Source organism: Peromyscus californicus, unplaced genomic scaffold (genome assembly GCF_007827085.1).
Source record: "Peromyscus californicus insignis strain IS unplaced genomic scaffold, ASM782708v3 Scaffold_12__1_contigs__length_115047231, whole genome shotgun sequence".
In the NCBI taxonomy this organism is placed as follows: Eukaryota; Metazoa; Chordata; class Mammalia; order Rodentia; family Cricetidae; genus Peromyscus; species Peromyscus californicus.
In genome coordinates, this window is record NW_026294413.1 from 94,437,370 (window position 1) to 94,507,821 (window position 70,452).

General features: G+C 48.9%; 2 protein-coding genes and 1 long non-coding RNA gene across 3 annotated transcripts; all 3 read left to right on the top strand.

Moving 5' to 3' along the window:
* The first annotated feature begins 283 nt into the window (after positions 1-283).
* On the top strand, positions 284-3,578 carry LOC128108044 (uncharacterized). The gene is made up of 3 exons (XR_008217285.1): positions 284-389; positions 1,822-1,899; positions 2,827-3,578. It is a non-coding gene; the product is annotated as an uncharacterized LOC128108044 (long non-coding RNA).
* A 5,754-nt stretch (positions 3,579-9,332) lies between these two features.
* Positions 9,333-39,846, top strand: Antxrl (ANTXR like). Its single transcript, XM_052732356.1, has 18 exons — positions 9,333-9,559; positions 17,355-17,426; positions 18,920-18,991; positions 21,163-21,244; positions 21,345-21,385; positions 22,718-22,790; positions 22,867-22,935; positions 23,294-23,374; positions 23,463-23,523; positions 29,082-29,180; positions 30,635-30,704; positions 31,264-31,354; positions 32,380-32,715; positions 33,838-33,876; positions 34,603-34,659; positions 34,889-35,020; positions 36,479-36,559; positions 39,427-39,846. Exons 1-18 carry the CDS (start codon positions 9,333-9,335, stop codon positions 39,844-39,846), a joined length of 2,103 nt encoding a protein of 700 aa, XP_052588316.1.
* A 9,791-nt stretch (positions 39,847-49,637) lies between these two features.
* On the top strand, positions 49,638-64,481 carry LOC128108045 (annexin A8). The gene is made up of 12 exons (XM_052734365.1): positions 49,638-49,755; positions 53,557-53,647; positions 54,671-54,765; positions 55,936-56,049; positions 56,659-56,749; positions 57,482-57,561; positions 57,992-58,051; positions 58,526-58,619; positions 58,837-58,932; positions 60,536-60,594; positions 61,878-62,000; positions 63,722-64,481. The coding sequence occupies exons 1-12, from the start codon at positions 49,735-49,737 to the stop codon at positions 63,779-63,781; spliced, it is 984 nt and encodes a 327-aa protein (XP_052590325.1). The 5' UTR covers positions 49,638-49,734; the 3' UTR covers positions 63,782-64,481.
* Positions 64,482-70,452: the final 5,971 nt, after the last annotated feature.

A 70,452-nucleotide genomic window follows, 5' to 3' on the forward strand; every position in this document is an offset into this window, starting at 1 on the left:
CAAGGGTAACCCTAAGAGAACCAAGGGCAGAGAAGTAGGCTATTGGCATTTTGTGAAACCCTGAATATGAAAACTTCAAGGAGCATGGATTCACCTTTAGTGACTTTGGAGAACCTCCCCAAGATATACGGTGCATCCTCCCATTCACCCTAAAACAACAGTTGAGGGGCCCCACAGCGCCGGGTGCTGCACAGGGCACACAGTGCCCCTGTCCAGAAGCCGCAGACAAAGCTCGGACAGGTTCTCCTCCTCTTGACTAGCCCAGAAAGAAGAAACGACCCTCTCCTCCAGTGTCTCCCCCGGCGCCTGCACCACCAGTGAACTCGCCCCCTATCGTCATCGTCTGCTGCTGCACCTGCTGCAACGTGTGTGTGAGCAGAGGCACAGAGGTGAGAGGACCCCACGGGGGCTGTGACTCCAGCCTGGCTTCAGGGACACAGGCACACCTAAGTCTGACAGCAGAGGCCTGGGTGTGGGAGAGAATACAGCTCGGTGGAGCAGGCCTGGATTGATTTGTTTGAGACCACATCCAATGCCTGCCCCCCACAGCTGGATGGGCAGCGCACAGGACTCCCCCACCCCCACCTGAACTCTCTAGATACTTGAGTCTCCCTTTGGCACTACCTAGGCATTAGGACAGTAGCCACTGAGTGCTCTAACTGGCCAGTCCCTGGTCCTCATTGTTCCAACCCAACAGTGTCTCTGATGCTGCCCTTAGAATGTGGGTAAAGTCAAGACACGCTGAGTAACCGTGAAGCTCATGAAGTCAGAGACAACACAAAACAGAAAGGACCAGCCCTGCAAAAACCTCTGCCCACTGTGAACACTGGCGAAAAGCCAGCGGCCCTGGGCCCGGGGCCTCTTCATGCACAAGGAGGAAAGGAGCTGGCCCAAATGTTTCTGCCTCCTGCTGACAGAGACCCTACAAAGGCATTGCACACTCTTTGGATGGAGTCAGCCCTGGAAAGCAGCCACTCAGCCTGAGGTCCCCTTCTTTCGCCAGAAGGTCTAGGTCCATCATGGGGAGGGAGAAAGCAGCAGAGAAGCAGTCCTGGGCCCTGGACCAGAGAGGACCCATGAGGTCAGCTTTCAGCAAGGAAGAGCCCCAGTTCACACTGGGCTTTGTTCTCTTCCCCTCTCTTCTTCCTCTGTGAGGGACCTATCACTTCATTTTGAGAACCCTGGGTTCTCCATAGTTGTCCAGGCCAGGCAAGAGCCAGCCCTGCCTCCTCTCCCGTGACTGTGAGTGGCTACAGAGAGGTCAATCCACATCTTCCAGAGGTGTGGGGGATGCCTCTGACAGCTACGTGACCTAGCCTGAAGGACCTGGCCCCACCCACTCAGGGCTTTCAGCACCTGATCTGTAGAACCTAGGCCATAGGCTCCCTGACCATTAGAGCCAGGATCTTCTGGACTCTCTGCCTTCCTCTTCTCTGTGCTGGTCCAGGGCACCTGCTTCTGAACAGGACATGTGTGGCCCCAGGTGCAGGCCCTCCCATTCTCAGTGCCTCTCTCCAGGTCTGTGTCCCCATTGTGACTCCCCTAAAGGCCTGGACTTGCAAGCACACATCCGTCAAGCCTCTAAGCATCTCCAAAGCCAGCTGCTGGCTTCTCTTCCCACATAAACACTGCTTTGTCCCAGATTCTGAAACTGTGTCCCACAGAGAGCATCCCAGGCATTCAAAGTTGTAGACTCCTCAAGGAGCATGCTGGGGATTTCTTCACGGTTCCCTTGGGACAGAATCATATGAGGCATCGATCCTTGTGCCTTCTGGGGCAGAGTCTGTGACCTTCTTCCTCATGATTGCATGTGCTTTTCAGGGCAATGTGACCATGTGCAACTTCAATCCCCTAAGCTGCCACCAATTGCCACTGACTTGGTCTCAGTCTAGTGACCAGGTGAGTGGGACCCAGGGTTACTTCTAAAAGGCCTTTTGCGGGATTTTGGTTTGGGGAAATTGTTTGTTAGTTTGTTTGTTTGTTTGTTTGTTTGTTTGTTTGTTTTCCCTGTGCTGGGTTCCCTCTGGTTGGATTTGTGCCTGAGAACATGGGCACGCAGAGCCTTGTCCTTAACCTGAAGATGCTCATGACTTCTGGACATGATACTTATGCAGTCCATGGTTGAGCACTGGTCCAGGAGGACTGGCTGACCGGCATGATTGACAGTGCTGGATTGTCATCTCTGATATGCTTACCAGATAATAAAAGCCCTCAGCTATGGCTTAACCCCGCACTTCACCCCAGTTCCTGCCCAGCATCCGTGCAGCCCTCAACCTCTGTACCTGTCCTGAGATTCTGTACCTAGGGGTCTGGAACAGAAATCAGGTCGGTTTCTATAACGGAAGCCTCAGTCTTCTTTGGCATGTAGCCCCTCCTCTGCCTGCAAAGTGGTCAGAGCAGAGCCTTCCAGACCCCCACTGCCTGTGTCCTCACAGGGGAGTTCCCAACATTGTCTCCCAATGCTCCTCTCACGTAGACCCTTGGGACCTACAGGGTCTCCCACCCATGTCCCCAACATGTCTTCCCATCCCAAATTCTTAAGTGGGCCACAGAGTCCCTTCTGCCAGGTAAGGAGCAAGAGCCACTGGTTCCAAGAATTGGGGTGACAAATCGTTCAGGCCCCCACACCAGGCCGACTTCTGCCTCTAGCCCCGAATCCAGAAGGAGAGTGGAACTTGGAGGGCAGTTCCCAGGGGGGAGGAAAAGAGTCACCCAGGCCCACTCTGTGGTGACGCTGGTGCTGACCCCACCCCGAGCTGGCACTGCCACCTTCTGGGCTCGTGTCAATGACACTTTTGTGCCCTCCTCTCTCTTCTTCCCCTGCAGGGCCAGTGCACCAACCTGGACCTCCCGAAGACCCTCTGCTCTCACGTTTCCTGCACCTCCATGGCCAGCTTGCCCCCAGGCCAGGAGTGCTTGCCCCTGGCCTCCTGTTCTTAGTGCCATCATCTCCCCGACGGTTGTCCCCAGCCACTTCCTTTGCTCCCTCCCTCCAGGAGCCCCACTGTCTCTCCCTCCCAAGTAGCAGACCTCTCAGACACCACAGAGCCAAAATGGAGAGGATTTTGCTGCTAAATTGGACCCAGATATCTGTTCTTGGATTTTAATTTTTAAAGAGTTGGAGTTTGTCGCTTATTAGGAAGTTTGTCATCCAAAGATAAATCTCAGATGTGTTTCTGTTGCATCCAGAAGTACAAAACTTCCTGGGGCCATGTGGCTAGGCATGGATGAGTCCTACCACTTCATCACCGACACACAGGTTCTTAGGTCAAGCTCTCTCTGAAGAGCAATCCCAAATTCATGCTGACTGGTCCCGAGTAAGTTTAATGGTTGCCGAGGCACACCTGGGGCTACAGGTGTGTACCACTGCACCGATCTCTTCATGAAGATGCTGGGGACCCCAAACTCAGGTCCCCGTACCTGCACGCCAAGCACTAACTGAAGTGCATTAACTTTCTAGCCCCCTAGTTAACCATTCGTTTTGTTCTTTATATAGGTTCTGTTTTGCAAAGAAGTTTCAAGTCATGTATATACAGAGATTTTAACAAAGGCCAGAGTGCTCATACCACACTGTCAGACAGGAAAAGGTGTATGGGATAACGGGATGTGGAGCCTAAATGGCAGGTGGCAGGGACCCAGGTGCAGTCCCATGGGGTGGGGTCCAGAGAGAAGGGACACAGATATCCCTAGAGTCTATATTTACCCTGAGCACGTCACCTAAGGTGACATGTAGACATATCCAGAGCAGCCACCTGCAAGCTTACAAAGGGCATTGGGACAACCAATCTCTGGAAACTCAGAGAATAAATATTTATGGTACTTATGATACCAAGAAAGGTGTAGGTGTGCAAGAGACTTAGTTTAATTCCCCTGGAAGCAGGGTGTTTGTGGCAGTCTCTACCTGGTCATTTCTCCGTGGCTGTCCTGACTAAGTCTCAGTCTGCACTTCTCTGAGGCCAGCTCTGGGCTCTCTGTGTGAATATCATACATAGCCTGCCCTACTAGAGAATCTGGGAGCCCGCCCAGCACGTGCTTTGGTCCAGAGTGCTAGTTCCCACGGAAAGCCAAAGGCCAGCTTTTGAATGCAGTGGGAGCCTTGGTGCTGCAGCCACCGTGAACTAGAGATGCAGCCCTGACGGAAGGAGAAAGCATTGCTCAGGAGCCATAGGACTCTGGACAGAGAGTTCTCTGCACTCTGGCCATCCACAGAGACCCCCAGCAGGCTGTCTATGATGATCAGTGTCAGAGACAGCAAGGGAAAGGGCACACATTACCAAGTCCCCCTTGTCACTCTCAGTCTTTTCTAGTTCTGCCTAACCTACCCTAATGAAAACGAAGCTCCCAGCCTAGAAAAAAAGGAAGATGGGGTACAGCCCTCAGTTACCTGACTTGCAGGGAGACTGCCTTTTGTTCCACTATTCATCCCACCTCAACCCCCGGGTCTTTGGGATAAGCAGGATATTATCAGAAAGACTCACTTTGGAGCATCACCAAACCAAAGTAGACAGAGGCCATTCTTATCCTAGACCAGGATGGAAGAGACCCCATGACTGAACACTACCTGAATCTCCAGTAGAGAGCATGCTTGGTGCACCAGAGACACTCTCGGGAGACATCTCCCTGATGGCAGACCTGGGTACCTGGTTGCTCTTTAATGCTTAGGAAAGCAATTTCACCATTTGCTTCAAACATTCTGTCATTTTTCACTAGACAAGAGTCATAAGTCTAGCTAACTAGACACTTGAATTGCAGGACCCACAAATCAATAATTAGAAAAGTCATCAGTCACATCCTACACAATCAGTGTGTCTATTGTGTCCTTTACACATGGTCTGGGCTCCAGGGGGGAATGGATACTTCCTAAAGAAAGATCGTGTGTAATGGTGACAGTCTCCCCATCCCACGAGAGAGTCTTTCCCCATCCTGTTCAAGTTAAGCTGAACGCATCATGGCTTATTTAGGAGTGCTAAAAAGTATGCTCTCCTTGGTCTACTATTAGAGGTAATGTTTTTATTCCTTCGTTTCCTTCCTCCCATTTTATATGTCATTTTAAATAAAATATTTTGCTTAAAATTTTAAATTATTGCAAAAATTGATAACATTAATTTGGGGTGGGTTATTTTTTATTTTGAGATAGGGTCTCACTTTGTAGCTAGGGCTGGTCTCAAATCCTTTGTGTTCCCTCTCTCATCCATAGTATTAGGATTATGGGAACATAATATAAAATTATAATTTTGCTATTAAATGTTAATTTTATACATAAAACAGCTTCAGAAATTTTTGCTACAGCCTCTCATGCTGAAGCCCCACATACACACACACACAGGAATTGCCCGGTATTCTTTGATATGACATGGCAAATTACTTCACTAAACACACTGTAACTCCCTCCATAAAACTGAGTTTCTGTTCATTTCTGTGTAACCTAATGCCGAGTTTCCTGTGGAGCTTCAGATGAGAGCCTCAACCGACTGATTTATCATTAAGAACATAATAAACTTCAAAATCAGTTTGAAATGGTAAATTAAACAACTTTGGTATCTTGTGGTTTAGCATACTGGCATATATAATAAAATACATATCAGATACATTAAAAAATGAAGCCATGTCTCTCTGACAAGGCTGAACTCTACAAAAAATAAAAGGCCTCAATATCTTATTTCTGCTTTCCCCCCAAATTTACCAGATTTGCTTTTCTAGACATCTTCACTTGGAATGTGGCTAAGAAAATCTGCTATTAACATAAAATACTTTCACATTGGCCCTACTACCTAATGAACACATGAACATTAACTTCAACTCCCACAGTTACAAATTTAAAATGCTCCGTGTCTCACCAAGCAGTAAAAATGTGTCTCCTAACATGCATATGTCAGTGACATTCCCAAGTATTGAGTTTGCTGTCATTTTTACTTCCACTCACACCCAAAGATGTCAAGCGCACAGCTCTGGCCTCCCGTTATCTTCTTCTCATGCTGGTCCCTGAACCTCGTTCCTCTCTGAGTCTCCCACCTTAGGGCGGCACACCAGCCTAGAAGATGGGTGTGGGCATTCTGTCTTCTAAGGCAAGGGCCGTGGTCCTGGTGTGCTGTGGGTGCCCTAGAAAGCCAAATGTAAGGGGAAGAGCCAATCAGAAACATCTCTCTAAAAACCTCTCACCCTGAAACCCCAGAGACTTATAATTTGATCATTTGTGCATTTATCCCATGATGGGCACAAAACATGTTACATTCCAGATGTTTGGAAATATCTGTTAGAGAAAGATCTGTGAGTGGTATATAATTCTTACCCTAGTGCCCAGCCCACACCCTAGCTGAGAAGAATAGAGCATTCACCAAGGATGGCGTCATTTGTGAATGGAAACAAGGCCCAGAACGTCAACTTGGAAGTAAAGAAATTGAAGTGAGAATTCACCTGTGCTTTATCACATTAGAGTTCTCGTCACATCTTCCATGACAAGTGAAGGAAGAAGGAAGGACAGAGAAGCAGACAGCTGAGGGGAGAACTGAGATGGATCTTGCTCCCCACACCTTCTGGGTTCTGGACGGGGCATACCCCAGTGTCAGCATAGGGCACAGTCCACAAATCTCTGAACTTGGCCCAACTAAGCAGCCATGCCCCTCCAGCCTACAGCTGAAGAGCCTCATTGATGGACTCAGTCCAACACCCACCAGAGCTGTGTCTTCTCAAGGCCTAGAAACTCTCCTGGGTATTTGCTGAAGCTTCCTGTTGCCTCTTTGCCTTTCTGAGAGCCCCTATTCCACACTCATAGAATGGCAGCCTGTACCAGGTTAGGACAATTTCCACGACACCAGAGAATCTAAAGGTGTTCAGGAACACAACTCCTTGGGAGCAGGAAAGGGTGGAAAGTGACAATCTGTGTGTTAGTTAGCTTTGTGATGCTGTAACAAAATGCCTGGAGCAATTAACTTTTTTAAAAGATGGGTTTATATTTTAGAACATATTTGTTCTGTTACAAAAAATAATCTATATAACAATATTATATACTTATATAGTAGTAACCATTTAAATCGCATTTTTCAAATATTAGATTTCTAAAACTAAATATAAACATTTCAAACTGTAACTATGATTTTTTTCTTTATAAACCACAGTCTAATTGGAACCACAGGTGTGAGTGGATGTAGGTCCAACACTCAAGTGTAGCAGCATCCATCAAGAAAGTATTCCTTCCCGGAGCAACCACAGCTATCAATAGCTCTCAGCTGGGAGAGGGGTTTCATCAGCATCTTCTCCGCCCACGTTTTGGCTCACAGTTCTGAAAACTCCAAGATCTTTGGAGTTTATATCTTCGGGACTTTTAAAAAAAATAGTGCTTCCTGTCAACATCTGGTGGGGCTGGCATATCTCATGAGCCAGGAAGAATGGAAGAGATGGAGGTCGTCCCTTGAAGGATGTGCCCTCCAGTAATTTAAGATTTCCATTAGGATATAGTATTGTTACCTTGGAGACCAGGGCCTTTCATTCAACTCAAAATAATCCATATCAAAACTAAGAAAGTGTGCATTATTTTTTCAAAATTAAGTAAAAAAACAAGCCACACACTGGAAGAAGATCTTGCCACATCTGATAAAGGCCTGGTGTTCAGAATACACAATGTAAGTGAGTCAATATGACAGGATAAACACCCTGGATAGAGAAAGAACACATACACACAGCCTCTTCAGAGGAGGAAACAAATGCCCAGGGCACGTGAACAGATGGCCAGCCCACTTAGGAATGAATAAAAGGCAGATTAAAGTCGCAATCTAAGAGATACCTATTCAATGGGAAAAACTATAAACTATGACATAAGAATTGTCCTGGAAGATGTGACGAGAACTCTAACGTGATAAAGTATCCTAAATCTGATCAATTTCAACACGTTACTTATTTGAGATAGTCACTAAAGACAACAGCAGAAGGAAACAAGATTTCCACAGACTGAGTGCTATCCCTTGTAAACTTTATGCTGTATATATTGAGATTTATTTTAGAATTAATTAGAGGGAAGGTTTCCATTTTTAATGACTTTTATGAGCATACAGCCACAAAAAGAAAAGTGACCATGGAATTTCTAAACATGGTTTCCCTCACACTGTGGGTGGTTCGGAATCCCTTTTGAATGCAGTTGTCTGGCATTGGCACCATCTCTCCCCACCATGCCCCCTCTAGCACTCCAGGTATTCTGTGCAGAAGGGTGAAGCGCAGGGCGAGCCCACCCACACTTCTCTCCGAACCTTGACAGACCGGTGAGGCTCTGACTGGAAGACAGCGTCAATGACCCCATGCCTGGTGAAGTGATGTCATAAAGGGCTCCACATCTCAAACTACTCACTGCAGACACTGTCCTCTCAAGCTCTGGGCCTCCATGAAGAAAGTCATGCCCACGGATGCTGTGAAGAGGCCCGAGTCACAGGGAGAGACCACAAGCTAGAGCTTCGTGACAATCCCAATGGAGTCCCACTCTGGAGCTCCTCAGCCCCGGTGCCACAGAGGACGAGGAAGCTTCCAGACAACTCCAGTCTCTCCTAGTGCTCGGGACTCCCTAGGTTCCTTTTCCCCAGGGCCTCCCACTCCACCTTTCCTGTGGGTCTGACCCACTTCACCTGAGATCACAATAAAATGGTTCTGTTAGGCCATCAGTTGGGCAGCTTGTAACGTGGCAGTGGATGGGTGAACTATTCCACTCACAGGGGACCCTGGCAGTAGCACACAGTCTCCATCTCTGTTTGAAACCAGACACTGACTGTTGATTCCGGGTCCCACAATTGGCCTCCCACTTCCTACACACTTGACCCTTGGTGTCTTGATCTCTTCACCCACAGTAACTGGTGAGCTCGGCCATCTTTTCAATTAACAAAACACCTGGGTTCCTTGAGGTGTCCCCCTAAGGATGCCCTGGGAGGGGCTGGGATTGGAGACAAGGAGGCCTCATCTGAGCCTCCTGCCAAGGGCCTATGACTGCCACTTGACACTTCAGCATAAAGGTGTTGAGCAGAGGGGCAGGTCACAAAGTCACCATGTCAACCTTCCTGTCCATCACAACCCCAGGGGGTTTTGTCCCAAGGTGGGGGAAGGGCTGTGCAGGTAGTTGGGGGAAGGGTACCCCCCCAGCAGCTTCCCCAGTCCCCGTGCTCTGAGTGTGCCAGGTGGAGTGCCACCATTGACGGCAGGACACGGCGGTGGTCCTCAAGCCCTGGGTTCAGGCAGAGGTGGTGGGGAAAGAGGCCGGGAGTGGCTGTCCTTCAGCCTACATGTGACCTTCCACAGCGTCCCAAGAGTTAGCAAGGTCCCAGGGACAGAAGACCATAGGGATTCACAAGCCCCGCATGCCTTGCTCCACACTCTTTCTGCTCCTGCTCCTGCTGCCTCCTCACGACGTTAAAGCTAGGAGCCTCCGATACCATGGCCCTGGCTGGAAACTATTCCCCCACCTGGGCAAGGACTTCAGAACTTACAACCAACGCCAGATCCAACACATGAGGCAAAACTTGCGCCAGGGTCGAGCGGAAGAGGACTGTCAGGGTATTTTCGACCTCTACTTCGTCCTGGACAAGTGAGTTTCCCTCCTGCACTGTCCCTAGAGAGCCCTTGGGCATCAGTGGTAGGTCTGACTCTTCAGGACAGGCAAGATCATTGTGGCCAGACCCCAGGATGTAGGCTGCTATCATGGACTTCCTGAATACAGGGAGGCCAGCACAGGCCTTCTAGATGGCTCTGTCCCCAGCATCTTGACCCTGATCTGGTCACCATATCCCTCAGACCCAAGGGCTACTGGGAGGCACCTTTTCTACCATGTGAACGGTACCCACAGAGGGACCTCAGAGATTGCCACTGCCGCTGTGGGCACTCTCGAGCCTTGCTGCTCGGAATAACCTTGGTTTGACTGCCCTAAGGGTTCAGCTTCTTTCTCCAACGCAAGAGTCATGGACAGTTCCTATCCTAGGGAGAGTCTGTTTTTTCTGTGTGGTAGGTAAGCTGAACTGGTCTTTAGACACCTCCTGGCTGTCAAGGGAGGGACTGGAGACTGGATCTGAGACCCAGAGAGAGGCTCGGGGTTCTCTGGTGGTGTCCCATCTAAGTATCCGATTCTTCCGCTTACAGAAATTTGCCATGTGCTCTTGATTTTTATAAGATGGGAAATCACGTTTCCACTGTGATCTCCGGAGTTGAGCCATCTGGCTTGTCTGTATTTTTCTCCTTTATTTCCATACATGTACGAAATGTATTTTTACCACTTCATTGCCGTTTCCCCCCCCTCCCCACTAACCCCCTACTCTACTATCTCCCTTCTACTTTGGTGTTTGTTTGTTTGTTAATGACCCAGTGAGTTTCATTAGGTCGTTTGCAGGAGCATGGGCACCCAAGCTGTGGTTACACCACTGGAGAAACTCTCTCCCTCTCCAAGCAGCCATTAACCACAAATAAACCCTCGGGGGGTGGGAGGGTTGGTCCCATAACAGTATTGATGACCCTGGTCTTGTGGAGATCTTGGGCAGGCAATCCTAGCTGCTGTGAGTTCAAGCGTTCAACAGCCATGTCATGCCAGCTTTTACTTTTTTTTTTAACCCAATCTTGGGTGATATTCCCTTGACCTTAGAGGATGTGATATAAATGTTTCATTTTGTCTGAGTGTTTGACTCATTCGACTTGGAAGCAGTCATTACTCTTTAATCAGTTATGAGCTTCTGCAATTGCTGCTCATTGATAAAAACAAACAGACAAAAGCATTGGTGGTGGCAGTAATCTGCAGGCATTCTGATAACAGTTATTTAGAAGGAAGTTTAATGGGCACATTGTATCCATTTAGCAAAAGAACAGCAGCTTCCCCACTGAAGTCCATGATCTCCTCTGCCCCAGGCTTTTGACTAGGTTTTTCATGACAGATAGGAAGTCCCTTTTGTGGCGTGGGACTCAAACGCAACCAGAAGGCAACTGCTCATCCATAACAGACCTGCTTCAATTGCATTAATGGGCACAAGGCTTGCTTGGCCGGTAGTGTGGCATACAGGTTCTACAGCTGAGTGAGCTGACAATTTCTCCCATAGCCTGCGTAGACCTCCCGGCAAGGTGGGGGCTAGCCAGCAAGGGAGGTAACTTCCAGGGCAGTTCCTGCTGGATTTCTCCGTGTCCCTCTTCTGGAGTGTATGGTGTCTTTGGCAATAGGGTCTTAGCATCTAGTTCTTATGGGCAGCTAAGAGCGGTGGCAAGTGCCTGTGTTGCTTTGGGGGGCCTCCCTGACCAGTAACTCTTAGGGAGATAGCCCACCTCTGGTCCACCCTTCAAGTTTTTAATTTTTTTTTTTTTTTACTTTCTAATCAGATTTCAGAGTATCACATTTCTTTAAGGCTTTTTCTTTTTTTCCATATAGAATAAAGACACCACAAGACCAAGTTCTTAGTATAAAGGAGATTTTTTTTTCCCCCGAGAGGGACAAAGGGCAGGGACTAAGAAACAAAGACAGGAGATAGAAGATGAGGGAGAAGGGGGTATTTGTCCTGGGGGAGAGGGAGGTGGGGGCACAAAGGACCGCCCCTGGATAGAGAAGAGACAGACATGGCCCATAGGCAAATGGCAGTTTATAAAGGTAAAGGGGGAAACCCTGAGTTAGGATGAGGTGTTTAACTTTAATTGGGTATGTTAATTAGGGGACCTAGAGGGGACTTTTGATTGCTGGACTTCAAGACTTTGATAGCTGAACCTTGCTAATCAGCCTCAGGAGGAGGAAGTGACCGAATAAGGGAATAGACCTTGGTGGCTAGCTTTAGGAATGTCATCTAACAGTTTTTAGCAGGCAGAGGGAATGGGGAGAAGGGCAAGGCCTGCCAGGGCCACATGCTAGAGTGGGCTAGTGTCCCTTCAGTTGTTCCTACCCTTACCGACTCCTCTCCCCAACCCCCTACCCTGCCCCCTTTCTACCCTCAGTGATTCTCTTCCCTTCCACGTCCCTCTGCTTCCACATTACATGGGTACACGGGCTCTCCTACCCTCCTGCTACCCTCCTCCCTTAGCCCTAAAGCCGCCTTTTCCCTTCTCATGGGCCTCTTTCTCATTTCTTAGGATATACACACACTCCCACGTAAATGCACATGCATAAAAATTAGAAGCTAGAACTCACATACCTTAAAAGAAGTTTGAACAAGGTACCCCACATTGGTGAGCAATGCTGCTCACAGAAGGCAGGGGTTGTTACATGAAAATCTCAGTGCCAGACATGGATACCTCTCCATAAGTTATTGGTTTGGGGACCCCCAGAGGTACCCAAAACAACACAAGCTATTGCCATGTCTCTTGGCTGTCCACCTGATTGCTGAAGACATCACATACTGTCGTTATAGGACACAGAGAAATTAACCTTGAACTGACCAAGTCTCTCTCTCTCTCTCTCTCTCTCTCTCTCTCTCTCTCTCTCTCTCTCTCTCTCTCATGTATAGCTTTCATAGCCCTATAAGGTGCTATTCAGCCTGCTGAAGGGGGAAAAAATTAGGGATATTTATCCAGCGCTGGGCACTATATGCCACAATACTGACCTGCCAGGCAAGACATATAGTTCAATAGTAGCATAGGAGTCACAATAATTTCATTTTTCTTTATGATGGAAGAAAAACGCCATTGTGTGTGTGTATATATATATATATATATATATATATATATATATATATATATATATATATTTATGCCATGTTTTCATCTGGACAGGTTCCATTTCCCTGCTATTGAGCGAAAATGAACAAAGATAAGCAAGTATCTCTGTGGTAGGGTATAGAGTCCTTTGAGTATATGCCCACACGTGTATTTCTGGGTTGCATAGTAGTTTTTGCTTTAGTTTTTGCTGTTGTTGTTTTCTTGAGAAATGTCCATACTAACATCCATAGCACTGCCAGTTTATACTGCACCAACAGTGAACAAGGATTCCCTTTCTCTACCCCCTCACCAGCCCTTACTACTGCTGGTTTCTAGTGACTGCCATTCTGACAGGATAGAGGTAGATGCTCCAAGTGGTTTTAATTGATACTTCCCTGATGGCTAAAGATGGTGAAAACTTTATCTACTAGTCATTTGAATTCCTTCTTCTTGAGAATTCTCTATTCAACTCCTCAGCCACCACCACCACCCTTTTATCTGGGTGGTTTGTTGTCGTGTTGGTTAGATACTTAGCTCCTTGTCTGTTCTGGATAGGAATCCTCTGTCAGATGTTTACCTAGCAAAGATTTTCTCCTGTTCTCTGTGGGTTACATTTTCATCAGATTAACTATTCCCTTTGCTATAGAGAAGCATTTTCATTTCCTATGGTCCCACTTGCTGATTGTTGGCTTTATTTACTGAGAAATGGGAGCCTCATTCAAAGTGCTCCCTGTATCTTGTGGTGTTTTCCCTACTTTTCCCCCTTGCAGCTTTGGGGCTCCCGGTCTGACATTAAGGTCTTACACCCATTTGGAGTTGATTCCTATGCAAAGTAAGACACGTGGTTCTACTTTATTCTTTTACGAGTAGATCCTCAACACCATTTGTTAATGAGGCTGTTTCTCCACTGTATGTTTTTGGTGCCTCTGTCAAGTTCTTGGGTGGCTGAAGACGGACGCATGGGGTTATCTGTGGGTGCCCTAGTCTGTTCCGCTGATGTATGTGTCTGGTTTCTGTGCCAGCACTATGCTGCTTTTTCTTTCTTTGTTATTATGGCTCTACAGTATAACTTGAAATCAGATATGCTGATATCTCCAGCATTATTCTTTTTTGCCAGTTTTTATAAGTGTTTTGTAGTTTTACAAGTGTTTTCAAGTCTTTTACACTTCCACAGGGATTTAATTTTTTTTTTATTTCTATGGAAAAAATGGCATTGAAATTTTAATGGAGATGGCACTGAATCTATAAACTACTTCTTCTATGACTGCCGTTTATACAATGCTAAATTCTTCTAATCCACCAGCATAGGATGTCTTTCCATCTTCAATATCTTCCTCGATTTCTTTCTTCCATGTCTCAATATTTACGTTGTGCTCTAGCACTTATGTGGACAAGTGTATTTCAAGGCTTTTGTTTGAAGCAATTGTGAATACAATTGTTTCCTCGATTTCTTTCTCATATGTTTGCAATTGGTGTTTAAGAAGGATGCTGGATTTTACCCACTGTGTATCTTGCCACTTTGCTGAAAGTGTTTAGCAGCTTTAAGAGTTTTCTAGTGGAGCCTGGAGGGTTTTGTGCAGGGAATCATACCATCTGAAAAGAAGGGCACTGTGCCTTTCTCTTTTCTATGCCTCCCTCCCTCTCTCCCTCTTGTCTGATTGCTTTAGCTAAGGTTTCTGTCAGTTATATCAAACAGGAGTGGAAAGAGGATACCCAGATCTTGTCCTTAATCTTAGTGGGAATATTGGTTGTTTTTTTTTTTCCTCCATTTACCAGCATGATGGCTGTAGGTTTATTATTATTTTTGTCGTATTTTGGTGTATCACCTCTGTGTTTTCAGAGCTTTTTGTCATGAGGTGATGTTGGATTTTGTCAGATCTTTTCTGCATGTATTGAGATGATCATGTGACTTCTGTCCTAGAGTCCACTTACATGGTGTATTACTTTTTATTTATTTTCGTTTGTCAAACTATCCCTGCATTTCTGGAATAAAGCCAATTTCATCATGATGCGGATCTTTCTGACATGTTCACAAGTATCGAGAATTTTTATATCTGTGGTCATTGATGGGTACTGGTCTGCAATTTTATCTTTTTTATTGTTTTGTCGTCCTCTGGTTTATATTATCAGGGTAATAATGGCTTTGTATAAAGGATTTGGAAGCATTCCTTCATTTTCTATGGTATTGAATGATTTGGAAAAGATTAGTGTTCATTCTTTACAGATCTAGTAGAATCCTGTGGTAAATTCATCTAAGCTTAGATTTGTTCAGTTGGGAGGCTTTTTTTAAATTACAGTTTCAATCTCATTGCTTGTTTTAGATTTGGTTAAATTACTTAGCTCATCTTGATTTAACTTTGGTAGGCCATATGCATTAGAGATCCATCCATTTCTTTCAGATTTTCCAATTTAGTGAAATATATATCTTAAAATCTTCCTGAATTGCATTGGTGTCATTGTAATGTCTCCCTTTTAATCTAATTTTGTCAGTTTGGATCTGTTTTTTAAAAAAAAAAAAAAACAAAACTTTTTTCCCATTGATTTTTTTCATTCCTATTTATAATTCATTAATCACTGTCCCACTCCTAAGTCTTTCTTTACATCTACTAATTAGGGGGTTGGCTTGATAGGTCCTAAGGTATATTATTATTCATTTGAAATTGGTCTGATTTTTCAAAGTTAGACTCTTATAGCTATGAACTTCCCTCTTAAGGCTGTTTTTATTGTATCGTGTAGGTTATTGTATCATTGTACATTATGATTTTGTTTCTAGTCATCGCTAGAGCTTTTTGATTGATTTTTTAAATTGCTTCAGTGGCCCGGTATTGAATGAGTATTGTTGTTTAGTATGGTGTGTTGTTAAATCTCCATGTGTCTGTGTATTTTCTTGAGTTTCTCTGTGCCTGGTTTCTAGCTTTATTCTACTGTGTTCAGAATAGAATAAAAAAAATCAACTTTCCTGAATTCTTATGAAATTTCCTAACTCAGGTCCTCACACTTACACATCACCAGTTCACCCAATGAGCCATGTGTCCAGCCCTTTGGAAATATTTTCTATGCCTTTGTCTGAGATTATTCTCTATTTTCTATGCCCCTAGTTCCTAGATTTTGCTTTTTATGGTGTCCCAATGATTGCACATGTTCACTTTTTTAAATGTTATCATTATCCTTAACTGAATATTCCCGTTTCTCTACGCTTTTCTCAAGCCCTCATATTCTGTCCTCTCATAATCCATTCTGTTTGTGAGTCTTTCCACTGAGCATTTCATTTACTTGTTAGTTTCCCTCATTTCCAGCATTTCATTTTGGTTCCCCTTCGGCATTTCTATCTCTTCACTGAATTCCATTCTCATACCCTTTACTGACTCCTTTATCTCATGCAGCTGTTTGGGTTCTCTTGTGGTCGGAAGCTGATCCATGTCCTGCTTCATTTCTTCATACACATTTATAACCACTGTTCATCTGTTTACTCTCCGTGAAGAGACAGAGCAGGAGAAAATAGGCCCAGGGATCTGAGAGTCCTGATGGGACAGCCCCTGGCTCTTGTACTAATTGGAAATGACAACCCCAGGGCAGAAATGAGCAGATCTGCAGCTGCCTTCTTTGGCAGCACCTGCTAGAAATGCTGATCCTGGCTCAGGACAGCCAGGCTTTGCAGGATGCTCAGGACGCTGTGATGCATAACTGCCCCCAGCACTGGGCCACTGTAGCCAAAGCCCAGGAATTTCCCTTCATTCTGCTGTGGATGCTGGGAAATATGGAGGAATGTATGGAATCTGTGGTTATCTGTTACTCCCCTTATCACTGTGACAGGATACTTGACAGACTTTATTTATATTTCTCTAATGTGGGGAAGAGTGAGAAAGAATACATCAGTCTGACAATTCTCCATGGCAAAGTTTGTGTCGTGGATGGGTTTTCAGAGTCAAAGCTTGCCCGGTAATTGCTAAACACTGCAGAGTCACCTAAATGCATAGACCACCCATGAGACTTGAAGGAAGATCTGGGTTCAGCCCCTCGATGGTGTGACTATTGTAAAGCAGACAAACAAAAAACAATGGAGAGCTTTTATTTGGTTTATAAATGGCTCAATGGTCCAGTCTATCCTGGTGAGGAAGACATGACAGCTGCAGCTGGTGTGACATGGTGGCCAACCAAAAAGCAAAGAGCTTGGAAGACCTACAACCCTCAAGACCCAACCTGTGCCCCAAATGTTCCACAACCTACAGAGTGATCTCACCTGAGGAGTAGCTTTCATCCCTAAGAACCCAAGAGTTCGAGGAAGGAACTATAAGCCAAGCCTGGGTCACCCTCTAGGCTTTTCCTAGTGTCCAGCCTTCTGATGACAATGGTGCCACTAGCCCTGTTCCACCTGCTCATGGACAAGACTAAGAACTGGCAAGTTAAAAGTCAGTAGAGTCAGGGTGGAGAGCCTCACACATCAGAACACTGGGTAGTTCTTCCAATCAAGACATCTTCCCTCATTATGAGACTACATAGCCCTCACCCAACATAACCAGGCACCGTGGTGAGCCACTAAAGGCCCTTCTTGGGACCTCACAGTCTCAGTAGATGAGGCTGTTTGGCTCCCTTCTGTTCACTACTGGTCCTGAGGAAAGTCAACTCTCATGATGATCCACCATGGCACCCAGTGGAAGACTAGGAAGGCTGAAACTATCCCTCCCTACCCTACGTCATACCTTGACATGTGTCTCCTCTGTCTTCAGGTCAGGCTCTGTGGCCAAACACTGGAAGGACGTTTATTCATTTACGGAGAATTTGGTGAAGAAATTCCAGAAGTATGGCTTCTCCTGGCTCTTGTCTCCTCTGTGCTTCAAGGGAGTAGCCCTCTGAGAGACAAAGAGCATGTCTCTTAGACTTGATGGACATGAGATTCCTTCATAGATGGCACATAGATCCAGGATGGTGTGCTAACATGGGGGACAGAGTCTAGTGGGGTATCTGCAGCACTAGCTGATCCTGCTTGGGGGTTAGGTGTAGTACAGGGACAGAGTCCACCTTCTTGGACTCCTCAGAGTAGAAAGGAAGGATGTCATGGTAGGTGTTAATCTACACCTAGTATAGGATGCTCAGGGCCAGAGGAGTGGATTGGGGAGCTTGTCATGGAAAGGCAAAGGAAAGGCAGGAGCCCTCAGATAAAAGTTTCAGGGTCCTAGAGAAACTGGAAATGTGAACTGAGTCCTCAAGCCCAGAGAATAAACAGGGTCACAGAGTGACATCACTGTGACTACAAGACTTATCAGACACAACTTAAGAGAGGTGTCTATAGCTCAGAGGTTCAGAGGGTTTCAGTCTAACCTTCCCAGGCATGGCAAGAGGAGCATGTAGCCAAGGCTATTCACACAATGGTAGACCATAGCCGAGGTTATTCACACTATGGTAGACCAAGAAGAAGAAAGCTAATGGCAGGAACAGGGACCAGGCTATAATTGTCAATGGTCTGTACTTAATGATCTGCTTCGACCAGCTAGATACCACCTCAAGATTCTATAGCTACCCAAAATAGTTTTACCAGATGGAGAGCAAATGCTGAAAACATGGAACTGTGAGGGATGTTTCCAACTCAAACTATAGCAGTTACCCCCAGTAAGCGAGTGTTCCCTTAGACTAGGGAGTCAAGGTAACTCAGGAAAGGCTGGGAGAAGAGGACCACAGGTAGCTTGAGGACAAAACCATGGTAGACATCATGCTAAGCCAAGGGGATCCGATTTCCTACTGTGCACCATAGAGAGAGAGAGGAAGGGGGGGCCTGTGTGTGTGTGTGTGTGTGTGTGTGTGTGTGTGTGTGTGTGAAGGGTTTCCCAGACAGAGAGTGATGTCCTTGAGTTGGAGGCAGGGAGGGTGAAGAAAGGTGCTAGAAATACAAAGAGTTTGATATCCAGGCCCAGGGATGATGATGCCCCTATGGGGGAGTGTGGGAGCTTCTTTGCCTGTTCATAATGGGTGATGTGAGTGTGTACATATGAAAGAGGAAAGTATAGAAGACAAGGGGAGAAAAGAGAGAGGGGGAGGGGAGATGGAGAGAGAGAGAGACTGAGGAAAGAAGAGGAGAAGAGAGTCAAAGCATGGGATGGAGCAGGGGGTTGTCCTGACTTTCTCTTTCTTCCCTGGACCTACATATCTCCATGGGCTTTAGAATCCTTTGCCAATTTTACCTCAACACCTCACCTCTGAACGTCCCCAGTGCAGAAGAGCTGGGGTGGGAGGAGGGCACTTGTGCATGTCTGGTCCCTGACAGGCTGCTGATCTAGTGTATTGGCTTCGTCCCTAGCTCTAAACTGCGGATGTCCTTCATTACCTACTCAACAGATGCTGACATTCTCATGCCACTCACCTCAGACAGGTAAGTGTTGCTCTGACTCCTAAGGCTAGCCCAGTGGCCAGAACACCTGGATCTTGAGGAAACTGGGGGCTTGTAGAGACCTCTGGAGTCTCCCAGCATCACCCATCCGTAGGGGACCTATATACCTAAATTGACCCCCAGCCCTAGTCTGCTAGCACCCTTGGACCTGTACTTAAGCAGAACTTATAGGCCTGATACTTCTCGAAGTTCTCCACTCCTGAATCTAATCTAGGTCCTGTCTCTAATAACATATGGGAGCTGGTAAGGTATATATGTCAGTACCTTTAATACCCATAGTAACAGGGAGCTGGTGAGATATATGTGTTAGTCCCCTCAGAATCCTGGCCCGTGTGTGGCCTGCTGTGAACAGTCACTCTTCAGTTGGGCAAGTGAAGCAAAGAGACAACTGGGAAATCCTGAGGAAAGAACTGGTGTGTGGGGAGGGCAGCCAGGTCCCCTACGATCATAAGTAAGGAAGCCTTAAGATGGGGTCGTGAGTCACCTATAATGAGTGACACAGGAAGGTATGGGCAACAGGTAGGCGCAAAGTGATGTGGCCCAACTGTGCCCAGCATCCCAGAGGTGTGAAGTTGGGGCTTCTGACTAATGAGACGGGAAGCTCTCCCAGAGACCCCATACAAAGTTAAAAAACCAGAAAGAGGTGTGTGGACATTTAGGATTGGGATGTCCAGAGGTGTGAAAATCTCTGTCCTGGGTCCTAGAGAAAAAGCTGGGGGAAAAAGTTAGGGAGGCCAGTCAGCCTCAGGGAAGGGACAAGAGGAGTCTCCGAGTCTGTGGACATTGCACCTGAGGTCCATTTGGGAGGCGGGGCAGGAAGAGGCTAGCTCCCAGGGGTCCAGGAAAGGCCTGGTGTAGCATACCCTAGTGACTTAGTTTTGGGAAAATCTGATTAAATTCGAGTGGCAGAGAGAGTTTCTGAGGGCAATTCTGGCAAGGGGTATAGAGAAGCAGCGGGGCATAGGGGAGGCAAAAGTAGAGCCTGGGCGGGCAAGCGGTTGTCCCGGGCTGGGTGGAGGAGTTGAGCCTGGGCTAGGTGGAGGGCAGAAACAGGAAGCGGATAGTGGGCTAGGTCAGGCAGAGGATAGACCAGATAGAGGGGTAGGTGCTGAGATGGGAGAAGGCTGGGGGCGGGGCAGAGAGTCGGGCTAGGCTGGCCAAAGGGGAGAGAACTGGATTGGGCTGTGTGCCAGCAGAGGGATGAGGGTGGGACCGGGGTTGGGAGTCCCTGGTTTGGCCCCCATTAGGTGTGTTGAGCAGGATCATCTTATATTCCAGGAGGATGTATCTGGGCCAGTCATGGGGCTCTCAGAGCTCAGCCCCTGGTACGGCCTCTCTGCTCCCCGATAGGAAGGCACCTTAGAGTCCACTGTGGATCATCTTACTAGGCCAGCTCACCCTTGTCCCATTAGATTATCCTGAACCTCATACCCCTTTTCTTGACCTAGAATGACCTTCAGACCCAGCCCTGCCTGCCTCAGTATGTTCTGTTTTAACAGTACCTGACGGCCATGTTGCTTCTAGTCCAGGAACCAACACAGATGTCTGATGGACAGCCCTCAGGGCCCACCTCCCAGGTTCAGGACTTCTCTGATGGGAGCTTGTGAAGTCTACAGTTGGGCTCATATCTAAGTAGACTGGCCACTTGCTGCCTTTAGCAGACTGGGGGGAAGGGAATCAGGCCAGGGCTCTGTGACAGGAGCTAGTCAGTAACTCAGCAAGGTGACATGGCCCCCTTCAGTCCTACACAGTAAATGATAGACTACTCAGGAGGAGGGTGACCATGGCATTGGGTTGCCCATTCAGAATGCATATACCCCCCGTGAACCCCTAGCTTAAATCCCAGAATGTTCTCCAAGAACTTAACGGGCAAGGTCTCTGTCTGAAACTCCAAGGCCTGGGTGCCCAAAAACATAGATGAACTCAAAGAAATCCAGACCTTCCTGTGGGACCCACTGAATTCCCGGCCCCCTCCTGCCTCAGTGCTCATGAGGTCCAAGAAAGGCCCAGCTCAGAAGGGAGAGACAGAGCCTCTTGTCCCGTGCCCTCCTTCAGCCAGGTGGTGTGCTCAGTAGACAAGGCCGGAGGACAGCTTGGAGATGTCTAGCCACTGGCAATATCCTTCATGCTGTCTTTCTTTTTTATTCTTTTAGAGAAACAATCGATGATGGCCTTTTCAGACTCCAGAAATTGGTGCCTGAAGGACGTTCATACATGCAGAAAGGATTTATGAAGGTACACCCAGCTGCAGCCACCTCTGGGTGCAGGCTCAGGGTAGAGTGCCATTGAGGTCATTTCACTGTATCACCATTTTGTTTTCTTAATTTGCTGGCAGGCGAATGAACAGATCAGAAATGCCACCTTGGGAGGTAAGCTGCTTGTATCTTCAGTGGGGCAGGCCCCACAGAGCTGAGCCCCCTACAGAGTCTGTATGTGCACATCCTGGATCTCTTCAAGTCTGACTCTTGAAGCTGTTGCTCCCCTCTCTGCTCAGCTGACCCCTCTGAGCACAGCACTCCACTCAGGATGCTTCCAAGAGGACCAGAAGCTGCATGTGGTCATCTGTAGGCTTTGCTCCCACTGGTCCTTGGCCTACAGATGTGCTGGGAAATAAGAAGAAGAAAACACAGGGCCTGAGCAGACTGAGGACCCTGTGCTGGAAACCAAGGCTTGGCTTCCCTCTGGCTGCTAAGTATTCTCTTCTACCTCTCGTTTTGTTTGGCCAGCTTCCTAAGCCCAGGAATCAACCATGCCCCGCCAAGACCTGTGTCCCTCTGGACTACAGGCCTTGTGGAATTCCCCTTGTGGGGAAATTCGATGAGGGGCCATGCTGTCCCGTGCCTAAGAGTTTCTGCCATGGAGTCTTGTTGCCAGCAAGAAAGTAGTTAGTATAACAAAACTTATATTTTATTATGCTGAGGGTCATCACACAAGGCTCACACTCTAAATTCCTCACTAAGTCCTAAGCCTTTCTTCCTAAGACTCCTCACCTGTGTGATGTATCTTAGCTGAAGGTCTGGTATAGTCTCTAACAGAAGTCTCTGATTGAAGGGTCAGGATCCTGGGAGAAACTCCCCAGCCACTGGGCACACCAAGGTGGTATCTCTCCAGATGTATAGAACAGAACATTGCTCTTGGTCTCTGCTTTTATACTGCCCAGTGGGCGTCATGGGTCCTAGGACTGTGTCTAGTTAGCTTGAGTGAGTGATGTCACCAGGTTCTGGTTCTCAGGCACAGCCCTGGGTGTAGTGGGGTTCCTGACTAAGCTATTCTTACATGTCTAAAAGGCATTTTTTACCCCGTTCATTGCTCACTGGGCCTACTATTCACAGTAAGATGTTCCTAATGGTGAGCCTGAAGCTGGCCCCAGGCTCCACCTGACTCACTGGCCATCCTCATCTAGGAAGGCCCTTCTGCCCAGGGAGAGGCTGGGCTTGTGGCACAGTAACTAGACTGCCCTTAGGGCAGAGGTTCCATAGCCAGGGGATAAGAGGCCAGGCCTGCTGGTAGGGTCTCAGACCCCTCTGGTTCCTAAGCGATAGAATAGGTAGTGAATAAGTCTTCTTGTCACTCGGTGAGACCAAGGAGTGAGGAACGACCAACTTTACTGCAGTGGACAGTGCTAGGTGTGCAGCCTCACCCACTAGACCATTCCCAGAGTCTTTCCCGCCAAGCCCACCCACCTCTGGCTTCTTCTGCAGGCAACAGTGTCAACAGCGTGATTATTGCTCTGACTGACGGGCCATTGATGATACACTCGTACAAGGAGACCCTGGAAGAGGTGAGGCCAGTCCACAAGTGTCAGCATTTGGCCTCTGGCATCTGGGACTTTATTTTTAGCACCTTCTTTCTTTTAGGCCAACAAAGCTCGGAGAATGGGAGCAATCGTTTACACTGTGGGTGTACATGAGTATAACAAACAGCAGGTACTTCAGACCAGGTGACCAAGTGCCCACGTATAGTCTATTAGAGCAAGATTGTAGAGACATCTTTACAGTGCCAAGAAGGTGGCATTCTCATCTACCCAAGGTCCTGGGGGCTAGAATTAGCCATTGCAAAAGGGTAGTTCACTTGGTTGAGTATGCCAACCCCCTATGTAGAGTGGGCAGGAGAGCTTCCCACTCCTTAATTTGGGGCTTTCAGTGAAAGCCAGTGAGTGTTTGACACCTTCCTGTCACCATGGCCTGAGGGCACCAGTCCCTGCCCCAAGTCTGGGAACCTGTTGCCTCATGCCTCTGGTTCCTGGCTCTGAGGTTCAAAGGAGTTACTTTCCTCCCATCACAGATCATCGAGATTGCAGACAGCCCAAATAACAGTTTTGGGGTCGACAACGGGTTCCCTGCTCTGCAGGACATCATTGACATGGTGAGTAAGTGGGATGTGGAAGACTGGGGGACCCGGTCTGCCTTCCCCAAGACTCACTAGCCTGCCCATTTCCATCTCCCTCTCTCAGCTTGTTTCCAAGTCCTGTACTGAAGTACTATCCGTGCAGCCTTCCAAGGTGTGTGTAAAAGGTAAGAGCTAAAGGGTCACAGACCTGGGCAAACGGTATAACTCAAGAGAGTGTGCACTGTAACTGTAATGAATTGCTAAACAGTCTTAAAAAAAAACCGAGCCAGATATTGGGGTGAAAGCTGAAAGATCAGAGAAACAGAACAAGCCACAGCCAACCTCACCTCGACAACTCCTCAGCCGATCCTGTTTCCATGACTCCTCAGACTGAAAGCCTCTGAGTCCTCATCCCTGAGAGTCCCAGTTGAACTGCACTTAGTTCCTGTCTTCTCATGCCTTATATACCGTTCTCCACACAGTCAAGTCACTTCCTGGGATTAAACGTGTGTGTGCTTCCCAAGCAAAGACATGAGATCTCAAGTGCTGGGATTAAAGGTGTGTGCCATCATGCCTGGCTCTGTTCCCAGTGTGGCCTTGAACTCACAGAGATTCAGACAGATCTCTGCCTCCCAAGTGATAGGACTAAGGGTGTGTGTGCCACCACTGTCTGGCCTCTATGTCTAATTTAGTGACTGGCTCTGTCCTTTGATCCCCAGATAAGTTTATTAGGGTACACAATGTATTGGGTACACAATATATCACCACAGTGTACATTTGCATGAGTGTGTATGGTTGTGGTATTGTTTCTGAGTGTGGTTTGTATGGGGTGTACATACTGTGCATCGTGCTTCCATGATATGTGTGGTACATGTGATAATATTGATCATCAACTTGGCAAGATCTAGAATTACCTAGAAGACAAACCTCTTAGCATGACTGTGAGGGAGTTTCTCGGCTGGGTTCATTGAAGTGGGAAAAACCACTCTAAGTATAGGCAGCACCATTCCATGGCCTGAGGTCCCAAGCTGAATAAATAAAAAGAAGAAAGGGAGCTGAGCACTGGCATTCACCTCTCTATTCTTTAGGACTGTGGATGCAATATGACCAAATGCCTCATGTTCCTGCCACCATGAACGTCTCTACGTGATGGCCTGTACTCTTGAACTGTGAACTGAAATAAACCCTTTCAGTTTAGTTTGGCTTGCATTTGTCACATCAACAGAAAAGTAACTAATACAGAAAACTGGTATCAGGAGTGATATTGTTGCTAAATTCTGACTGTGTTGTTCTTAAACCTTTGAAAATAGCTTGCAGGAAAAATGTCCAAAAGTTTGGAACATCAGCACAGAAAAGTCCAAGAATGCTCTAAGCAAAGCTTAGTGGGTCATTCTAGTGGAAGTTTGGAAGACCAGTATGCCAAGAGAAACATAGAAAGTGGAGGCCTTTAAAGACTATCAATACCTGGGTAGAGGCCATTGACATCATATTCTGGCTAGAAATGTGGCTGTATTGTGCTCGTGTCCTGAGAACTTCACTGAGGCTGAATCCAAACTTAAAGGGCTATTTGACAGAAGAAATCTCAAAACACAATAGCATTCAGAGTGTCATGGTTATTGCTCACTGCTAACCAGATCTACAGCAAGAGAGAGCCACGGGAGCAAAAGGGATATGAAAAATGTGCTATTTGCCTGGAGCAAAGGAGTGAATTTTAAGGTTGTGAACAAGGCTGGTACCGAGACAACATCTGTAGTTATGTCAAATCCTCGGTGTCTTTACAGAGAAACCCCCTGCCCAGAACAAGGGCACTAGGAAAGTGCCCTGAGGGCAAGACCCCTACCTATTAAACTGGTCCATCCTGTGAAAATGCAAATTTATTTGAAAAGAAAGAGCCTGAACTCGGAAGGGATTTCCAGTTCAAAAGTACCGTTCTAGGAAAGTGTTTTCTCAGACTCAGGAACCAAGACATATAAATGCCACTCTAGCTTTGTCGCATCCCAAACTGATGTCATTGACAGTGTCACTCATGTGATACTGGCTTTGTAGACACACAAGATGCAAGACTGACGGGTAATGGAGTCTTGTGAGAGCTCTTTGGGCCACCCAATGCAGGCTCAGAGCACTAGAGAGGAGAGACCCTAAGAGACCTTTGCTTAAAGCTGTCCAAGTGAAGCCTATGCTGCAGTGGACCCCAGCATGCTGGAGATACTGGAACCATGCAGCATCCACTGAAGGAAGCCACAGGCATGCTGTGGAGCTGGCCAAAGAGAGGCTATGTGTGCTGAAGGAATCGGGTCAGGAGGGCAGGGCTACACAAGCCCTTTCAACCCAGTGGCTCCAATATGAACTGCGCCATGCTGAACTTCCATGACGGTCTGTACCCTGGAACTGGGATTCAACATAAGCCCTTCTTTCTTAAGCTGTTGTAATGAGAGATTTTGTTGCAATAATGAGAAAGGAAATTAGCATGTATACACTTGTGTAAGGGTGATGTATGATCTGTGCACATGTGTTTCTATGTAGAAATGTGGGTGGACAGGAAATTTGGATTGTGTGTGTTATATGTTTATGACATACGTGGTGTGCGTGTGGGTATATATGATGGATGAATGTGTAAGTGTGATATTTTGTGTAATGTAAGTATAGAAAACTGAGCTGGAGTAGTTTGTAAAAAGTACATGTTCTGTGTATGCTGTGTGTGTTTTGTACGTAGAGCATCTTCATGTAATACTTCTGTGGTAAGGTTTATATGTATGTATGTAGTATGTCTTGTCTCTGCTACATGGGAGAGTTTGCGGAGAATATTATGGGAAGGGCACACGTGTGGTTTAATATGTGGGGAAGTGAATATTCATGGTATCTGTGTGGTATAGGTGGTGTTTGTGGTCTGTCTGGTAGAGATGTCTAAGTGTACTTCTGATGGATGTGTGTGAGCAGTGTGTGCATGGTATATGTAATATGATATGGGTTGTGGGGGGGCTGTGGAGGGAGTGGTTCAATAGGCATGGGAGGAGAATGTCTGATATATGATGTGCTATGCATGTTGGGTGTTCTGTGTTGTGATGTATTGTGGTGTAGAAGGGTATATAATGTGTATGTACCACATTATGTGTTTCTATGATATATGCTACATGTCTGAGTTTTAATGTGGCATGTGGTGTCTAGTATGTATTTATGAGATTTATGGCATATATTTATGCTATCTGCTATATAAGAATCCTATGTGTGTACAACTGTGAGTGTGGAATAAATCATGTGTGCTGCTTTGTATAGGGTATGGAATATGTCCATTTGTGAGTATTTATGTGATATTAAAGAACTTGAAGTGTGTGTGTGTGTGTGTGTGTGTGTGTGTTGTGTGATATGGGTGATTAAGTATGTCGTATTGTTAAAGGGTGCATGGTATTTATGTGCTTGTGTTGTAAGGTTATATATGCAGTATGCCTGTATATACAGTATGTAATATGCATTATATGTGTGTAGTACATAGTGTATATAGTATGTGCATAGTGTATATGAATGTGTGCCTATGAAGGTACTCTGTGTATGTAGGGTATATGTGGGGTATGAGCATGCAGGGAGTCACTATACTTTGGGAATAGTATGATGCACATTTGGAAGGTACATTCTGTAATTACATTGTGATATATGTGCAGATACTGCCTATTTATCTCAAAATAAAAGGTGTCGTTATAAGGCTAGGAAGAAGATATTTTTAAAACTCTCAAGGAAACCCTGAAAAATGGGATGGAGCCACCAATACATTCAGAGTACCTTGGCTTTGCTAGAGAAATCAGAAGCAGCTGGGATAGAAATTCCTACGGAGTTTCCACTTCTGCAAAATGGGGGCGGTGGCAAGGTGATCATATCCACGGGTGAAAACAAACCACTGGGCACAGTGGGCATCTACGTTGTTTCTGGAAGCAAGAGGAAACACCCATGCCTGGCAAAGACATCCACAAAGACAGCCATGCTTATTTCACCCCAGCATTGCCGTGGCCAACACCTGACCTTCAGGCCTAGAACTGACAAGGATAACCTCTGTCCATCCCAAGGTCCCTGCACCCGTGTGCCAAGGACACACATGTGTTTGCTTCTGGAGGAAGGATGCCTTTCTTTGTCAGTACTTGCATGCAGACTTGGTCCCGTGGAGCTGTGATTTGTACCCTGTAGAAGAGAGAGATGCGGGGAGCCCTGAGTCTCCTTTTACCACTGTGGACAGCTCAGTTCTTCGTATGCCTTCCAGTTCAGGCAGCTGAGTCCTGACCTCCGTATTCCCCAATGAGAGCCCAAGGCTCCAGGCTCGAGAAGACAGGACTATGCTTGCTTGTGAGCTGTGCCACCCTCAGCACCAATCTGAGGCAGAGTGCCACGTATGTGGGAGCTCCGGTACCCAGAAATAAGTTGGGAGATGTAGAGACAATGGATGGTGTGGGGACAGGTGCAGCATCTAGAGGCTCATAGGTGTTAAGGACAGAAGCTGGCCCTGGTATTTCCATCCCAGTCTTTGGCTCTGGGCTGCCCCTGCCCCTCCCCATGTTGTGGAAGAGTGAGGAGTCTGCTGTGCTGGAGGATGAAGGGAGAGAAGACCTCATGGAGTTTCTCTATGGAGCTTCTGAGATTTAAAATGGCTGTCTCTGACTGTCCTGGAACACACAGGCCTTGGTGTTTGGGCAGCTGTGACAATCCCCAAGTGAAAACACGAGTTGTCACTGTCTCCTCCCTGCAGCTGAACCAGGCGGCAGGTGCCTCCAGATACCTGCTCAGCCACTGAGCTGTTAAACTGTTGGCCATCTTGTGGAGGCCGCCACGTAAGAATACCTGTCACTTCCAGGGAAACCCAAGACAAGGAGGGGCCCAGACGACGAGTGTTTGCTTGAGGTGGCACTGTGTAGCCTGAGTGCTATGGAGCCTGGAGAGGGTCCTTGAGAAGGAGGGTCCTTGATCAACTACCCTGAGGCAGATGAAATACACGGGAGGCAGAAATGAGTGGGCCCTGGCCCCCAAGGCAAATGAGGAAAATGTAGAGGAATCCTGCCTTTGGAGTTACTCACCCAGTCGTCCTCTCTGTGTTCTTTTTGTATGGTGTCAGTGTCAGGGAACTGTTCACTGACGTTAGGAAGACCTGGCTAAACCCCAGAGTGATGGACAAGGTGGATGAGGATGAAGAAGGATGTGTTGACCTGTGTCTGAGACGGGCCATCTCCTTCAAAGGGACTCTATTGGGTGGGTCAGGGACCAGATCTCTTCCCTATGTCCCAGCCCTTGTTCTTGGGGTCTCTATTAATACACCATAAAACACATGAAAGAATTGATATTCTTCATGCTCAGTGGTACCACAGGCATCAAGTAGGGAGCTGGTCCCTAACCCTGTGCAGAGAAGGCCCTGTCTCTGCTACAGTGCCCATGCAGATTAAGAAGTTCATGAGGTCTCCAAGCAGGAAGGTTTCAGCTGAGTTGGCCTAGCTTGGAACAGAGCTGGGACTTTGGACTAGTTGGGTCAGAGATCACAGTAGGACTTCTAACTGTGCAAGGCCCCTTCCAACTATATTAGAATGGATATTCAGTGGCACCAGATGAGGATTTTCCCTACAAAGTCCCACAGATGTTGGTTCAGACACTGATGCTCTTTCATAAAGGCCCCTGAGAATTCCTTTTCAGGATAGCCCTTCATGAAAGGTAAGACCAGAGAGAACATGGCACCCAACTCTTCCACTCCAACAGTTAAATGTTCTTCTTGCAGACTCCTACAAAGTAAACATTAGCGGACATGGGTTTGACAATGCGAAAGCCCTGAGCCAAGTGCTTTGCAGATTCACGTTCAGTGACTCCAGAATCGTTGGTAAGTCATCCCTTGGTATCTCTGAAGTACACATTACCACACAGAATCATTTCTCTAAGCCAGCCATTTTTTCTGCTCTCGCTGACCACGTCCAGTGGACACTGGGGAGCTAAAGGCAGCGTGAACCAATGGAAAAAGGACCGAGAGGCATGCCTAGCCACACCACCCTTCATACAAACATGGGGGAAGAATAAACCCCAGCTCCCAAAAGCATCTGAGGCTGGCAAACACTGGCCTGTCCTCCCTCCAGCATGGTTTAGTCTTCCTGAGGGTCGAATACCAAAACCTGGTGTCTGCAGGTGGGACAGAGCAGCAGCCTCCAGACTGAGCCTGGAAGATGGCCAGAAACTCTTTCTGGACAGCTGTTCATCAGAGCACACAGAGGGGAAACCAAGGGTTGGGGTGTTGGAAGCCTAGCCAATGGGGATACAGCTCAGCTCTGGGCTTTTTGCCCCCAGCTCAGTGGACTGGGAAGAGAATGTGTTAGAATTAGCAGCTTCTGTCACAGCTACAAAATTCTCCTCAGGCTCCCAAAGAAGGAAAAGAAAAATCTCTGTTCCCTTATGAGCCTTCTCCAGCTCTGTAAACAACACAACTATCCACCCACCCACTTCCTGGGTCTAACCCTGGCCACCATTCTTGATCCTCTTATCCTATTCCTGAACGCAGTCCACCAGCATTCCATGTTGCCTTTGTCTGGAGCCTCCACAGCCCCTGACAGATACATCGCACTAGCAGTAACACAAAACTTCTTCCCAGAGCCCACACTTCCAGACTCACTCCTTTCAGCAACTTACCAGCTCCGTTTGCCTCTCACTTAGGCCAGAGCCCCCAGCCCTAAGATCATCTCCTGGCTGCTCCTAGCTCAGACATCAGCAGCTCACACAGAACCAATGTCAATGGACATGGTTCACCAAACACAGACGTACCAGGAATTGAACAGGGTCTTGAAGCACCCATGGCCTATGGTTAGTAGTTCACAACCCACATAGTGTAACCCCTGACACTCTCACCACTGAGTAACTAAATTTCAGGCAAGGCATCATTTCATGTGTAAATACCAATTTCTTTAAACCAGAATTCCTATCTCTAAAGGAAGGGACACATCATGGTCACTGCGCATCTGTCCTTTCCCACCCCTCTGTCTGCTCACCCATGTCACAGTACACTGCACTCTGTCTTTTACCTTGTCCTCTGTGTCTTTGTTGGGCTTGTTTGCTCTCTTCCCCTCAATCCCCAACAAACGAGCCCTGGGGTACAGGAGCCCTTGCTGCGTGTACCTGCTGGGTACCAGAGTGCTGTTCTGAGGTGGGCAGAGTTGGGACTCAGCAGGTGTCCTTGAATAAAAAGAGGCAGGGGGAGTAGGCTTTCATCAACCAGTGGCAGCCCTCAGTCAGAGGGTGACAGTGGAGGAAGAACACCCCAACTGATAATCCTGTGTCATTTTCTTTTAGATGAAGCCCCCATTGACAAGAATGAGAACACTATATCCTGTCCTGGACCAAAGATACTGCATACTGGAGAGTAAGTGTCCCTTGTGGGAGGCCTTAGGGATGGTCTGGTAGTCGCTGTTTATCAGAGGAAGTACCCCTTGCCAGAAGCCTTAGTGGGGAGTCCAACAGTTGATGTTTCCCAGCTTGTGGAGAATCTGGGGTGTGCCCTTGCTGTACAGCACCTGTCTGCCTGTATGTGGGTCCCATTTCCCTTCTGCATGCCTCTGTTAGTGACCCTGGTGGTATTCAGGAATACATAGTGCCCAGGCACTGCTGAGGGCAGAATGGAAAAGATGATGGGTTCGAGGGCTCGAACCTGTGCTTGCATACCTCCCTGATTCCTGAGTTCATGGCCATTATGGCCATATGACATGAGGGCCTCTTATGGCCTATCATTCCTATGCACCATCACTGCAGAGGTTGACTCTTTATACTTTGGGGAGTAAAGTTTCTCTACCCACCTCTTCACTACAGGGAGTCCTATGCTAGAATTTCAGCATCATTACCCTGAGGATTGATGTGTGCAACACTTTTAGCTAACTGCGCCTCCAGGGCTCTTTCCATCATCTAGTCTCTTTTCTGTGCATCAGGGAAGTCTTTCTTGAAGTCAGTCTGAACAATGGCCTCTCCTTCATTGGGAACAAACTCACCATAACCGGTAACAGCTGTGGGAATACTGAGGTAAGAGCCAAGGGTGTTGCAGATCTACCTAGAGCTCAAATGATGGTCACAAAAGGCATGCCACACAAGTAGCAGTTTCTTGAAGAGCCACCTGGGACAGGTATAAGGCTTTGCCAGACAGTCTAGAACATGTAGGGCACACGACAGCTCCACATGAATGTGCCAAGCCCAGGAATCCTGAGTTCTGCCGGCAGCAGTCAAAGATGTGTGCCAGTGAATCGGATTCCCAGTAGCTAATATGGACCCAAATCCACTCGGGCCTCACCCCTTCTCCCCGTCCCAAACCTGCTTGGTGACTCCTGTCATTTACCATGTCCTCAGTTTCCCCTCTCCTCTATATTTCTGGCTGCTCCTCTGTGGGTTTACAACCACCTGCAGGGCACCCTCTCCTGCTGTGGTGGTGGGGAGCTGTCAATCATCACCTGCAGGGCATCCTCTCTGCTCTCCTGCTGTGGTGGGAGACCTGTCTGGAATGTGAAGCCCTCAGCTCAGCCAGGGCCCCTGAGGAGGAAAGTGCTGCTCCTCAATGTGCAGCTTTTCAGCTCCACATCCATCCTCCTAGCACCTGAGACCAGTGCAGTGTGACTAGGGGGTATGCCCAGGAGACGGAGCCTTGTGTCCACTTGTGACAACTCTTGAGTTCTTCTCAAGATTCAGAGGGAGGAGGGGGTGAGCTTCTCAGACAGAGCTGAGAGACACAGAGATCAGCCATAGAAGGTAGACCCACATCTGGCCCTGTACCTCTTCAGTGGCCCAGCAGCCTGACCATCTCCTAGAGATCACCTACAGCCTAGAGCACTGTCAGCCGAGGCCACAGTGAGAACTGGTATCCTCAGGTCATGGAAAGCCCTGAGTCTTCTAGGTTTGGGGCTGGGAAAAGTTGGCTGCCCTCTGAGGACTAGCCTGGGCCACTAACCCTGCTGTAGCCCCTGGTGTCTAGGAAAGCCGGGTGGAGAGAATTCGTGTACAGATAAGAAGCAAGGGGTGGGCACAGGGGAAGAAGCCACTGTCACTATCTGCCACAGGGAGACGCACTCAGCGGCAGCAGGAGCGGTTCCATACCCAGCCAGCTGCAGCAGGAAGACCCAGGCCTGGTCCCAGTTGACACAAAGCAAGCCGACACAAAGCAAGCAGACACAAACGACACAAAGCAAGCGGACACAAACGACACAAAGCAAGCGGACACAAAGCAAGCGGACACAAACGACACAAAGCAAGCCGCCGTCCCGGTCTCCAGGGCAATCAACAAGCCAGCAAGAGACAGCACCAACTTCGACTGGAACTTGCTCCTCTTAATCCCGGTCTTGCTGGTGGCTGTCCTGCTGCTGCTGTGCTGCTCTTGGAAGTTGTGCCGCAGGAAGGTTAAGTCCCCTACCCACCCCTCCCCCTTTGCCCTGGCTCCTACACTCCTACACACATGCCCCCTCTCCAAGGAACAGTGTCTTGGGGCAGTACTATAATCCAGCCTGCTGGCAATTTCTCATCTAAGGTCCTCAAATCATCCAGAAGAGACACAAACTCTTAAGTTTAAACATCCAAGCCCTAGACCAGCCTGGGTTCTAAGAATTCTCCAGCCTAGTTGACCCAGGAATTCAGTCTGAGATGCTTGGGCTGTAAGCTAAGGCTGGCCCTGGAGAGAGGCTATCCCAGCACCCTTAGACCGGTGCCGTCTTGTATCAGCTACACACCTACAGGTCTCGTGTGGCCAAACCTCAGAGGTGCCCCTGTATGTCAGGACAGGATCCCCCATGTAGTCCCAGTGGCCCCATACACAGGATGAAGTCTATCAGGCATGATTAGTAACCACTAAAGCAGAGCTCCCTTTGACGTCAGCCCCTTTCCTGACCCCAGTATATCACACAGCCCCATACTGGGCTGCAGAAGCACGGAGAAGCAGCAGAGCTACCCCGCCTCACCAGGGGTTGCAGTTCCTGTTCTGGCTTCAGGGTGAAATGCACCCACCCAGAGACGTAGCCAGGGATTGGCTAAAGCAGAGCAGGATCCAAGGATGACACTGGCATCCTGGGACAGTGTGGGAGAAGGCAGAAGAGCTGGGGAGCTGGGATGGAAGGAACCCTCCAGGGAGCTGGAGGAGGAAGTAGCAGCCCTGGGACACAGCTCCTCCCAGGGATGCAGAGAGTGAAAGGCCCTAGAGGGGGTTATGGGAAGACTGAAGGACAGTGAGCTTCTACCAAGGGGAAGGAGGAGTGTGGGCTCCCCTGCGGCTGGGCTCTGACAGGTGTGGAGTGCTCCAGCTGTGGGCCTCTCTAGGGACCAGAACCTTGGTTCAGGTGGTCTCCTGATGGGGCTGCCTGGGGCCAGGTAGAGCCTCCTGGACACAGCACCACAGCACTGGGCACCCACATAGGCATCCCCAGGCCATGTTGTCTCCGTGCTCCAAGCCAGGGTCCCTTCTGCCTGCAGGGCCAAGGCAGAGCCCACCCTAACCACTCCAGCCCACGTCTGTCTGTTTCACGTTCCAGCCTAAGAAGCCGCCACCAACTGCACCACCGTCGGAGAAGGTGAGTTGTGTAGGGGAAGAGGGTGACACTGTCACACTAACCTTCAAGAGGCATCATGAAGCCCGAGCTCAGAATCCCTCACTACTTTGGCAGTGAATAGGGAGAATGCAGATCCAGGATTATATGGGAAAGCCATGGGACTCAAAATAACGTCACCCAGGCAACACCATTACCAGACCTGCAGCATTTCCCAATCATCAGGGCTTGGTGGTCCTGCTCCAGTGTGCGTGCAGCTGTCCATTGCTGAATTGTCATCTTTCAATGGATCCCATAGGCCTCTCTGTTGAATGCCAAGGATGCAAACCAGTTCTTAGTGTAGGAGCTGCATGCATCAGATCCAGGTCTCCATCTTCAGGTTCAGAGCCTTTGGGCTTCTTTACACCTGTCTCCATCATCTGCTGCAAGGGCCAAGAGCTCCCCTGAGGTCAGCCCAGGGCTGGGGAAGGCAGAAGATATCCTAACTGACCTTGAGCTATGAGGGGTGTCCCCAGCTGAGCACAGGGACCAGATGATGAAACAACTGTGCCTTCTTTGGGGTAGGAACCAGAAGGGGTAATGAAAGGCTGGAGCAGGCAGAGACTGGACCTGGGCCTGTGTTGAGGTGGGACCAGCTCTCCTCTCCATGGGGGAAAGTGCTAGCTGCAGAGTAGCCCTGGGAGCCTGCCGCTGTAAGGCCAGAGCCCGATGGAGGGGACTATCACCTGACATTTCCCATTCTCTGCACAGCCTCCAGGCCAGGCTTCTGCTGTCAAGAGTGGCCTCGAGAGAACCAAGAGCACAGAAGTGAGCTGCTGGCATTTGGGGAAGCTCAGCATCTGCAAACCAGAGGGGCTTTGGTTATTTTTCTCATGGATGACCCTCCCCCAGGGTGTGGGTTACAGTCAGTCTCCCATTCACTCTGCAACATTTGCTGGCTGCCCCCCCATCCCCCAGTGCATGTGTATGTAAGAGACAGTGTGCCCCTGTTCAAGAAGCTGTGAGCAAGACACAGACCAACTCTTTTCACTTCCAGGAGCCAGAAGAAGAGGAGCGGCCCCCTCCTTCTACATCACCACCTGCTCCTCATGCCCACCCTCCTCCAGCTGTCAACCCAAACCCTACTGTGATTGTTGCCTGCTGTGGCTGTGGAAACAGAAGGGTGCAGGTGACTGGGGTTGGGCAAGCTGTGACCCTAGGCTCAGCTAGGGAAGGCCGGCACAGTCAATCATCACTACAGAGGTCTGAGTGTGGGCAGGATACAGGACATGTATCACTGTATGTCCGAGGACACCTGAATCCCTGTCTTTCTCCCATGGCTAGAGGAGAACAGCACACAGGAGGGTTCTCCAAGTGCTTGCATCCCTCTTCTGCAGTTTATAGTTTCCTGGACATGGCCATTGTGCCCTGTCTTGACAGTCTCTGGTTCCCGTGTCATTGTCTCAGCCCCAACAATGGCTTTGCTGTCACACTTAGTCTGTAGATAAATGAGCCAAGATGGATTGGGTGTATCTTGCAAGGTCAGATACAACAAAAACAGAAAAGACCAGTCATGAGCTACCACCTGTCCACCTTGAAAACTGATCAAATGCCAGTGACCCTGGCCAGCCAGGACCAAGTTTCTTCATAGACAAGTAGAAGAGTTGATCCAGCAGTCCTGATGCCCACTGAGATGGGCAAAGAGTTACAAGATGAAGGTAGTTGGCATGGAGGTCTTAAGGGACATCACAAACTTCTTATGTGGAGTTGAGCCCCAGAAACCAACAGTCATTCATCTGAAGCCCCTCCTCCCAGGAGGTCCAGGTCACTCCAAGAAAGGGGGAAGACAGGAAGCAGCCCCAGGCCCCAACATGGAGACCCTACAAGAACAATACAAGGAAGAGCGAGCCCCCAGTTTCCTCCCGGCTTGGAGCCATCCTCCATGGCCTGCCTCTGTCTGTGGTGGTCCCATTGCTTCCTCCTGAGCTCTTCTAAATATTCTGGAGTCGCCAATGTCATCTGAGAGCCACACCTGCCCATTCCCTGTCTGAGAACCACAAAGAAACCAACACAGGTCTCCTGAGAGGAAAATGGCCACTGCCGTTGATCTGGCCTCCGCCACCCACTCCATAGGGCCAACGGGCTCTGAGCTGCAGGGCTGAGACTATCAGTTTCACTACAGTTAGGCCCAGGGTCCCTCTCACCTCCCCACCTTCCTTTACTCTACCCGGGCCCATGGCAGCTGGCCCTGATGGAGACATGGGCGTCTTGCCTGTCTGACCTGTGTGGCCCAAGTTCTGGCTTTTTCCCTCTTCCCAGACCTTCTACCCAGAACCTTCACAAAACCCATAGCTCCCCTGGAGGCCTCTGCTTGCCACCACACACCCCTCAAACTTCTGGACTTCTCCAGAGCAACTGACAATTCTTTCCACTCAAAACACTGTTTTGTTCCAGGTTGTTCTAAATTCTGTGTGTTCCACAGCGACCACTATGGCCATCCAAGTCTTTAGACTGGTCCCTCTTAGGAGAGGATGGGTTTTGTCTTCTTGTGTCCATGTTGACAGAGTTCTAGGTAATGTGAACCTCAGTGTCTTTGGAGGACAGCTCCCGTGCCCTCTGCTTGCTCATGATCACATCTGCTTTTCAGGGAAGCCTGGACACATGCTACAACTACTTTCAACCAAGCTGCCACCAGATGCCAGTGATGTGGTGTCATCCCAAGGTCCAGGTGAGCCAGACACAGGGACCTCTAAGGCACAGAGCAGCCACTGCTTTATGTTTTAAACTCTCAGTGTTCTGACCCCACAGACTCGTCGGAGCCGTGCACTGAGAAGGGTGGGGTTTAGCTGGGACTGCTCCCTTCAGGGTTTACTATGAGTAAGTGTCAAGTGGGGCCTGAAGTCCCTCGCAGGGACTTACAAAATTGAGTGTCAGCTAGCACCTGTAGCTCCCTTCAAGGCACAAAGTAAGATGTCCACTGCTACACCCTCTGCAGGAACAGATAAAGGTGCCATCTGGCAACTGTTTAGAGCAGGGATTCAGGAGGGCTTCAGCGGGGGCCTGAAGCTTCCTGCAGGACAGTCAGCCTGCAGCACTCAGCTTGTGTGTGTAGGACCAAACACTAGCCCAGCCCACTTGGCAAGTTCAGGCAGGTTCCTGCATGAAGGCACTCTGGGATGCTCCATCAGGCTGGTCTTCTGTCTGAGCAAAGAAGAACTGTCTAAGCGGGAACCCACTTCAGGACATCCTGGGGGACTTAACCTCAGCCTAGCAGCAGGGAGTGGAGGCAGCAGTCAGGGACCCTGCTCATGTCATGTCCCACTACAGGCTACTTGAGTGCACCATGCTACCCTTCCTGAAGGGCCCTTCAGGCAAAGCCTCACCCAGGCCCGCTTTTTTTGGTAGGCAACGAAAGCAATAGGGACAAGATCCTGGTGGAACTGTTGTGCCTCTCCTTCCCTCCCTGTGCCACCCAGTGGAAAGGCTGTTTCTAAGCTCCTCATCCTGGCTAGTTATGGCATGCAGGCATGAGGACTCAAAGAGGGTCTCAGAAGTTAATAAACCTGTGCAGAGGGGCCCTGACCTTGAACTTTGGAGGGACTCTTCCTAGAACCTCATCCAGTAGCTTGTTTGTTCCTGTCAGTTCACAGGCTTTTGTGCCTCAACTAGTCATAACCCATGAGATTATTTAGAAGTTTCACTTTACCGCAAACCTGGGCATTTTTGTAGCAGAAGTAAGTGGTTTTGTTTGCTTTGAACCTTAACAAAATGAATGTCTGCACCATGGCCTTCGACTTCTTGAAGCAATTTGTCTAGTTGGCACCGTCTCCTTCATAAATACATACAAAATTCAGGCCAGTTTGTGATCCTTGAGCCAAACCCACCGAAGTCTCAGTTCTCTTCAGTCAGTGCTTTATCTCTCTGCCTGTTAAGCTGATGGGAAACAGGCTCAGTGTGGGAACCCTGACCCTGTCCTCCTGAACAGAGTCTACAACAACGATGGGATGTCCCCAAGCCCACTCATCTTTCTACGCTCACTGCCCCGCCAGGAACTGCTTGGAGCCTGGGCCTCATTTTATTCTCACAACTGCCTCAGAGAAACTGTAACTTCCTTTTAGATAGACATGGTCTAAGGACTTCCCATAAGTGAATGATTAACCAAACCAACAACTCTACTGTTGGAAGGAAAGTAAAGACCCTCAAAGTCAAGAAACCTTTCAATAGTCATAGTCAGGAGCCAGCCAGCACAGCACCCTCCAGCCCAGCTCCAGACATTTTGTTGTGTGTGTGCCTCTTTCTCTGTCCTGCTGTCTTCATAGCTGTGGAAACTGAGGCACTGGCATTTAGTTTGGGGCTCAGCATGGCGAGGTTGTTGAGTGGTACAGCCAGGTTGTGAACCGACCCTTCTGTATCCAGGCTCTGTCCCAAGTATCATGGCGTCAGGGTGATCAATGGAAACATTTGGACAGGACATCTTATAGTATAAAGTGTGATATATGCAAAGTGTTTGTGAATATTCATATCTTGTGGGACTTAAAGTGACTGCTTAGTGCCCAACATTTAGAATGTTCTTTTTTGTTCTTGAAGTTCACAAATAAGCAAGATATGAAAGAGCCCAATTATTTACAGACACATGTAAACAAACCAAAATGGAAATAAGAATTTCCACAGCATCTTAACTATGCAGAGGAAGCAAAATAATTAGACCTGTAAAGCCAAGAGTGAAATTGCCAGAAACAATCATGAGGTCCTTTGAGGTCCTTGCAGACATACTTCACAGAAACCAGAAAGATACTTGTGATAATACTGGAAATGGTTTGTAGAAAGCCATTCACAGGCCTGAGGCAGATGCCAGGTTCTTTAAGACAACTTGTTTAAAACAGCTAGGTAAAAGAGACTTTTCTGATACCATCCTAATCAACAATCAGAGAAACTCTCCAAAAATAATGATTCACTTGGGAATACTGGGGCATTGCAATGAGGATCCCACATTCCAGAGCAGGCTGTGTGCACATTAAAAGAATAAAGGGAAACTTTAAAGACAAAAATTAGAAGGTTCACACAAGTGACTTTGAGACAATAACCTTCGGCCACAAGGAATCATAAAAGAATATTAAAGGATCTAGAACAAATGTACCAATGCCACCAGCCCACACCTTTGATCATCAATGAGTGGATGTCCTTGTGGATGCTTTTTTGTAAGGGATTTAAAAGGCAATATATCTTTAGGCATCTGGGCTAAGGGTTACTATGGAGTTACTGTGTATGCACAGCCATTGATGTGTGAACTTTGTGGTGATCTTTGGGCAATGTGGTCCTAGCTGTGTTTTATGGTAGTTTTTCTATATGAATGATATTTCCTCCTTCATAAATAATCAGCTTTCCTTGTTTGAATCTTGGTTTATATTAGGACTTGACACAAGTGACTCCATGTTGATTATGATTTGATTTGATTCAAAGGAGCATCCACAAGGCCAGCACTGCCAGTTGAATCCTGATGTGTCCTGACTCTACCACCTGAAGTCAGACAACCTCAGCCTTCTGGCCCAAGTCCAACGACACCTCTGTGAACTTGTGTTTTTCTCCTTCCTCCAGGGGCGATGCGCCAACTTCACTGTCGTGAATCCCGGCTGCTCACCGGCCTCCTGCAGCCCAAAGATTTGCCTCAGTCCCAATAGAAACTGTTTCCATCTCACACAAGCACCGTGCACCTCAAGGCTTGTCCTTCAACCCAACGGGGAGTGTTTCAGCATCCCACAGGCATCCTGCAGCTCAAAGATCTGCCTGGGAAACAGCCGAGAATGTCTCCCTGTTACACAGACTCTGTGCTCAAAGATGTGCCTACCAAATCAGAAGTACTACACTATCAACTATCCACAGTCCCCATGCCCAACCAGGTGTACCGGGTCTCCCTCCAGGATGCTCCCTCTGCTCACTCCCCACACCCGCCAATCTGTAGAATCCCTTTGTCACACCCACCCCCGTCACCCATCCTCTAAAAGACAAAATTTCTAAGTTTAAGAGGCTTTTGTTTATTGCATTGGACACGTGAACCAGGTCTTAGACTGTAGTGAGAAAGCTCTGGTTTGCTGCTAATCAGCACGCTCCATATCTAGAGAGATGCTCACCATCTGAGGTGAGATTCTGCTGCAGGTACAGGCAAAGCCCTCTGGTCCCACTTCCTACAAGTCTGTCTTCATCTCTCTGCAAAGGCTAGGACGAATGGGATCACCCTCGAAGGTCTCTGTGAAACTGCCCCTCCCAATCCTTACATGCCCTCCTGAGTTCTATTTCTCTAAGCTTTTGCAAAGAGAAGTACTTGAACTTTTCATCTGGATTGCATGTTCCTGGTTTCCATTTCCTACATCCTTGAATTTTGAATGTGTCGTAGAAAGAAATAAATCCCCTTCTGGAAGCAAGACTTCTCTTTCTAGATATGCCATGTACCCCTCACATCCAAGAGAGCCTCCAAAACTGTCCTGGATCAGGCAAACCTCACCTGTGTGTCCTTTGAATCAGGCTTCAACAGAGCTGAGTATTACAGTGTTAAGCCACCCAACACATGCACCATGTCTATGTGATCCTGCAGGGAACAGGTACACCAGCGTGATGACCCAACAAGGAGCCCCAGGGTCCTCTGGACACACCCCAGGGAGGCCATGATACAGTTGTCCCGAATCTTGACAGTTAATTAAATGGCAGCCTTCTACATTCCACGTTTCCTTGAAGGTTATACTCAGGCATTGTAGTTGAATTTCTCTAACACAAATACAGGAGGAAATATTCACACCTTGGCTTGTAAGTGGTATTGATTGAGTCAGTGGATAATGATGGTTGTACCATCCTCCTTGTTTCCAAAACTAAAGCTGTCCTGGAATGCCTTATGTTATGTGCAGGGATTTTTGTGGGTGTTTTCTTTATTGAATGAGTTTGACCTCCAAAGTACTCACTCAAGGGGTTTCTGTTTCTTCTCTCTACCCCAGCTGTTCTGTCTTGTACTGCCCTTGACTGTCACAGCTTGGGCTGTGTACCTGAGTACCATCTTTTACCTAGATGGGACCTGAGCCTCTCCCACCCTTCAGGTCCTCTCCTATTTCTGACAGCTGTTTTCTACTGTCAATCAAACGTCTCCTATGGGAAGAGTAAGGGCAAGTCAGAATAGAGGTTGCTGGTGACAAGGTGTGAACTCAGGTACCCATTACCCTCTCCCATTGCCAAAGACCTGTGCTGCATCAAGACTGTGGCAGGTCCAGTGGGAGCACAGCAGGCTGGGTTGGGCCTTAGTGGCCAGGCCTGTAGCCTAGGGTTCTGTCACTACCCCGTGGGGCCCCACCCTTAGCAGTCAGAGGTCGTCACTTTTTGTCAAAGTGGTACAGCTAGAGCCTCCAGAGTGCAGATGTGGCCTTGGTTTATATAGGACGCCCTTTCTCAATGCTTGACCCTCAGCCTGGAAGCCAGGGGACGTCATAGCAGAACCTAGGAGTGTCTATCCACCTAGCTGTGTCCTTAGTCTGCCTGTCTGTCTGAGGCGCCACCAGTGAGTCGGGGTATCCTCAGCAGTGAGGTTGGCTATTGCCTCCCTCTCACCGGAGGAAATGATTCTCTGCTCTGAGCATTTATGAGTGCTTGCCTGAGGTCTTGTTACAGTCTTCAAGTGGAAGGACCAAGAGTCAGTGCAGAGAAGCTACCTGCAAGTGCATCCTGGGGACTTTGCCCTGGTCCCCAAGGGTAGAGGACTCTCCCTGGGCTGTATTGCTCACCGCCTCCGCATTGCTCTGTATAATCTCTCATCCCAGACTCCTGTTTGGGCTCCTTGAAGCCAGGAGTGTCCCTCACACCCCTAGCAGTGACAGCATAGGGTCTCTCTACAAGCACACTGCACGTGTATACCTTCACACTCAATGGGAGCTCGTGTTCGCACAAAGCCGAGGTCCCGGTGCTGTGGCTCCATCCCTTCCTCGCTGCCATGATCGGCCCAGGATGGAGAGGTCTGCATGGGAACTCATATGGTATCTATTAAAAGCCCCCTTCCCCTCCCCTTGCCCTCCCCCTGCCCTCCCCCTCCATCTCCCTCTCCCTCCTCCTCTGCCTCCTCCCCCGCCTTCCCCTCCCTTTTTCTTTTTCCCACCCCTGATATTCTGTTCTCTACTTCACATTCCAAGCAGACAAGTCGTGAGGTGTTTGACCTGTTTATTGGTTAGGATTCTCCAGAGAAGCACAAGTGTGGGTCCGCACAGGGTATGTAACAAAGACAGCGGTAACACTAACAGGACTGGCCCGTAAGATTACAGAGAGGGAGACGTCCTGTGTCTGCGCTGGGGAGGAGAGAGGGAACAGGAAGTTCAGCCAGCTCACAATGAGCTCTGAATGTGTCCTGTCCCCCTAAATTACAGTGGGTACGAGGCCATAGAGGGGGGCTGGGTCTTGAGAGCAGAGCCCCATCAATGGAACTCACAGCCTAAGGGTCCATCTGTCATATGAGAACACAGCCAGAGGCCCTACCAAGAGCTACAGAACTGAGTCACCAGACCCTAGTCTGCCTCAGCCCTAGTCTTCACCCTCCCAAGCTGTGAGTAGTAAATTCCTATTGTTTGTCAGCCACACCATTTATGGTCGGTTAGTATAGCTACCAGAATGATCAGACCCAATGGAAACCCACGGGCCTGGGGCGACCTCCCTCCATCTTCCAGAGCTGAAGCTTCTAAAAGGTGGCAGTGTCCTCTGAATAGTGGCGTGGTACAGGCAGTGGCATGGTACAGGGAGAGAAGGGAGGCAGAATTTAAGGATTGCAGAGAGCTCATCTACAGTTTAACATAGGTAGCTAAGTAGTGACCAGGCCCAGAGACCCAGCCCCATCGGGCTGAAACTGAACTGAAGTATCCATGCAGGCTGGACACTGGGTGACATAAGGGTAGCCATGACAGCTGGCTGGTGACTTCTGCCATAAGACTTTTGCCCAACACTGGAGGAGGACGGTTCCTAGATGAGAAGTATCTCAAATTACAAAGGACTCTATTTCTATCTTGAATCTCTTGGGTGAAACAGAAAGCTTGCTAAAACTCCACCGGTCACTTCAGAATGCGCCCCCAGCACACAGGTGTACATCGCCCTTGTCAAGCTGGAGAATGCCCATGGGAATGGGGGTTGTTTTAAGGATGTGGCCACAGACTGAGTAGGCACCCCCAAGTCATCTTCAACGTGGTGAGGAACCTGCCCCAAGGTCTCCCCAGAGTGAGCCCTGCTGCTCCACAAACTTCATTCCTGTTCCTTCCCACCCAACTTTCTTAGCCCCACACCTGCCTGCCGCCTCCGTCCTACGACCTGGGCCTACATGAGTAGGGCTTGGAGCAGGTAGTGGGGGAACCTGGGAGAGTTCCACCCATTCTGTTCAAGAAACGGGCTGTGCATGAACTCACCTCACAGAGACTGTGGCAGAGTGAAGAAGGCCTGCACTAGTTCCTGGCAGACAGGGTCCCAGCACTGGAAGGGAGAAGGGGACATGGGCTCCCATCTCTAACTAAGATGATAATTGATGCCCACCGGCAAAGGAAAAATCACTTTTCTTCCATGAAGTCTCACTATGTGTATTAACACACTTTGGGGCAGGCCACATGCCCAGGAGTACTTGGCAAATGAAAAACACATTCAATAGTATTTTTGTACTTGGTATGTATATGGTATCATTTTGCTTTGTTTGGCATATTTTTTATCTTATTGGTCTTTTGCTTGTTTGTTGTTATTTCTGTTGCATGTATGTGTGTGTGCATGCATGTGTGTGTGTGCGTGTGTGTGTGTGTGTGTGTGTGTGTGTGTGTGTTTGGGGGGTTTTGTCTTGTCTGTTTAAGGAAACAGAGGGACAAAGAAGCATGAAGTTGATTGGGTAAGGAAGTGGGGAGGATCTGGTAAGAATTGGAGGAGGGGAAAACATGATAAAAAATACACTGTATGAAAAAAATTTCAATTAAAAAGAAAGAAAGAAGAGAGAGAAAGAAAGAAAGAAAGAAAGAAGAAAGAGAGAGAAAGAGAGAGAGAGAGAGAGAAAGAAAGAAAGAAAGAAAGAAAGAAAGAAAGAAAGAAAGAAAGAAAGAAAGAAAGAAAGAAAGAAAGAAAGGAAAGAAAGAAAGAAAGAAAAGAGCCAGGCGGTGGTGACGCACGCCTTTAATCCCAGCACTCGGGAGGCAGAGGCAGGTGGATCTCTGTGAGTTCGAGGCCAGCCTGGGCTACTGAGTGAGTTCCAAGACAGGCACAAAGCTACACAGAGAAACCCTGTCTCGAAAAAAAAAAAAGAAAGAAAGAAAGAAAAGGAAAGAAACAAAAAACAGAAAAAGGAACGTGGGTCTGTGGTGTCAACAGCGTCGTTGCTGCCCTGGCTTTGTGAACTGCCTTGACCAAGTACCTCAGACCAATACCGCGACAGCAGCACTTTCTCTGGGAGCCAGACACCTCAGACCAAGCTGTGCCCATCAGCTTTCTGTCACATGACATCACAGTGGCTTGGGGCCCAGCAGCTCAGGCCAGGCTGCAAGGTTGTAAAAGGAGGCATATTGTCCCTTGGTCAGATGAGGGAGTAGTGACCCTGTGACAGTTTGGGGATGACAAGGAGACCACGGCTAGAAGGTAGAGGTTCAGCTCAGGGGCCTGGAATTAACTCGGGTGTCTCAAACTCAGAGATGAAATTTCTGCTTGTGACTCAAATTCCTCAACTTTCTTCCCTGTTTGCTGTTGTCTGAGGGTGGGTTGAGCACCTCAGAAAGGCTAACTCTGTGGAAGCTGTGCCCTGGAGATAGAGGGGACTGAGAATAACCTGTCTACCCCACACTCCTGCCTAGAGCCATCCTGCCTAGGCATCTCACACCTTCCTTCTATGCCCGGGCCTCTTTCTGAGACCTGAGGAGCTAGGGTGAGGGAGCCAGTGTTGATGCTACACTATTCCAGAAGATGGCGCTCAGAGCTTACATTTGTCCACTAAGCCGCTCTCCAAATTCCAGGGAGGGACTACAAAGCAGATTTATGTTCCATCTTTTAGCTGGTTTTGTACTACATTTCTAATGGTTGGAATTACTTTCTCCTTTCTAGAGATGTTAAAGAGTTGAGAGTGTGGAGATGCCTGGAGCAGCGCCCTGCATCACACTACGTCCACAGTGCATCGCAATGCCTGTGATAACCCATCCCGTGTGGTGGTCTTGAACTATTCCTTATGTTAAATTCTCCCCACCCTCAGCCAGGTCTTGGACCTGGCCATCTGCTAAACACACAGCTCAGATATGCGCTTATCAGCTCCATGGAACCTTCCAATTTGTACAATCTTTGGAGACGTACTTCCATCCCATATTTATTTTATTTTATTTTATTTATTAGTTTATTTTATTTTTATTAGTTTACTATTATTTTATTAGATTATTTTAACCCTCCACCACACCTGCATTTTCTCTCCAGTGCCACACCTGAGCCAGGCTCATGGCCCACTCTTATTCCAACACGCTACATGCTCTGATTTTTCCTCAACCACGCCTTCCTCATCTCTGTCAACCTGGACTCACTACATAGCCCAGGCTATCTCAATCCCATGATAACCCTCCTGTCTCAGCTTCCCGAGCCACCATACTTGTCTCCGACACCTCTTTCAGGTTATAACTCTGGATGCAGGTGGAGGGAGGCAATTGTTTGCCTTTTCTGTCCTGTCCTGGGTTACTGAAGACAATATCGAGGAGTAGGGGGACCCACAGAGATGCTTGCCTACCGACCGCTCACATAGGCTCATGCTTATCCACTTAGCCAAAGGCTCAATGCTGAGCGCAACTCACCAACGCAAAATTTAGCTAAAAGCAAGAGATCGGTTTTCCAAGTGTCAGAAAATGTATAAGAAATATTATAATGAAAGAAACTCAAAGCCAAATTATTGAATGATTGTTTAAAGAATTAAGACAAGCCAGGTATGGTGGTGCACACCTTTAATCCCAGCACTCAGGAAGCATAGGCGGGCAGACCTTTGTGAGTTCCAGGTCTACATAGTGAGTTCCAGGACAGCCAGGGCTATGTAGAGAGACCCTGCCTCAGAAAATGAAAATAGAAAAGGACAGGGCTTCTGCCTAAAGGGATAAAATGCTTCCTGCCAGACTTTAGAGTTGGAATCTGCACCCCTACAAGCCAAAGCTAGGGAAAGTTAACCTTATCCCAATCCTATCTTCCTAAAACACAACCAAAAACCTCATCCCCTGCCCAGGGCATAGCTCAGAGGGCCTCCTGCTGTGGACTCTGTGGGAATCGCTGCTCTGAGTCCGCAGTGCACAAGGAACATCATTACAGCTAGCTCACTGCAGCTGATAGAGTTTAACAGTTTCAGCACAACTCCTTCTGGAGACACCTTGCCCACCCAGAGTAGTAGGGCTCTCTGGGAAAACCTTCCTGCAGAAGAGGATCCAGGAGGGGAGATTCCTCTGCATCTCCACAAGGAGAGTCAAGAAACAAAATCCAAGAAACCAAGAGATTAAAATCTAGTGCCAGTCATACACTACTATAGTGTTCAGATTTTTTTTTCTGCTTATAGGTAGGCATGCTGGTTACAGAATTATGCTTGCTCCAATAAACAAATTTTAATACATTTAAAGAAGTGAGGAAATAAGAAGCCAAGAAAAGCGAGAACAGAATGGTCTGGAAAAGGCAGAGTTTGATAAGAATGAAAGCAACGTTTTGAAAGCAAATTGACTTAGAAATTTAATGTGGCTAGATGGAGCCAGATAGAGGGAGAGCTGCCATGTGCAGCCCTGGGAACTGACTTTGCCTCTGGAGGGAAGCGGCATCTGAGGAGCAGATGAGAGACTTCATTGTGTGGCAGCTCTCCACTCTCAGTGGTCAGAGGTGACAGGAAGATGCCCAAGCAGAACACAAACCCACAAACTGTGTGTACTGCCTTGTTGGGCAGAGCAAACAGTGAAAAAACCCAAAGTGGTGCCTGTTATGATGAGGAGACCCAGAGGGGTTAGATCCCAGGAAGCCTGGGATGGGAGGATGCTAAAGGATACGCTGAGCAGAGGCCAAAAAGTGCCCCATTGATGCTGCAGATGGCATTCCTGGGCCCCAAGTGGGTTTATGTTCTGGAACCACGTAGGTGTTCCCTCATATGTGATATGCTGGGCGGGCATCTCTAACCAGCTCTAGGGCTGGGCAGCTTCGTTTACACCACATTCTAAACTCTGCCACTTAACCCTCTGCGACCTGATGTTCCTTATCTCATTTAAACTACAGTCATATCATTTAAACTACAGTCATATTGTGTTTGGCAGACCATCTAAGCACCTGAGCCAGGCCCTCACAGAAGAACACATTGTACTATACCCTTCTTACCAGCACCCTGCATTTCCCACCAGTCGGGTGGGACAGGGAGTACAGCTGAGTGCTCATCGTCTCAGATATCCTTTGTTAGTCTGTGAGCCCCACCCAGGCCCAAACTCCACCTCCTTCTTTCCTCCCCACTTCTCGGCCATTTTCAACTGCAGCAGGACACTCCCTTTCCAACTGCAAGTTTGTGCAGGCCTCTCCCTCCTCTGCTGGACGCTAATGTGAATGATAATGAGCTCTGCGCACAGGCTTCATCTCTACACTCACACATGCTCTGACCCTTCACACACATGCTTCCTCCGTACACAAGCGATGTGCCAAGGCCTCCTTTGGCCCCCTTCCGCATAGCCAGTTCCTACGACGCTGCATGACCCAGTGGAAAATCTTTTTTTTCCTGAACAGCCTTTCCCAGCACTCCAGGTCCCAGGCTATACAGGCTTCCTGCCCTTCACTCAAACTAAATCCTGTGCTTGCCTCTATGCCAGTGGTTCTCAGCCTGTGGGTCACAGCCCCTTTGGCAAACCTCTAGCTCCAGAAATATTTACATTATGATTCATAACAGCAGCAGAATTATAGGTATGAAGTAGCAACAAAAATAATTTTATGGTTGGGGGTCACAGCAGCATGAGGAACTGTGTTAAAGGGTTACAGCACCAGGAAGGTTGAGAACCACTGCCCTATGCTTTCACCTCTAGTGTGCAGGGCTATTTATGCTCATGGGAAAAGCCTGTACCATGTACTCAGTTCAGTGTCTAGAATGCAACCAAAAGTGTCACTCTGAACTCTGAGACATGGATGGCATGGAGAGTAGGATCTGGGGACCCACAGCACTCAGCTGGACTAGGATCTGGGTTTGCTGAGCCCTGCTCTCCCCCTACCCCGCCCCCCCCCCCAAGATCCTAGGCAAATTTCTGCCATCATTTTCTGGAGCAATCCCTCCCAGGGCCCGCCTAAATGTTGGGAAACACACAGTACAGTGAATTCCTCTATGAAGACCCTATCTAGTGCATTTTAAAGTTCTGTAGATTCCAACGCTCAGTGAAGGAGGAATGTGGGCTCACAGTGGGTAGATAAGGGGGTGCTGTATCGTGTCAGAGGCACATGGTGACATGAAGCTTTAATAGCTGATACATGGATGGAATATGGTTGAGCCCAGAAATCCCTACAGAGGCTGGCATTTCATCCAAGCACCCTCTACCCTTCTCAGTCACCTGTACTTCCAGACTTTGGCCAGGCTCTTCCGGTTCCAGAATCACTGGCTCCAGAAACTCACATGGATGTCCCTGGATGGAAGCCTCTCAATGCACACAAGCATGAGTATGCACCAACCATAAAAAATGCAGGGGAATCCAAGCTTCCAAAGGCCTGGAATGGGTCCTCCATCACCCTGTGGTGCAGAGGCAGCTGCAGCCTTCTTCCTTTGGTGGCATCTCACAGCACTGTTGCTCAATGGCTCTCTGGTTTTCCCAGTAGCTGCCTTCCTAGGGCACAGTTGCCCCTCCCCTTTGCTTGCCAGCCTGGGGCCATCCCTCCCCACCCCAGCCCATGCCACAAGAAGGACCAGGCTGAAGACTCTGCGTGCAGAGCAAAGAGCACTGGAGTCAGGGGTCGGGACCTTGGCATTTCACACCATGGCGCCATTCTGTGAGGTTTCCTTGGATTTGAAGTCACCATGAAACTGTTTTCATGAGGGCAAAGAGCTGTTTAGGAGCCTTCCTGGAACTGGGTGATGCTCCCAGAGGCAACGACTTCACGGAGCAAGATAGGGAGGAAGCTAATTAAGGGTGGCATAGGGAGAGCCGTGCTGAGGAACATTCTTAGACGAGTAGGCAAATCCCCAAAATGAGCCTCTTGGGGAGAGTCCTCCTTCTCCTTGGCAACTAACACATCCTCGGCCCCCAGTGGGAGGCAGCAGCCTCCCAGCCTATGAGAGCTGGCAGACAATGACTCTGCTCTCACAGGACCTGTCATTTGAGCAATTATCTAGGTGCATTGTGATGTTTCCCCCTCTAGCACATGGGACTCGTACCTGCTTCCTAGGACTGTGATAATGATTCAAGGGGAATGCATTACAGGGTGCTTCAAGAGGGATTTAGACACAATGCACCCCAGTGAATGGCAGCTACTGCCTTCTTGTCCTGTGCTGAACTTGTTACAGTTAATCATGTAGAGATGGTATAAGTGGAAGGGCTGCATGTGGGATTCCTTTTTCCTGTGACTGAGCTCTAGCCAACCTGTAGGAAGCAACAGCCATGTTTACCAAGTTGCCTTTCAAAGGTTACCTCAGAGTTTCCAAGCTGTGTGACAGCCACAGCCCAAACATTTGCAGCTAGTGATGTGATCCTCAGGGCAGGCCCAGGCAGTGTCTGGGTGGGGCCTGGGAGCCACAGGAGGGGCCCAGAGCCAAGCCGTGCCTGAGGTGGCAGGGAGGGAGTGCTGGGTGGGGCCTGGGCCTGTGCACACAACCACACCTACTAGCCGGGGAGTAGACGTGTCTAGTCACTGAGTAGAGACCAAGTAGTGAATCTTCCTCTCCCTGGGAAAAGCGTCTGTGAGGCAAACAGGATGGCCTGGTGGAAAGCCTGGGTAAGTGAGGATAATCTGGGGAGGTGGGTCCCTGCACCATGTTGGGTGATAAGCACTTGGTAGGGGGCAGAAAAAAAATAAAGGCTGAACTTGCTGGGCCAAGTCCTGGTGAGAAAGCTGGAAAAATAAAAATAAAAAAAAAGAACAAAAAGTCTGTCCATGCTTACAAAAGTTACTGCAGGGATGTGAAAAGCAAGACAGACAGTTTAAAGTAAGACAAAACAGAATTTAAAAAAAAAAACCTTGAAATGCAAAAGGGAAGAGGAAGGGCTAGAGAGTCCAGAGGGAGGCTTCTGCAGGAAAAGGGCACTTAACAGAGGGGCTTCCGTGCATGTGTGCAGTGTGTGAGTTTGTGCTTGGAGAGACTCCGGGAGGGAAGGCTGCTCCTTGCAGACATAGCGGTATGTAAAGCTTTGGAGAAAACTCACTCTGTGTGGTTTCAGTGTCCCGAGTGGGCTGGATCTAGACCTGGAGAAGCAGCCAGGATGGAGCATCAAGGCCTTGAATAACAGTCTAAGGAGTCTAAGGAGCTTAACTTTTGAACAATAGGGGGCTTCTGGAGCACTGTAAGCCAGAGAATGCTCTGGGCCAACACACTGCCGTCCAAGGAAATCATCAATACCCACAGCTTAAGGTATGAAAGGGAGTAGACTCGTACCACAGAATACCAGTGCTTATTTGTCAAAGTCAGGAGAAGGGCGAGTTGGCAGCAGGACCTAGCTCATGTACAACGGGATCACCGCATGAGCAGGCACAAGGCTTCCTCATCTCAGCTGGGGCACTCTCAGAGAGAAAGCGAGGCTCTGGGACATCAGGCAGCTTGCTCGGGTCCCTCATCAGCAAGCTTAGACCAGAGGAAGCCTGAGTCTCTGCAGCAGCCCTCGGGCTCTTTGTAGGCGGAGGCCCCAAGCTTGTCCAGCTTTGGGGAAATCTTTGTCACACTGTCACTATCCAGAAAGAGCTTTAGGTGTAGACACCCCGGGCTCTGGATAGATAGGACAGACATAGAAGACAGGGTAAAAGGAGCTGCCACTTCCCTCAGGGAAGGAGCCAGGACAGTGGCTGTCTCCAGTTGTACATCAGGGAGATCTCAGTGTTGAGCAGTTCCTAAAGTCAGCTGCTGGACCAAATGGCCCGATGCCGGGCCCTGCACTCCGTAGGGCAGGGGTAAGGGCCAACCTCTTGGGGACCAGAGTGATGATGATGTTGGCACTCTCAGAACCTTCTGTGTGGGGACACTGCTACAGGCATCTCTCATTCAGTGTCGTTAGAGCCTCGCGAGAAGTCTGTAAGGCAGGTATCGATGGCCTCACACGCAAGTCAGGAAACTGAGACTCAGGTGCACTAGACAGGCACCAAAGTTGCCACACTAGTAAGTGTTTAGGTCTGGGCAGCCTGAGTCCAGACACAGACTCAGTCATTCCGGGCCATTGACCCTTAGGAGAGCTGACTCGGGACAATAAAGCCTCTGTGTCTGACCAGGCAGCCAGTGAGGACCAAATGTCCTCTGAGCACAAAGCTGGATTAGAAACAGGATTTAGGGAGTGGCAGAATGGCCAGAGTGGGCCTGTCTTCAGAACAGGGTCCCCTTGATCCCCTTGAGGAAGCAGCCTGTGAAGGGATCAGGCAAAAGTATGGCAGCTCCTTCTTGCCTGTGACGGAAGGTGTTCTAGACATAGCAACCAGGACAGCCTGAATGACCTTTGCCTGGGATGTATCTGTCTGGACTCACCATCCTCAGGGTAGCTCCATCAGGAGCCTGAGACCGACCTACAGGGGCTGGAATAGATGCCTCCAGATCGCCACTCCAGACAGGCTCCCAGAATGTTGCCCACTTTCTATAACAACCTTAGCAAGGGAAGTGAGACAGACTTCTCAATGTGGGGATATTCTAGCCAGCCTTAGAGCTGCTGACAAATACTGGTCCCTGAAGGGTATGGGGACCCTCCTCAATCCATAGATCTCTGAGGTCAATTTGGAGCAGGGAGCAAAATAAGGAAGTGAGAACTCAAATGTTCCCCACCCCCATGCTCCCAGAAGACCAGAATGCCTATGGGTGAGGCTCTCTGCAGTGAAACATTCCAAAAAAAACCAGCGTCTGGGGAAGAGTGAATCATTGTAGAGTGGGAGAGGTAGACAGGGCTCAGATTCTGAGTCAGGCTGTGGGTGAAATGCCAGCAACACCATTTGCCACCAAAACCAGCCTCCTGGCCTGTAACTTGGAGCATTAACACCTAATATGACTGCTGGGATGGGGATGAGCTGAGCGTTACGGCCGGTACACTTTACAGAAGGAGTACTCCCATGGCCTTCGAGTAGTAGCTGCACGTGACCTCACAACAAGGACTATGTGTATGTGGACAGCGGAGCAGCGTCTGAGACCACACTGGCTCACCCCAGGAATTATTTCTAACAGTTCCTGTTATAAAACATGGTACAATAGATGGGACATGAAGATCAAGCAAAGGATGCAGAAAGATGTTTTGTTTCTTACTCTTAAGGACGTACTATCCATGAGGACCTGTTCTGTATTTTCAGGATCTACCCTGAGGTTTGGGTGGAAGGATGGATGGATGAATCAACGGAGTGAAAAAGGGAGAGATAGATGGAGGATGCTTGAAAGGAAATGAAGAAAAGGGGAAGGAAATGGGAAGGGGAAGAAATGAGAGGGGAGTGGAAGGAAAGAGGAAGTGGGGAGGAGGGGGAGGGCAGGAGATGGTGTGAGGGTTGTGTAGGTGGGTAGAGAATTAGTGAACAGGTGGGTGATGGAGTGGGTAGGAAAGCAGGTGAGTGGAAGGGAACAGAGGAAGAGCTGGCGAACAGGTGAGTGAATGACCAGCATGGGTTTGACTAAAGTCTCCATCTGAAGGACCTGGGTCTCCCCCATTCAATTCCTTCCACTCCTTACCACTCCTTCCCCTAAAACACACACTTTTGAAGGGCCGTCCATCATAAACATCAGATAAATTATGCAGAACACACATACAAGCGGCCCTTGCGCATGCCCTGGATTGGAGGCTTGTACGGCAAGGGTTTGTGCACTTTGGTTATCAAGTTTATTCTATTATCCATAGAACATCCCGCAGTTCTTTCTAAATGTCACCCTCTGCCCAATATGATCCCGTGGTCTTGCAAACCATCTGAGCCTGGGAGAGAGATGCTCATCTTTGCCCCTGACCCTGTGAAATACCCACACCTCATCATAGGAAAGACCAGGACAGGTTTGGACCCTTCCTTGCAAAGACAAAAACATGTCCAACTCCACATTCCCTATGCAGACACTCAGCTTTTAGAAATCATTCCTTATGAATTCATTTCCACCAATCAATCCTGTTTCTCCAGGCCTGGAGAAAGGTACATGTGACCAGTCTGCTGCCTGCTCTCAGTCAACGGATGGTTTTGTTTTGTTTTGTTTTGTTTTGTTTTGCTCTGTGTGTGTGTGTTAGTATAAATATCGATAATTTATTTTTATTTTATGTTCATTGGTGTTTTCCTTGCATGTATGTCTGTGTGAAGGTATCAGAAGTCCTGGAACCAGAGTTACAGACAGTTGTGAGCTGCCATGTACGTGCTGGGAATCGAAACAGGGCCCTCTGGAAGAACAGCCAATGCTCTTAACTGCTGCCTCTGGTCCCAGCCACACCTGCCTATTAGCTAAGGGACAGGAGAGCTCAGCCGCTGTTCTGCAAGGCTCCATCTGTCTCGGTGCCTAAGTCAGGTCCTTAGCCTAACAGAGTGGACTACGAGGCTCCTATGCCCTTCCTGTACTTCCCACGATGAGCAGGCCTGGCTGTCTTGCAGGTTGAACAGGAGGGCGTCACTGTGAAGGGCAGTTCTCACTTCAACCCAGACCCTGATGCAGAGACCCTCTTCAAAGCCATGAAGGGGATTGGTGAGTAACCATCTATGGCCTGACCACTGGGGCCCCACATGCTCACATCCCCAGAAAGGAGATACCAGGGACAGTCAGGCATTAAAGGTGTCCCCATTTTATTCTAAGTGGCTCCATTCCCCAGAGAATCACACCAGCTCTGAGGTCAGTGACTGTTCATTCCCAAGTAAGAATGACAGGGAAGGCTGTCAGTCTAAGATTTCTCACTTGTAAAATGGCTGCGAGAACTCTGGACCCACGGTGTCACTGTGAATTCAGAAGATGGATTGGCACAGGGCCTGCTGTGGGCATGGAGATGGAAGTTTAGATGCTGCACCAGGGGTACCAGCCACATGGATTCTGCAGCTTGTCCCCTGCCCATGTTGGCTGACCAGACGGCCAACCTCTTCCAGCACCACCCTCGCATGACTGTGAATGGGAGAGGACTGGCTTATGCTAGGACTGGGTCTCACTCCAGGTCGGAGTCACCCTTTGGCTGGCTCTGCCTAGTGAGATGGGGCACTGAAGAGAACTACCATTCCCAGGGGTGCTTATACCAGATTCTCACACCCGCTGCTACCTGTGAAATCTTTACTATTATCCCTGCTTCCCACCTGAGCAAATGGAAGCTCCAGGAGATGAGCCTACTTGTCTTGATCTCCACAAGACCTACAGGGCAGGGTCTCAGACACATGGTCTGGACTTTTAGTCATGACCTTCCTCTAATGTGACCAACATAAGGGAAGAGATTGAGGATATCTCACTAGGTCACACTTCAAAGGCTGGTGTCCAAAGACCCCTGTCACTGGTTTCTATGCTATGAAGTCAAGCCTGAGCCACACCCCAACACTATGCAAGTTGGAGGTGGGGAGCCAAGAGGTGAGCTACCTGGGTGCCTTGTTTACACCGTGGAAATTGGGCATTTGGGGCTATTCAGATAGTATGGCCCAAATGCCCAGCCAGCAGGCTCCTCTCCTCTCCCCTCCCTAGTCTTTTCTGATGCCCCCGAGGAAGAGGGGATTCTCACACTGTACACCCTTGCAGGGACCAATGAGCAGGCCATCATAGATGTGCTCACCAAGAGAAGCAATGTGCAGAGGCAGCAGATTGCCAAGTCCTTCAAGGCTCAGTTTGGCAAGGTAAGCGAGAAGGGTGTTGAAGACTGGGCAGCTCCTCCGGGGATGGACACATGCGCACAGGGGACATTGCATTAAAATGACCCTTCCAGTCATCTGTAGTTGTTGCTCCCGCTGTTCTGTTTTATCTGGCAGACCCATTTACAGCTCCCGAGCCCTGGCCTGGCATTGGCCTTGCATGGCCGGGCCCTGTTTCTTCTCCATTCTTTCTCCCTACAGTTCTCAGTTTTCCCTCAGGATCCAGCCTCGGCTCTCTTCAGCTCTGTCTGTCCCCACCATCTGAACCGGCCTCCCTCTTCCCTGCTTCCTGGCAGTGCATGCCCTGGCTCCCTTCTGTCCCACAGCACAGACACATGCTTCTCATGTTCACTTACATGTCCCTCATCTCTCCTGCCACTCTGCTCTCTAGGGACACTCCAGCTGCTCTGAGCACAGAGCCAGGAATTTGGAGGTACACACTGAATGACAGAAGTTTGTGCCTAGACATGGGTGCCTGGAGCATCCCCCTCTGCTCACAGATTTAACACAGAAACATCCGTGATGGAGTGCAAGCATCCCCAGTGAAACCACACATTTGCAACTCCTTTTCCTTACCCCTCCAAGCTACACATTGTCCTCAGTGTCCAACATCAGAGAGGTGGAGTGACTTGCTGAGGTTCCAGAGCTTGTAAGCAACAGGTCTGACAAAGTCCTGGAAGGATCACCTGGGCGTGGCTTAGTGGCTTCTTGTAGACGCGTGTGCCCTTAGAAAGAGACAGGTGTGAGATGGAATCTCCGAATCTCTTCCCTTCTTCCCTTTCCCCACTTGTTTTTTTTCCCTCCCCTCACTGAATCGTTTAATGATGTAAGCATGATGCTGCCACGCCCAGATCTTGCCATCTTGAAAGCAATGGCAATTCTATTTTCTTGAGTTTAGAATGTGCCCAGAATGTTCGCAGAGTTGCCGTACATCCCTGTCAGTCAATAAGCAATGGTGTGAAGCAGAAGTTCCATTATCCCTGTTTAACAGGTACAGATGATGATGTTTAGAGAGGCTCCTGGCCCAGGAGACTGACCACAGCAGCATGACACCTCCGTCATGTGGGAAGAAGAGTCTCCAGGCCAGGCCCCACCTGCCGCACTCCGGGGGGCCTGGAGGACAGGTCATCTCACCTTTCCTTTTGCCTGCCTTAGGACCTCACTGAGACCTTAAAGTCAGAGCTGAGTGGCAAATTTGAGAGACTCATCGTGGCCCTCATGTACCCGCCATACAGATACGAGGCCAAGGAGCTCCATGATGCCATGAAGGTACTCCACTTTGCCATACATTAGAATGGCCACCCCCCCCCCCCCCCGCTTACCTCATGAGCTTGCAACCTGCTCAACCAGCCACCCAACAGCGGGGCTGGCCAGTCACAATGAAGGCCCAGATCAGAACTTCTTAGAATAGGGTTGGACCAGAAGTGCAAGGGAGCCAGAAACCCATCTCTACAGTCCAAGCCCTGCCCCTCGGTCATCCTTCACTTCTCACAACTCATGTCACCTTCACAGATTAGTAGCAATGGAGACCTAGAAACCACAGTCATTCCTACTGAAAAGATACTTCCATGGTCTATGTCAGGCATTTTACAGCTGTGATCTCTAATCCCACCTTCAGGGTAGGGTGGTTCTTATCCTCTTTGACAGAGGATGGGGAGGTGTCACCACCTGTGTGAGACCACCCAGATAAATAAGGGGAGCTGAGACACCTTGCCCCAATAGCTGTCACAAGAAAAAGGTGGGGATTCAATATCACCCTTCAACATACGCCCCATCAGAAGAGGGCAGAGCGGTGGCCACAGCTCCTGAGAAGACAATACAGGCAGAGCAGGAGACCAAGGGCAGAACACTCCAGAACATACAGGCTTCTGTCCCCAGGGCTTAGGAACCAAAGAAGGAGTCATCATTGAGATCCTGGCTTCGCGGACCAAGAACCAGCTGAGAGAGATCATGAAAGCCTATGAGGAAGGTGAGGGGGTTGCAAAGATGGCCGAGGTTTGGCAGCCTGTCAGGGAACAAGAGGCAGTTCCCAAGGGAACGAGGCCATATTGGAAAGGACCCTTTGGAGGGTCTTTCCATGCAGGTCCACCCGGTACCGACATGTGCCAAATCCTGTGCCCGACAGTAATTGAGCACGGCTCAGATATGGGAAGAGAGATGTGTGCCCAGCTGAGCTCATGTCCCTTAAGGCTGTGGCAGTCCTGGGGAACAGAGGCAGGAGGGACAGGAGAGTACTTACTGGCTGCCCATGGGCTAAGCCAGAACACTGGTCATCTGCTAGGGCCACATTGTGCTAGAGGAGCCCCACTGGCCAGCTCTCCCACATAGTACACAGCCTGCCAGGCAAGCAAAGGCCAGCCAGTCCTCCACATTGTGCACCTGGCCAGGGTTGTCTGAAGGCTGTGGCTTTGCTGAATCTGGTAATATAATGGTCTCAATCCCACAGCCTTGGTCTGGGTCTCCGGCCTAGTCTATTTCTCCCTTTGGCTTGGTTGTACATTTATGGCACTTTGGGGTCTGAATGATCACCTAGATGGGTGGCTACCACAAGGACATCTAACTGTTACATGTACACCTTCTGTGCCAAGAACTTGTCCTCCCATGGGGAGAAGAGGGAGAAGTAGGCATGGGAGAGGAAAGTGCGTGCTGGCAGGCCCTGGGTCAGTCACTGCCCATGCCCTCTGGTTCTGTTTTCCTGCAGACTACGGGTCTAGCCTGGAAGAAGACATCCAAGCAGACACCAGTGGCTACCTGGAGCGGATTCTGGTGTGCCTCCTGCAGGTATCACAACCCAGACTCCAGGACTGTGGCTTGGAGATCCATAGCGCCCCACCCCGGCAGCAACTCTTGAGCAATGCCTCTGAGTGAGAGCTGGGCATTGGGGAAACCCAGTGGTCTGCGGGCACCATTTGTGCCTTGGCATGAGAGGAGGGTCCTGACTGCAGAGCCCATGCCTCTCTTTCCTCAGCTTTTGTGTGGCCCCGTGCCAGGCTCTGCCCAGCTTAGCTCACTGAATCCACCATTCCAATGAAGTAGCTCATCTCCTCCCATCCTACAAATGCCAAAAATGAGCCATGAAGACCGCTGGCTGGCTTGTCTCATGGCCAGGAAGCAGCAGTCCTTCCTGACCTGCCCTCTGAACCCCACTGTCCCTCAGCCGGTGTGTTCTGATTGGTGACCTGCCTTACAGAGTGGTTTCCTCTGATCCTAGGGCAGCAGAGATGATGTGAGCGGCTTTGTGGACCCAGGACTGGCCCTCCAAGACGCACAGGTGATTCTGGACCCCAGCCTTAGCACCTGAACCCTGAGCTCTATGGTCCCCTTTGCCAAGGGAGTTGTCTTTAGCACAGACCCCCACCCTACAGCCTCCACCTTGTGGTGACTAAGGAGGAAAGTGAGGTATCTGAGAAGCGCAGAAGAAAATGGAGAAGCTGGGGAGTGAAGGAACGAGGGTGCTCCCGGCACAGCCATCCTCTCCGAGCCCAGAGCTCACTCACATGCAGATCTCTGCGTATCCGTCTATTGGGAGAGCGCTTGTTACTCAGTGTTCTCGGAGCAATGGGAGAGGGAGCATTTCCTAAAGCAGCTTCTGGCCTCAGACAGAGAAGAGCCAACACTATTGGTAGAACAGGAGCTCAGGCCAGTGAACCGCCATATTGTGCTGTCCAAGTGAATGGTAGCTAACTCACAGCCCTGGCTCTGGGGCTCTGGTATTCTCCCTCACCTCCTCGTGTCTCAATACTAGGATCTGTATGCAGCGGGTGAGAAGATCCATGGGACCGATGAGATGAAATTCATCACCATCCTGTGTACACGCAGTGCCACTCACCTGATGAGAGGTACGGAGCAGAGGGGGAAATGCAGGGGTGCATGGCGCCCTAGGCACATGACCTGTTCTTTGTGTGGAAGGTCTCATGTGTAGTCTTATGTGGCTTAGGCTTGGGAAGAGGGCCATGAATACCTGAACTCTTCACCCTGTGCCATGAGGGAGGCAAAGATGGCACACTGACGTGCAGTATGTAATCTATGTGTCCCTTGAGTAACTCCTCTCCATAGTGTTCGAGGAATATGAAAAAATTGCCAACAAGAGCATTGAGGACAGCATCAAGAGCGAGACCCATGGTTCACTGGAGGAGGCCATGCTCACTGTGGGTAAGAAGGGGGCTTGGCTCTTGGCACATGCATCCACAGCCCAAGAAGGTGATAGCAAGTGACTGGAGTTCTATACTCAAGGCACACCTCCTCATCCCCAATGCTCTCAATCTGTACCCTTTAGCCCAGGTCCCCGGGACCACAGCACTCAAGAGTCTCAGTGTGGCCTGCTGAGAACTATTCTTTGTGCTATTTATATAGTCCCCCATGATGCATGAGTGTGTTTGTGTGTGAGTGTGTATACACATGAGTGTTACCACAATGACTTCAGGACCAGGGCCCAGGGCTACCCACAAATACTCGGAGAGCATTCTGCCTCTGCTCCTGTAGCTCTGCCCAAAGCCACCTTTCTGGACCGAATCTAAGTACCAAGCTACCACCTCAGTAGCTAATTGAAGAAACGAGGGTGTGTGATTTGAGTCCCAACCAAGAGAAACATGGAAAACTTTGCCTGCAACAGAAGACCGAGTCAGCTTACCATAACCTGTCCATAGCACATCTTGGGTCTAAAGCTGAAACCATGTGGGAAGAGTCACAGTAGAGCAGACACCTGAGCCAAGCAGAAGGACACCCATATATCACCTTACATAATGGAGCTGAGATGAGGACTCCCAGGCTAGGCATTTACCTCCACCCCAGACTTGCCTCTGGAGGCCAGTAGTTCTAAGGTCTCCTCTCTCTACCCCCATGTCTCCAGTAGCTACCAACATCTGAGGTTCTCAGGCCAGCTTTGGTGACTGTGGTAAAGTTTATTTGGTTTATTCTATGTTGCAAGAGTTAAACACACCCTCTGATGTCACCTAGGATTCTACTCATAGACCCTAAATCCTAATGCCTTCTAAACAGCAAAGGTGTACAGGACCACACTGTAATGGGCAGTTCCTGCTCATTTTTTCTTCAAGTCTTAGTCACCCTTATGTCACAGATGTGTCAGAAGGTTGAGTAACAAAGTCACACAGAATCAAGACAGAGTTTATATACATTCCTACCTCCCACACAGCCCACACTCTCAAAGTCTTGGGTTAAAACACCATCACCCAACACAGGTGTCACAATCCATGAAATAAATTTCTATGGAAAGGAAAAAATAAGGTCCATGTTCCAGGCCAACAACTCCTAGCACCCTAGTCCTTAAAGCCAAGCCTCTTTTGTTACACGAAAATTCAAAATGTGGGTTTCTAACACACTGGGAACTCTGAGACCTGTAGCCACCATTCTGTGGCAACCTATGTGGAACCAAGTCATCAAATTCTTAGTGGAGATACTTCCTGAATGTGACAGCTTAAAGATGCCCTCTAGAAGACCCAAGCTGGTGACTCCAAATGAGCCCCACAGGTGCCCAGTGCATTTCACATCTCACCCTTTGGCCTGGCTGCTCTGGGCTTTTGGAGCTGTGCTCATTGCCCAAGGCTCTGCTCCTTGCCTCACTCTCTCTGCCCCACACAAAGCCTTCATTTTGAAGCTGGGTGGCACACAAAGAAACATGTCAACCTTTACACAATACTAACCCTTAACGCCCACAGGAACACATAAACGAACACAAGACTATGCGACACCACCTACACCCTTCTGCTATTATTAATAGAGTTTTCTTGTTTGCCAGTGAAATGCACTCGGAACCTCCACAGCTACTTTGCAGAGAGACTCTACTACGCCATGAAGGTAACTGTTCTGGCTGCGGCCTCCTTTAGAGTCGGCCCTCTATGATGCCAGATGCACAGCCAGGGTGCTCAGAGCTGCTGCTGTCTGAACTCTGGGTCCCTTTGTCCTACTCTCATGCATCAGAAGGGTTTGCATTCCCAGCCGGCAAACTAGGCCTAGGGAAGGGAAGCCTCATCTCCAGAAGGTGCGTTTGAGCAGCTGCATTGACTGGTGTTCCTTGAAGGCTCACTGAACCTTGACACCTCTGTGAGGTCCATATCACACCTGCCATCTGAAATGTGGTGAAACTAAGACTTGTTCAAGGTCACATGGCTGCTAAGTGGTTGAGCCATGCATCCATCTTGCGCCCATAGGGTTGTGCTTTTCACTACACTATACCTCCTCTTTGAGAACAAATTGGTTGTTGCAGGCCCTATGTGGGCACAGCTGGAACCCCAACACCCTTGACATAGGCAGACTCTAGGGACATTGCCACATCTGGCATGTCATTTTTCCTACCCATGACCAGGCGCTAGCTTCAGAGTGTCTGTTGTTTACAAGGCTTCCCTGGCCACAGAAGTGGACATGCTGCTCCTTACAAGTAGACCTGTTGGGATTGGGAACTACACTGGAGGAGAGACATTCACAGTATTTATCAGTGACTAATGTCAGTGCCCAGCTTCTCTAGTACATGACGCTGGCACCATCTAAAGCGAGAGTCATACCATCACCCCCAAGCCTTCTGAACACCTTGTCCTGTGAAGGGCAGAGTGTGCTATTTCCTTGGTCATGAAGCTCCATCTGACTCAAGGCTAGTCAGCGATAAGAGAGAACCAGAAGGTCCTGCTCATGAAACGGCCAGTGGAGAAACCTTGACAGTGATGCTGTCCAAAGAAGAAATCTTCCTGGGGTGGTGAGGGTTTTGTGTCTAGAACCTGGTGCAGTACATCAAATGCATACAGCAACTTGAGGCAGCGGGCTTCGATAAGAAAAGGAACAGCCAATGAGTGAGGAGGTTGAGAAAGAGGAGCCCTTTGTCATGGGCTGTAGATGCAGCTCAGTGCTAGAGCACTTGCCTAGCGTGCCCAAGTCCTGGGGTTCAATCCCTAGCAGCACCAAAGAAAAGAATTCTGAAAAGAAAAAAACTGTGTCATCAAAACCCACCTCTTGTGTTCTCCCCGCTGAAGCAGAGGCCCATTCCTACACTTCTAGCTCTTTATAAATCCCCACGCAGGTTTGTCCATCATTACAGAGGTAGATAGGAAATGTGAAATATGGTGGTTGATTGTCACTGTCTTATCCAGGGAGCAGGGACACGTGATGGGACGCTGATAAGGAACATCGTTTCAAGGAGCGAAATTGATTTAAACCTTATCAAGTGTCAGTTCCAGAAGATGTATGGCAAGACTCTCAGCAGCATGATCATGGTAAGACACAGGTCCTCAACTTTACTGCCAACTTGTGACACAGACATTCTGGACATGAGGTGTTATGACTGATGTCACAGGTGACCATCCCTTCTCAGTGGGCATCTCACACTTGTACTGGTTACCATGTGGCACATGCAGGGACTGGGAAGGAGGGAAGTGTAACTATGGATGTAGCAGAAGAGTATGTGCAGACTAACGGAGCTCAGAGGCCTGCCCTTGTCCCAGAAAGGGGCTTTGCATTTGAGCTGTGGAATACACCAAAGCCTTGTGAAAGGAACCATTTCTGAAGGAGCGATGACACTAAGTAGTTCTGTAGACATCGGAATTCCCTTCCAACCCAGATCTAAGGAGTCCTAGTAGGGAACTCTTAGGCTCCAGTGATCACTTGCCTACATTCCAATTAGTGGAAGTGCCAGGGTGCTAAGTGTCGAGGGATGGCATCATGCTATGACTGAAACCAACAGCCTGTCTGGAAGCTAACACATTTTTTCATTGCCAGAAGTCAAATCATGGCAAGCATATCCATCCCTAAGTCTTCCTTAGCTGCTCAGTCAAGTGGCTAGTTCTCCTACCAGGGTGGATTATTGACTACGTTTGAGAAGCAATTCACAGTTTACCTATAACTGGCCCTATGCATTTGCTGGTTCAGACAACCAAGGACCAAAACCATTCAGGAAAAGATGTATCTGTACTGAACATGTACATACTTTTTTTCTTGTCATAGTTCCCTGATCAGTATGGTATGACTATTTATTCCCATTGTATTAGATATTATAAATAATATTTATATTATTATATTATATTATATGGTTGTTTACAGTATAGTTTACAGCATAATTTAAAGCCAAGGCCAGAGGCATTACCTATCAGGGACTTGGGCATATATATTTTGGCATCCATGGAGTCCTGGAACCATTCTCCAATGGATACTGAGGGACAACTGTATATTTAAAAAGCACTGCCTTAAGAGGTTTCAGGTAGGATGGTGTCAGGGAAGCAGGCAGGAGGACAGAGGAGTTGGAATTATTATTTGTTGTGTTTTAGACTTCGCAGTCAACTTATCAGGAGATAGGAGACTAAGCACAGGCCAGCCAGTGCTGCTGCCAGGTCAAGGTCACTCACAAGGTGTACCTCATCACATTTACAGATGAGAGAACAGGTCTCAGGGAGGCGAAAGGAGGCTCTGTGTGCGTTAACAGAGCCATGGGCCAGGCCTGCAGGACCTAAACCCAAGCTGTCTCTGCCCCATGCTCTATGTCGAGATGTGACTCTGGGTTCCTCGCTTTCAGCGGGGCTCCCTGAAGTGCCCTAGCAGGTGTTGAATACATATAGGTCATGTTGTATAAGTGAATGGCTCTGAACCTCTGGTCCTGAGAGAAACGTTAGGGAGAACCCTGGGGCAGTTGACTCTATAAGGAAACCACCCACAAGCCTTCCTTGTCTAAGAGCTTAGGAGTGGCTCAATCTCCGTGAGTCATTTCCCACAACTCCCCCCGCCGCGCCCCGCCCATTTAGCTGGACAGAGAATCAAAAGAGGAATCAAAGGAATAGCCTGAGATGAGAAAAAAGAGGAATGGCATTACATGGAACTGTGGTGTAAAAACCCTTGAAGGGACAGGCGCCACCCAAGGAGCACAACTCTTAGCCAAGGTAACAGAGGAGCAAGGCCAACATCGCAACGCCCCCCCTTCTAACCCACATGTGCCTCCTTCCTCCAGGGTGACACCAGTGGTGACTACAAGAATGCCCTGCTGAACCTTGTGGGCAGTGACCCCTGAAGACATCCAAAGACCAAGGGCAGGAAGTGTGAGCCGTAGGGACTGCAGCTTCAGCCCTGACCATCGGTGGGGTGGGGGTGGGGAACACCTCGTCCAGCTTTTAGTCTCTGTCCCCCAATTTCCAGTGCTTCTCATCCAATGCTTCTGACCCAGAAGGTGAGACCAGCCTGTGTTCGTCTTTGCACCTCTCCCCTGAGTTGATCCAACTACTGAATCAGGGACTTTGGAGAAGGAGCCAACCCCCATGGATTTCTAGCAGGTGTCTTAGCCCATGAGCTACATCATCAGGCAGCCAGTGGGGGTGTTGGAGAACCCTGCTATTTTAGAAAACCCAGCCACAGAAACTGAGAAAGAGCCATATCTCTGCCACTTGGGATGTCTGTAACATTCACTGTCCAGAAATTGTTAGGTTGTAGATGAACAAAAATTCTTACACCATCCTAATAACAGTCATTAGATTAGTCTTGACCCAAGTCCACTGTGGCCTGAGAGACTCAGGCTTGTCCAGGCCTTGGCCAAACCAGCTGCTTGTTCCCTCCATGGTGAAGCCTGCAGATTAGGAAGGCACCCAACCCCGCTTATGAATCCTGACCTCCTCCTGTGGTCTCCAAGCCTGAAGAAGCTGAGAGAACTTTTCCTAATATTCATCGAGCTTTCAGAATCATAAATATGTGTACTTTCAAAAAGTCTGTGGATTTGTACGGGGTATGTGTGCGTGCCCTGGGGTGGAGGGTATGCTTGCCTACTGGGGAGGCCAGAGGTCAACATCAAATTGTCTTCTTCAATTTCTTCTCCACCTTCATTTTTTGTTGTTCTGTTTCTTGAGACAGGGTTTCTCTGTGAAGCCCTGGCTGTCCTGGAGCTAGCTCTGCAGACCAGGCTGGCCTCAAACTCAGAGATTTGCCTGCTGGGACTAAAGGTGTGGGCCACCCTGCCTGGCTCTCCACCTCATTTTTGAGACAGGGTCTCTCAGTGAACCTGGAGTTCACGATGTCCACTAAGCTTACTGACAGGTGGGCGCCTGGGCCCTGCCTGTCTCCGTTCCCCCGGTAATGAGGTTACAGACATGGAACCCATGCCCAGCTTTTATGTGAGTGTTGGGGATCCCAACTCAAGTCCCCGGGCTTGTGCAGTAAGCCCTTTACCCTCTGAGCCATTGCCCAGCTCTATCAGTGGATGTTTAGCAGTGCTCAGAGTGAGAAACAGCTTTAGGGGGAGAACCTGTGGCCATTTCCCTAAGGGAACGCTTGGAGTGACATGTGTCCAGTGTTGCTCTGGGGACAGAACTTCTAAGTGATGATCATTTGCATTCCCTTCCTAGTTTGTGGCCCAAATTCCATTATCTCAGGCTAGACCGGGCATTAAAGTTAGCTGAAGCTTCTCTGTATACAGCACTCATGCACCCAGGGTGGTCCTTGCTGAACTCGGCATATATCGGGTATACCTGGCCGCAGCCAGAGATGCGGACTTACTGGATTCTTGGATGGCACTGTCTTTTTCCTGTGTCTGCAGAGCCCTTCCCACCTCAGCCAAGTCTGCCCCATCGTGCCCACTGCTTGCCATGCTCTACCAAAGCACAAAATGTTCATTCTTTCCCAACAATGGTTTGTCAGAAGCAGGCCACGTATTCTACCAAGAATGCCCAAGCTAAATTGCTGAAGTCCTTCCTACTGCCCCTCCTGGATCCTGATTTCAGCCAGGGTCTCTGAACGTGTTCTAGCTTGCAAACTCCAAAGAGAGGCCCCAAGGGTAGAGGCACTTCCTGAAGTGAGAGGTCAGGATAGAAAAGGCATGGGCTCGGGATGGGGGATGGGCTCTGGCTCTGCCATGCGGGTTCCATGACTCTTAGTCACTTTCTCTGTGTATGTGTATTGTCCTTCCCTGTCAGTGCAGGTAGGATCCTATATATCAAACAACCCTGGACCGGGGGGTGTAAACCATAGTTTTCTGGTGCTCCGGATTGGATAGGTCAGGAAGTCAACCATGGATCAGTGACAATGTCTTATCTCTACTCTGAAACATCTGGAGATGGCACAGAGAAAAGCTAAGGATCAGGGCAAGTAGAGCAGAGGACTAGAAACTTCTACACCTGTGTCGGTCGGGTGCCTGGTGAGTCATGGAAGACTGCATTCCACTGTGCCCTAGAACTCTTACATACAGCCTTCCTGGCATGGGAGCCTCAGGGTGGGAGAGTTCTTTGTTAGCTTAAGTTACCATAGTCACCCAGTGGGCAAGGAAGACACTGTATTGTCTTCTGTGAGTCATACGGCAGCATTTTCCCCAGGTCCTATTGATTAAAGACATCACATGGCACCCCACATTCAAGAAAATGGGACACAGACCTCATCTGTCAATGGGAAAAGGGTCAAACAGTTGGGGGTTATGTTTTAATTCATCACTAGTGGTTCCCAAAATATATCACAGTGTGCAGCACAGTCTACTCGTATGAAAGGCTGCCATCGGTAGGGCTGGAGCGAGCTTCGGAAGCCTTGCAGGGCCAGGCCTCAAACTGCAATGCGAGGTTGTAGGGCTGCTGTAGGTCCCAGAGAAGGCTTCCTTGCTCACTGGAGCCCCCATAACATCAGTTTTATGTTCAGCTGTGAGCATTGTGAAGAACTCACACTTTTCTTCCACTGCTCTGGGTGCTGGAAAACCTAAGGGCAAGGTGTGGTCTGTCAGTTCCTAGTGGGGCTGTCTTCCCAGCTTGCAGATGGCTGCCATCTCTCTATGTTCTCACACAGTCCTCTGTCCTTTGTGCTCACCTACAGAGAAAAACAATGCTCTCTGTCTTTCTCTTTCACATCACCAATCCCAGCATGAGACGCCACCTAGCCCTGCTCACCTGCAAAGGCCCCGTCTCAAATGCCATCACACTAGGAGGGTAGGGGAGCTTCCACTGCGAGCATTCAGTCTACAACACTGCATTGCTGAAGCATGGCCACTGTACTAACAGCTGGGGCAGCATGTGTCACCTGGATCCTGTCCTGGGTGATGACACCTTTTTCCTTCTTTTTAACAGGGAAAGTCCTATGTCCAGCTTCCATTCAGCGCCGAGTCACTGTCTACCCAAGTGGTTCAGGAGGAATTAGGATTTCTCAGCACTACATTCACATACCCACCAGTAGCTCAGTGGGTACACAATTTGCTCAGAGGCCACCCCAAAACAGACTTCGTGTGGAGGCTGCCCAGGAAATACCGTGTCCAGGTTCACACCTCACAGAATAATCTGCTTTAAGATAATCACACAAAACAGAACACATGGCCATGTCTCATAGGAAAGGACACTGGAACAGTATAGGCACAGGCCTCCTTCAGTCCATGCTCTCAGTACAAAAGGGGTCATGTGATATCACTGCCAGGTGGTTGCATCGGGTATAATTTAGCACATGACCCTGGTGGTGGCCAGAGAAGAAAAGGGATGTGACCAATGCCCTCCTCAGCGCTCCAGATAACTTTGTTGTTACAATCTTTGGGCCACATTGATCGATCCCATTCCAAAGACATGGTTGCAATTGTTATGTGGGACTTTTAAAAACACACCCGATTTAAAGAAACTTTAGGGTCTGCTTAGTGCAACTGCAGCACAGGAGGAAAACGGAGTCATGATTCTCCGTTTAGCTGAAGTTTTCAGCCTCCTGTACCTTCTCTGAGGCCCATCCATGCGCTTCTCCGATTCCAGCTACAGCAGCAACCCTCCATCTCTCCCAGCATCACCCAGTGACATTTGAACACTCTGGCCTGTCTTTAGCAAGAATCCTGTTTGGTGGCTTTTGTCAGAGTTCCCTTTACCCCTGTGTCTCTACTGACCCTTAACCCTGCTCCTTGATTCTAAGTCCCCTTTACTCCTGCTGTCCCCAGAGCTAAGAAGGATCTGTGGGAGGTCTCTTTTCCCTTCATGCAAGCCCCGAATAGAATCCACTTTTACAACTTGAGCTGTGGTGCAGCTCTGGTTTCTCTGTGACCATGGGTCCTCTCTGCTCGTGGTTTAGCCATGACTCTGGCCTGGTGTTCCTACTTCTTAGCTCTCTCGGAAGGATAACATATCCAGGGGTCTGCTCCAACCTGCCTTGGAGGTGTGTAACTGACTCCCTTAGAGCTAGATTCCGTTTCCTCCATTACAACATGAGCTAGCGAACAAGGGCTGAGCTGGGCCCAGAAAATTGAGCCCAAATCTGTTCTATGGCTGTGATTTGAAACAGTCTTCTTCCTGTAAGAGCTTCTGAGGGCTTCCAATAACCTTTTAGGAATTCCTTTCTGCTCAAGCAATCTGTAGCAGATGGTCCTGCTGGAAGCCCTGTTACACAGTATTACTACTTTATCCCGTTTTTCTCAGAAAAACTGAGTTGTGACGGTAAGAACCTTGCCCTGTTCATTTCCGAATATTCAGTGTCTGAGTTAGTTACTTTTCTATTTGCTATAATCAAATAGCTGACATAAATAACTTAAAATCAGAAAGATGTGTTTGGGCCCATGGTTTCAAAGGGTTTGGTCCATGGCCATTCGGTCCACGTTAACTTGAGCAGAGCATCATGGTGCTAGGAACATATGTCGAGAAGGTTTTAGCATCATAGCAAGCAGAGTGAGAGAAGGGGCCAAATATCACCAAAGACCCACTATGACCTACTTCTTCCAGCTAGGCCCCACCTCCTAAACTCTCAAGAACCTCCCCAAATGGCACTACCAGCTTAGGACCATGTATTTAAAAGGTGAGCATTTGGGGACAATTCGGATTCAAAACATCAACTGTGTCTACCATGCATCTGGCGTTCAGTGAATGTTTTCCAATGAACAACAAATAAGGGCACAGAATTCGAGGACAAAACATCTCACAGGTGTTAAACGAGGTCAATCCTTTGTGGTCTCCCATTCTGGGGAGTCTCTGTGGCTCCTCAGCCCGCCCCACTAAACAATAGTTCAGAGGCAGGTCTAAGGGACGACAGTGGCTGCTCTCAGCTCTTTTGATCCCAGGCCTTGTTTCTCTGAGCCTGCCACTGTTGGAACCCCTTGAGAGGGCTGTACCTGTCAACCAGTCAAGGGAGGCATAAGAGCGGTGACCAGGGTGAGCACTCAGCCCTGGTATCTTCCTGAGAGAGGGCAAGGCTGGAATGTTGGGCTTGGCCTAGCTAGTGTTTATTCTTGAGCCATGGAAGGATTTTCTTCCTGGAAGTTGAATACTTAGGTAATATCAGGATCCTCTTGGCAAGAAATAAAAAGGGGGGATGAATTTGCAGTCAGCTCTTCCCTGTTACCGGAATTATGAATTCTACGTGGTGCCAGATTGGGGCTAGGCCAGGTAAAATGTCAAGGTAAAGCTTGCACCGCTAAAGGCTGACTCAACACTCATCAGGTAGACAGGGCAGGAAAGAACATCCCCTTCTGGGAAGAAGGAACGGGAACAGCAAAAGGGACCTGGTCTGTCCCAGACACGATAAAGGAAGGATGTGTCAAGCCCACAGAGAGAGTAAGATGTCAGGCAAGTGAGTGGAGGCTCAGAGGGTTCCCACGGGCTACTGGGAGCCCTGGCAGGGATAGGCAAGGGAGCGCCTTCACCTACACTTGGGAGAGATTCTGCCAATGGTATGACAACCTTGCAAACAGAAACCTGGGGCTAACGCCATGCCATACTTGCAGCCTAACACTTTGGGGTTCTGGGTCAACTCTATAGGAAGCTGGTCTTAATAACCCTCATTCTAGAAAGCACTTATAAATGTGATGGTACCCCAAACCTGTGCACTCCTGTCCCCTCAGTAAAGAGCAGGCCCTGGCAAACATAACTCTTACCAAGACTTTAAGTATCTGAAATTCATCAATGAGCCCCAAGCCTAAGCCCGAGGCTCCAGGCACTTTCATGGCTCCTTCATAACAGGAGGTCAAGGTGGGCCCTGCCTGATGCCTCAGTGGCCTGTGTTTTTCCTTATCCCTCTGCCAGACCATTCCTAGCTCTGGGCCTGGCCCTTGGGCTACCATCTGATGGAGTACCAAGACCACCTGCTTGGTAATTGGGGCTTGCCCATCTGTGTGATAGGCTGTGAGGTAGACTCCTGTCAGTGTCTGTCAGTTCTGAATGCTCAGTGTGCCTGATACTCAGTACTGAGTAGACATGGCCCACTTAGTCTGTCTAGACCATTTAGTAACTCCCTAGGGCCGCTATTTTGTGGCTACGTCTTCCTCTCCAAAACTCAGTAATTCTTCTGTTCCCAGAATGCTTTGCTGCTGAAGCATGTTGTTTGGTCATGGTGAACTGTCACCTCCCCACAGTTACCCTGTCTCTGCTGCCTCCAACTTCTGGCCACTGAGCTTCTTATCCTGAACTTTTTCCTACCCCATGTCGTATGTTGGCACTAAGGGAACAAAGACAGGGTCCCTTGCAGATAATGAGGTCACCCCCCCCCCTGCCTTCTGGTGTCACTGTAAAGACTCATAAAGCCTCCCTCTGTCCACAGTATCACACTGGACAGCCAAGGAGGGCCCAGCGCAAGCTCCATCCCTGGGTAAAGGGGCACCAAGGTGGCCTGGAAACCTGCTCTCACAGTGCCCTCTAGTGGCGGCTTCCTTTGACCGGAAGAAAGGCTAAATGGCATTAACTCTGGCTCCCATGGGCCCTTGCTGAGAGAAACCGTAGAGGGAAAACCCTGGCCCTGCTCAGCACTGGGATGGGATGGTTCTGTGCT

What these genes read in the sequence shown, in the direction of transcription:
- Antxrl (XM_052732356.1), top strand. Translation starts at nt 9,333, where the DNA reads ATGCCTTGCTCCACACTCTTTCTGCTCCTGCTCCTGCTGCCTCCTCAC. An exon ending in TGCAGGACATCATTGACATG is followed by an intron (nt 23,375 to 23,462) that starts GTGAGTAAGTGG and finishes TCCCTCTCTCAG; the next exon opens with CTTGTTTCCAAGTCCTGTAC. An exon ending in TTCCAAGGTGTGTGTAAAAG is followed by an intron (nt 23,524 to 29,081) that starts GTAAGAGCTAAA and finishes TTCTTCTTGCAG; the next exon opens with ACTCCTACAAAGTAAACATT.
- LOC128108045 (XM_052734365.1), top strand. Translation starts at nt 49,735, where the DNA reads ATGGCCTGGTGGAAAGCCTGG. An exon ending in TTCTGGTGTGCCTCCTGCAG is followed by an intron (nt 57,562 to 57,991) that starts GTATCACAACCC and finishes CTCTGATCCTAG; the next exon opens with GGCAGCAGAGATGATGTGAG. An exon ending in GGAGGCCATGCTCACTGTGG is followed by an intron (nt 58,933 to 60,535) that starts GTAAGAAGGGGG and finishes CTTGTTTGCCAG; the next exon opens with TGAAATGCACTCGGAACCTC.